General features: G+C 41.9%; 3 protein-coding genes across 7 annotated transcripts in view; all 3 read left to right on the forward strand.

The window, feature by feature from the left end:
• The first annotated feature begins 9,510 nt into the window (after window positions 1–9,510).
• On the forward strand, window positions 9,511–11,201 carry RRS1 (ribosome biogenesis regulator 1 homolog). Its single transcript, XM_063079778.1, has one exon. It carries the CDS (start codon window positions 9,615–9,617, stop codon window positions 10,707–10,709), a length of 1,095 nt encoding a protein of 364 aa, XP_062935848.1. The 5' UTR covers window positions 9,511–9,614; the 3' UTR covers window positions 10,710–11,201.
• Window positions 11,202–12,103: 902 nt separating this feature from the next.
• Window positions 12,104–43,420, forward strand: ADHFE1 (alcohol dehydrogenase iron containing 1). Of its 5 annotated transcripts, XR_010021771.1 has the most exons (15): window positions 12,104–12,181; window positions 17,955–17,992; window positions 19,719–19,765; window positions 21,038–21,091; window positions 21,266–21,420; window positions 21,572–21,768; window positions 23,672–23,749; window positions 25,045–25,150; window positions 28,036–28,188; window positions 30,006–30,104; window positions 32,898–32,976; window positions 33,158–33,254; window positions 35,792–35,949; window positions 36,814–36,896; window positions 42,892–42,959. XR_010021771.1 is itself a non-coding variant. In XM_063079489.1 (14 exons), the coding sequence occupies exons 1-14, from the start codon at window positions 12,123–12,125 to the stop codon at window positions 42,973–42,975; spliced, it is 1,404 nt and encodes a 467-aa protein (XP_062935559.1). In that variant the 5' UTR covers window positions 12,104–12,122; the 3' UTR covers window positions 42,976–43,420. The 5 variants fall into 5 exon arrangements, 4 of the variants coding, with proteins under 4 accessions (XP_062935559.1, XP_062935561.1, XP_062935560.1 ...); XM_063079489.1 differs by lacking the exon at window positions 36,814–36,896 and having other exon boundaries at window positions 42,892–43,420; XM_063079491.1 differs by lacking the exons at window positions 12,104–12,181; window positions 36,814–36,896 and adding an exon at window positions 16,640–16,706 and having other exon boundaries at window positions 42,892–43,420.
• An 18,714-nt stretch (window positions 43,421–62,134) lies between these two features.
• The window catches only part of VXN (vexin), a 19,049-nt gene continuing 9,094 nt past the window's right edge, over window positions 62,135–72,089 (forward strand). Inside the window, exons 1-3 of the mRNA XM_063079092.1 lie at window positions 62,135–62,201; window positions 65,905–65,960; window positions 71,275–71,428. Of these exons, the coding sequence (XP_062935162.1) occupies window positions 62,135–62,201; window positions 65,905–65,960; window positions 71,275–71,428 (277 nt within the window). The remainder of the gene's footprint in view (window positions 62,202–65,904; window positions 65,961–71,274; window positions 71,429–72,089) is intronic.

Raw genomic sequence — 72,089 nt, forward strand, 5'->3', positions numbered from 1 at the left:
CACTGGGCTGTAATGGTTAAGCCTTTCCATCTCTGTCTTGCTCAGTCACAGAATACAGGTTGCCTCAGGAAGGATCTGATCACAAGGAAAGCAGCTCTCTGTAGCTGAGACAGACCTTGAAAGAGCTGACTGGTAGAGGCTGTTTGATGATCACAGTCCCTGCAGCTGGACAGGAACTCCTTCCTTGAAGAGGATCTGGGAGGTACATCTCTGCATCCACCACAGAAGTTATCTACATAGAAATGATAATTCAACTGATAGATTTCTTAATGACAGCAACAACAAAAAAACAAAAGAAAACAAAGACAGTAAGATAATATCTTCAAAGAACAGAAAAATATATGGCAACCTAGATTTCATACCCAGCCAACTTATCATTCAAGAGTGAGGATGAAATAAAGTCATACAAACAAAGACTAAAAGTATTTATGACTAACTGATCATCACCAACAAAACAACTAAAAGATGTATTTCAGGAAAGAGGAAAATGGACCCAAAAGGAAGGGCTGAGATGTAAAAAGGACTGATGAGCAAAGAAATATATAACCATATGGCCAAATTTAATTGTATAAAATAACAGTGTTTTTAAGATGATTAATCTGTAATACATAAAAACAAGATGGAACTAAAATTCAGTAACATACTAGTGTATATGAAAAAGGGGGATGTCAGAGTTAAAGCACTCTAAAATTCATATATTTTCCAAGAGGAGGTGAAAGTTGCTGTTTTACTTTAGATTTAAATCAATCATGCTGTTAACACTTGAAGTGTCACCCTAAAGGATCAAAATAGAATGTACAATTTCTGAACTAGTAGGAGGTTAAAATGCAAAAGAAAACTCAAGCAAGCTAATAAAATGCAGGAGCAGAGAAAAATAGACATAGAAAAGGCCAGGTAAATAGAACGCATAAAATAAGATAGAAATAAATCTAATATATCAGTAATCACAATAAATAGAATCTAACTGTATTAAAGTCAGATTGTCAATTTTGATTTTAGAAAAACAAAACAACAAAATCCAGGTATATATTGTTTACAAGAGACATATCTAATGCAAAAGGACACAAAGTGGTAGGAAATAAAAAAATAGAAAAAGATACATCAGGGAAATACTAACCAAGAACAGTAATATAGCTACAGTACCATCAAAAGCACTATTCAGAATAAATGTGGTTACTATATTACAATAAAAGGATAAAAGGAAAAATTCACCAGGAAGATTGGCAATTCTAAATGTTCATGGTCTTAATAACATATTGTCAAATTAGAAAATGGAAGTTTGGGGCCGAGCCCGTGGCGCACTCGGTAGAGTGCTGCGCTGGGAGCGCGGCGACGCTCCCGCCGCGGGTTCGGATCCTATATAGGAATGACCAGTGCACTCACTGGCTGAGTGCCGGTCACGAAAAAACGACAGAAAAAAAAAAAAAAAAAGAAAATGGAAGTTTGGCAGAATTATACATTGATAGACCTGAAATCAAAATAGGAGGTTTCAACATACCTCTCAGTAATTGATAGTTAGAGAAAACAAAAAATTAGTAAGAACATGGAAGACTTAAACAATGCAACTAAGAAAATACAACTGGCCAGCTGCCAAAAAAAGAAATAAGAAGAAGAAGAAGAAAATACTACTTTGGTTATATCTTCACTGGTCCAAAATCTTCCATGGCTCCCTGTTGCCTATGGCATACAACCAAAATTCTTCTTCTTGATCCTAAAGTTGTACCACATCTGGCACCTATTTGCCAAGCTTATGTCTTACCTGTCCCCAACACAAATCATCTATCCTAGGCGAAACATATTGCTAATGAACCACAGAGAAGCTCTATGGTGTAGTGCTTATTTGCCTGGACTCTGCAATCACACTGCAAACATTCATATCCTGGTTCTACCAATTATTAACTGCATAACCCTGGGCATAAGGATTAAGTTACTTAACCCTATGATCCTCAGTCTTATCCTCTAAAATATGAGGATACTGATATTATCTACCCCTGAGGCCTATTGTGTGGATGTATAAAGATAATCAGTGGCTGATATATTGTACTTGCACCATGAATATTGGCTACATGCCTTCATTCCTTCTGTTACCATTGTGCCCCTCTTCCTCTTCCCGTCTACTCAAACTCTACCCAGGCTCAAAGGCCAACTTGAGTTCCTCTCCTCTCATTAAGCCTTCACCACTAACACCCTCTAGCCTTCATTTACTCCATCTTCTACAGTACAGTAGCTCTTAACCTTGTAAGGGAAGGGTAGAGAGTCACAGATGCCTTTGAGAATCTGAAAGGAAGAAAAAGATCTATTCATTAAAATGCACATGCATACACACACATTTGCATAAAACACCAGGAGATTCCTGGCCCTCTGAAGTTCACCCATGGAACCCCAATTAAGAACATCTAACTTCAAGTCTATGTTTCACCATCACCCATCTTTTTCTCCTGAGGCCATCTTAACAAAAGCATGGACTGTTACATGCAACTGGAAGAGGCACAAGAAAAGCTAGTGAAGCTCACTTCCTATATAAGGAAACTGACTCAGAGAGAGGAGGTGACTTGCCCAAGCCACACGCAACTACAGAAGGGTAGACAGGGAGGTGGAACCTGTCTCCTGACTACCCTTCTAGGGTTCTTTGCAAAAGTGTTTGAATAATTAATCTTCAACTCACAGAATTCTAAAATTGAGAAATAATGTTAGCCCATTTTTCAGATGGAGTAATGATTCCCTAGGGAATTTATCCCCAGGCAATCAGGCCTGAAATTACCAAGATTCATTCTCAGAATGATAATTACTAAACATACTAGCAATGTTATTATATTTTTTCCTACTTTACCTTCCTTGTATTGAAATTCCCTCACTAACTTTCTCTGAAGTAACATCAAACCAGGAAGCACAAACTTGCCCCAATTTTACTATTTGGGGAAGTTAATTTTGAAGCTTCCTTTAAAACTTTTCTATAACTGTAATAATCAAAGAACATAATCAGTTCTAGATCTTGGCCCAGAAAAGAGACAAAGTCAACCTACAAACTTTTCATTCTCAGACCTGAGCATATAAATATTTTTATAAATATATCTTCTATCTTCTTCCTTATAAGACATTTTTCCAAACAACAAACAACTAGTAAAATAGACTATACCCTGCTCATTCTCTCTTTAGTGGTGAACAAATTTAAAAAAAGAATCAAGAATAAACTACAAAACATGATAATCAACCTCCACCTAATTAAAAACTGATTGACGCATGTATAGTCAGTCTCCTTGTGCACACAGGGAGCTGTTTCACTACATGAAGTCATACGACCATCCTAGGAAATGAAATAAATGACTCAGGAGGACGGGGAGGTTTGCAAAATGGGTCAAAATCAAAAATCTCAGTCAAAAATCTTAATAAACAACCAGTAAAGAAAGCACTTTATAGGAAAATAATATTGAAACACCTGAAGGATGTAGATTTTTAACAAAGAGACCTTAGAGCTGAATCATAAAGGCCACCCAGTCAAAACTCTTTATTTTCCCAATGAATAAGGGAAAGCCTGAGACCGAAACTGTGTTTCTGTTGAAATCCACAGGCTTTCCAGGGAAGAGCAACCAGGACCCACCAAAAGAAGTCAGCTTCTCCAGCTGAAAATTCACAGTCTTGGATAATGAGGCAAGGGAAATAAGATTGGGAAATGCCGGGAACATTATTTATACATTCTAAAGTGATAAGTCCTCTTTGGCCTTGGGGGGAATTACCCACACTATAAGCAACTAGATCTGCATCAGTAAGTGGCTCAGGGAGCTATGAGCCTGCGGTTTACTTTCAGTTGCTATCAAGTGCACAGTGACACCTACCTGCCACTAAGAGGTTTTTTCCTTTGCTGTCTTCCTTTGGCAAGTAAAAACACCTGGAAAAAGACAAGTGTAGGCTACAGAATTTACCACATATGTGGTCATAGTTTTAGGTTTTCTAACCGTTATTTTCACTTTTCATAGATGTGTTCTAAAAAATAACAGGTTAACAATATTTAGAAACAATTCATGGTTTTAAGAGAGGCCAAGAATTCATTTTTCTTAGGCATAGTCATAACTTCCCTGTGTATTCTTAATATCGCTCATGTGAAAAAAAATTGCTCATGTGAGAAATTTAGAAGAAAAATTTTATTGGCAAGTACTTCATATAGAAAGAATTAATATATGTTCATACACGGTCTGTGATTGCAAAGGCAACTTGAAGGCTGCATGGCAACAAGATTGCTTTCCTCAGGGGAAAGGTATTCAGGACTCAGTTGCCCATTCTGTAACAAATCTACTCTAAGTAATTTACAACAACTGTTCAGATTTTACTGATTAAGAAAAACACAAAAGGATCTCTTACTCATTGCAATTTTACTTTCATAAATTAAAATGACAGTTTAATGAGTGGATCTAAATTTTCTATGTTATTAGCTTCAGGACAAATATTCCTAAAATTCCGGAACATCAGCTTTCCTTTTTATATCAATCTTTCATTCATGTACTGACCTCTTTATAGAAGTAAAATCTAAAAGCTAACACCAATCTCATTCTCTTGGGCCACGGTAATGATGTTTTATGAATAAAAACCATCAGCTAGCGGTGCTTACCTATCTTACAGGTGGTGATAAGATTGTGGTAAACGTGGAAATTTGGGGGGGGGACACTGTCTTTTACAGAGAGCAAAACACCTGAAATCAGTTCTAAAAGGCTACCATTGTTTTTACTATGCTAAAATCCAAAGTTCTTTACAGGCAATTGTAGAATGTCTGTATCTGCTTCAACACTAATTATACAAAATCCTAATTCTATATCTCTTTCGTTCCTTATTAAAATAAAATAATAGATTTTTGGTACAGGTTTCTGACTAAAACTGGAGCACAAGAATATAAATTTTATCTATGATTAAGTAGTTTTCAAAATTAAATTTTTCCTTCAAGTACTTCCAAATTAAAATTATTATTCAGTAAAAATGAACCATGTAGAAATAATGTAAGCATTTTAAGGGCCCTTTTCTGCTATTTTATCAAATTAGAGGCACATTAAATTTCCTAGACAAAAATACTCAAAAAAAAACTATGTTCACAGTAGGATTAAAGAAAGGCTGAATCATCTGTAACAATTTCCATTGCCAAAAAGAGACAACTGAGAAACGTTTACAAAGTAAATGTAAGTTAGTGTGGTGCCAAAGAATGAAGAAAGAGATTGCTCACAAAATGTTTTACTGACCGAAGTAGCTATGCTTTAAGGAAACATGAAAGCTGTTACTTTCATGTCTTTAACTGTCTTGTCCCTGTTTGGGAAAAAAACTCTTCCACCTGGTTCACTTTTGTTAGTAGAAAATTGTATAACGGTTACTATAAAAACATAATTGCTGGTTTTTCTGTCCTACACCTCATTTTTGCCTTTCTTGAAGAATGTTCTTAAGGCTCTGGAGATAGATTTCTAAGATAAAAAAGAATGGGGGAGAAATATTTGGAAAACAAGCACACGGAGGACTATCATGACATACGACCAAAAGATTGGGACAAGATCATGAGCACCTAAAATCAAGAATAATCATTATTTTGTTAGGAAGAGAGGATTTGAGAAGAGTGATTTGGCCAGATCCATGGAAGGTAACTCTTCAGGACTGGCCTGAAAAAGAGTGTGGAGGCAGGAGAGTGATGGGAGGCTCCTAGTATGGCTCCCAGGCTATCAGTTGGGGTTCTGGTAGCGGTCAGACTGGGTTATTTGAGAAAGATAAACAAAGAGAGTATTTACAGAGATGTGGGCACAATTTAAGGAAACACAGGAAGAACAGTAGTTCTACAACGGCAGAGAATCATAATCACCCCTAGGCCAGATGGAACCAAGGGAGCAGTTAGAGGAGCCTGAAGGGGATGGCTGCATGGAAAGGGTGATCTGATGGGAACTGTGGCCCTTTGGTGGCAATCTGTACAGGGCTGGGGGCATCCATGCCCTGAACTCACTCTCTTCACACCTCGGATCTTCTGTCACTGCCTCCTGCTGGCCGAAGACCTGGAAGCCAAGGGCAGCAAGCAGAGGAGAGAGGATCTGGGGAAGCAGACAGAAGAGATCCAGTCTAGAAGAACGGTAAGTGGACATGGAAAGGATTCAATACACAGACAAACCTAAGGACTTTTAGACTGACTGGATTTGGAGACAGCAAGAAAAAAGTCAAGAGTGATTTCAGGCCTACATTACTTGACTAGAATGATGGTAACATCAACTGAGCCTGTTTTCCCTCACCTCTGTATTCCCAATGTTGCCACAGCACCTCAGGCATCAAAGGCCTTCTATATATATGTGCTGGGGGGGGGGGGGGGGGAGGCGGATGGATAGATGATGAAAGGAGAGCAAATGTGAGGGAAGATGACGTGTTATGTAGTTTTAGACATACTGAATTTAGAGTATGATATAAAAATTAAAAAAATTTTTTTAAAAGACCAGCACATAGAGATCTAAGCCTAGAGTTTTGAAAAGGAAAGGGATAAAAACACACCTCTGCTAAAGCAGAACACTGCAGTCTCTAAGGAAATTTACATGAGGCTTTTTAGATGTGCAAACCAGGGAGACCACTTTTCAGCTTGTAAGACTGCCCAAAAGGCAGAAACAGTGAGGAGGTTTTATTGTGTAGTCAGGAAAAGTCTAAACAGTAAACAAATTCCACATATTGTGTGAAGATAAACGAATAACTGAACATGGTTTCTCGGGCCTTTTACAATATTTATGGTTACTCTAATCTAGGTATGTAATTAGTAAGTAATTCCCGTATGTTTAACAGATTGACACATCCTGCCTTCCCAGGATTTCTCTAAACAATGTTATCTGCGCTTGCTTATCTATACAAGAGTCTCTTAAGCAGTAAATTCTAATGAAGGGTCAGCTTCTTGGGCTAGAAAACAGGTCAATTAAGTTAAAAAAAAAAAAAAACAGAATCACTGTACTTCTTTTCTTTTACTCTCCTTTCCTGGCCTTTTTCTTCTTCATCACCTCTAAGAACTACCTGCGCAAAAGTGGCAGTTGAATGGATGAAACGGCATACCGTGCCGGCACAGAAGAAAAGAAGGGGGTTCTGATGACCAAACTTGGGATCTCTCTGTATTTATGGGACAAAAGGAGGAAGTAAAACCAACAAAGGGAAAAGATAACATGCATCACCATTTGTTATACTATTAAAACATATTCACATATATGTGCACATCTCTGGTAGGCTTTCTTTTTCTTGACACCGTATATATGCCCTTGCCTAAATGAAGATGATAAAAAAGGGAAGCTGGAGACCAGCACTTACCACTTGCCTCAATAAGATTTTTTTAAAAGCCCCAATTCCCAATTTACTTCTTCTGCCCACCTTGAATACATAACCAACATTAATTCCGCTTTAACTTAGAAAAGCCTATAATACTTACTCTTTCAAGCAATCATGTATTGAACACCTATTATGTGTAAGTAAAAATCAGTCTCCAGTCTTCAAGGAAATTAAAATCCATTTAGACTATAAAAAGCCATTGAACATAAAACAATTACAGTTCAATTAAGCGCTGATCTGTACAAACCAGAACAAACAGCATTTCATCCAGTGAGAATTCATACCATTTAACATCTGTCAACCTCTGCTCTTTTTTTCCTAATTCTGAAGATTGACAGAGGAGCTAAAACCCTGCATAGTCATACTTCCTATTAGAAGACCAATCAATCACACTATATACTCGCAGTACATTTCTCCCTACACATCTTTCTTCTTCATTATTCCACTGGGTCTCAATAATCTTTGTATCTAGTGTCTGGCACATGGAAGCCACTCAATTAAATGTTTGTTGAGTGAATGAATGGATCAGAAGCCAAGCTAAGCCCAGGGCAGTCATACCAATATCCTTAACTCTCTCCTATGGCAAATCCCCAAAGTTGTAAGATTCAAGGCAGTTACCTCATACAGCCTTTGACCTAGCCTTGGCCCCATGGGATGACTGATGTTAAAGACTTGATGCTGAGCGTTAAGGCAAAGGCTCAGGAAAAACAAAACAAAACAAAAAAACCCCAGCAAATCCTAAAATGCTTTTAGATAAGAGGAAGAAAGGGGAGTCTGATACAATGCTAAAACTCAACTGAGTTTATTTCCTAACTGCTATTATGTTAATTTCTATTGGTTAATTCTCCAGCATAATCCCCTCTTCGATAACCCTTGTGCCCAGTGAAAGGAAGATAAACCCTGTAAACCACACAATCAGCACTGCCTCCCAAAATTGAATGTACATATTAATCACCTAGAGATCTTATTAACATGGAGGTTCTGATAAATTACATCTGGGGACAGGCCTGAGATTTTGCATTTCTAACAAGCTCCAAGGTTATGTCATGCTGCTGGTCGGTTGACCACACTTTTTGAGTATTGAGAGCTTGAATGACATTGCAGAGAATGTGTATATAGTCTTAAAGACAGAGTTAAGATACCTGTTGTTCCCACATTTGCTAGCTATACAACCTTAGATAAGTCATTTCACCTCTCTGAGCCTTCCCTTTTCATCAGTAGAAATAACACAGTTAAAACAGTAATTAATAACAATAAGAGCTAACACTTACTAAATTCTTACTATGTACCAAGAACTAATGTTTCATATTAATCAACTTATGAATAGGACTTAGGTTAAACAACCTGTCCAAGTAGGCACAGTAAATGGTAAACCGAGATCTGATTCTAGGCTCTTTGACTCAAGAAACCTAGTGTTTAACCACCATATAATACTGCCTCTTCGGCTTAGCTCCCAGGGCCATTATTAAGATTAAATAATAATTGGTGTTTAGTTGATTTTCATTGACTGCTCATATGTTCCAGGCCCTAGCCTAAGCCTCCCTTGGAGCATGTTAACACATTTATTCTTGTAACAGCCCTAGTTAGTGAACACTATTAGCATTCCCATCTAACAGGTTTTTAAATAGGCTCAAATAAGTTAAATGGCCAAAGGTCAAACAGTGGCACAATCAGGACTCGCACTCAGGCAGTCTACAGAAACCGCAGTCTTGCCAAGAGAGGACGAATCTCCTGACTCTGAGTCACCTCGCTGACTGAATGTCAGCCCCGCTCGCTCCCAAAGCAAACCGGGTGTGTCTTTCTCGGCCCACACCCAGGACCCCGAGAGCGGGTTGTGGCTCTGGCGAAGTAATTTACCTAGCCCCAAGAACAGCTGATTAGCTACACATCTTTACAACGAATTTATATTGAAATTGTAACCCCCCACTTGATCCAGAACCCACACCAACTACAGCCCCACGGCCGTCCCATCCCCGAGCGCCCCCCGCACGGACCGCCGCATCCCGGGAGCCGCAGTCCCAATCAGGACCTGGAACTTGTCCTCCGGGCTCCTCGCGCCAGCTCCTCCCACTTCCGGGCGCCAGGTCCCGCCTCTACGCCCATCAGCTCTCCAACACCGCCCTCTGCCGGCCTTTCCTCCAGTCGCCTGGATCGTGAGCGGGTTCCGGGTGCTCCGGAAGCGAACCTTTCTCTTCCGGGTTGGGCGTCTGAGTGCCCGCACGTGGTTGTGGTGCCAGGGCTAGAGCAGCGGCTGTGGGAGAAGTAACTTAAGCTGCCGCCCTTAAGTGAGTGATTCGCCTGGAGCCATGGAGGGCCAGAGTGTGGAGGAGCTGCTGGCAAAGGTGGAGCGGGACGAGGCAGAGAAGCTGCAGCGCATCACGGTGCACAAGGAGCTAGAGGTAGAATTTGACTTGGGTAACCTTCTGGCTTTGGACCGGAACCCCCCAACGGGGCTGCGGCACGCGGGACCTACTCCGGAGGCCGAGCTGCGGGCCCTGGCGCGAGACAACACGCAGCTGCTCATCAACCAACTGTGGCAGCTGCCCACGGAGCGCGTGGAAGAGGCGCTGGTGGCGCGACTGCCCGAGCCCACCACCCGCCTGCCGCGTGAGAAGCCGGTGCCCCGGCCGCGGCCCCTTACACGCTGGCAGCAGTTCGCACGCCTCAAGGGCATTCGTCCCAAGAAGAAGACCAATTTGGTGTGGGACGAGGTGAGCGGTCAGTGGCGGCGCCGCTGGGGCTACCAACGCGCCCGGGACGACACCAAGGAATGGCTGATCGAGGTGCCGGGAAGCGCCAACCCCATGGAGGACCAGTTCGCCAAGCGTGTTCAGGCCAAGAAAGAAAGAGTGGCCAAAAACGAGCTGAACCGGCTGCGGAACCTGGCCCGCGCGCACAAGATGCAGTTGCCCAGCACGGCCGGCATGCATCCTACCGGACACCAGAGTAAGGAGGAGCTGGGCCGCGCCATGCAAGTGGCCAAGGTCTCCACCGCCTCTCTGGGGCGCTTCCAGGAGCGCCTCCCCAAGGAAAAAGAACCCCGGGGCTCCGGCAAGAAGAGGAAGTTTCAACCCCTTTTGGGGGACTTTGCAGCCGAGAAAATGAGCCAGTTGGAGCTGCTTCGGATCATGAACAGCAAGAAGCCTCAGCTGGACGTGACGAGGGCCACCAATAAGCAGATGAGGGAAGAGGACCAGGAGGAGGCCGCCAAGAGGAGGAAAATGAGCCAGAAGGGCAAGAGAAAGGGGGGCCGGCAGGGTCCTGCGGGCAAGAGGAAAGGGGGCCCGCCCAGCCAGGGAGGCAAGAGGAAAGGGGGCTTGGGAGGCAAGATGAATTCCGGGCCTCCTGGCTTGGGTGCCAGGAGGAAAGGAGGACAGCAAGGGAGAAAGAGGAGGAAGTAATAGTTCCACTCTCAGAGCCGTTCTGTAAACCAAGAACTATGTTACATTAAATAAGTTCTAGGTAACTACCGGAATGCAGAAGGAGGTGGCCGCTACCTTCACTGAGCTTGAAGGGACAGAATTGCCCTCCCTTCAAGAGAGAACGTTTAAGTGTTGGACTCTACAAATTAACGTTTTCCCACAACTGAGACTGGCTGGAGATTAAAGGATTTGAGGTATTTGAGGACGTAAGAATTTGGGAAATAATTTGGTCCAAATTGGGAATGAGTTCTATTCTTAAACAGCTATCTCTTTAATTTTGAATATGGGGCGAGGGGGAGTTGGTCATGTTTCAGACACTTCCAACAGACTGGTTTGTACGTTTTTGCATTATTTTTATAGCAAGCTTGTGTATTTGTCAAAGTAGGGGGAAAGGAAAGATTACAAATGTTTTCAAAAGTGGACTTACAAGTAACTGTTGTAAATGTTATTTAATAAAAATGTGGATGTGTCTAGTGTTGCTTTTAACTTTTTGACTATTGGTAGAAGTTATACTGGAAGCCAGTGACTTGGATACCCAGTACAGATTATTTTTACTTTCTAAAAAACACAAAGCAGTTAAATTATAATGGTTTCAGTGAGACCACTGTTACTAGAAAAACTCATACTTCTTTTGGTAACAAAAATAATATTGAAAGTGCAGTACAACTGCTGTCTGTCTTTTTTAAAAGATTTCATGCTTTTCAACACTGAACACATTGTTTTGCTGTAAATGATAAATCTAGGCTTCACTAAATAATGGTAATAGTCCTCATTAATCCAGAAAATACTTAACTCTTTCTCAAAATTTATATCCTGTTTTTTAAAGCTTGACTTCAAGTAGAGCCTATTTGAGGAAGAGAGAAAGAGACTCACAAAATCCTTAACTGGAACATTATCTGTTGATTCCTTTCTCAAACTGACCGGAGCTGGTTTGATTAGAAGGTGAAATGTTTGTAACTGCCTTGGGTCTTCTTCCTGTCCATCAGTCTTTTCCAGTTTATTCTGAACGTGTTCTCAGAAGGCAAAGTGGCATTTTAAAGGATTCAGGGTGGAAAAAGAATGCCCTTGTTCTGCTCCCTTACCCAAGTCCCAACATGTGAAAAATAGAGGATTTTAGGTCGAGATTTAAGGCAGTGTCCAAGACCCTACGGAGCGGTTACCTTCTAGGGCCATTCCAAAGGTGGATGGTGAGACTTTGCCGCTGGGGCAGTTGTGGTTGTGACTCCTCGTGGGGAAATGGTCCAGAGCCACGGCGGGCTGAAGTTCAGGCAGGCGACCTAGCAGGTCGGGTGCGGGGACGAGGTCCAGTGGGCGGGAGGACGGCGGCGGTGGGGATTGGCCGGCGGAGAGGGCAGGACGGGGACGTGGGGAGGGAAGGAGGACTGTGCAGCCATGGCCGCCGCCGCCCGGGCCCGGGTCGCGCACTTGCTGAGGCAACTGCAGCTCGCAGCGTGAGTGCGGGGCTGGCGGACGGGCGGGCTGGGGCCGGGGACGCGGCCGTGCCCCTGCAGCCCCCCCTGGGCGTGGCCCGCCCGGGCTCCGCGCAGTCTTCCTCGCGTTACTTTGATGATTTTAGGGACATGGGTATGCAGTGCTTTCCCGTCACGCGCCGGAGCGTGCACCAGGAGGGACAGCGCTGTCACAGAATGTGCCATGCACCCGTGCACGGCTTGTTGAGGCAGGTTTTAATCTAATGTCTAACGTTAATTTGTCCAGTGTCACACAGCTAAGCAAATGGCATAGGCATAATTTGAACTGAGATATTCTGGCTTAACAAGATAGCTCTTGTTCTCAGACCTGTGCTAAGGAATCTGAATTGTGTCTTGTAGATAATGGAAATCTATTGAAGCAATATTTCTTATGGTAAAACACTGATCAAAGAATGCCCCATAAGATGCCACAGGATAAAAAAATTACATGGCCAAATAAGTTTGGGAAACTATTTACTGCTGTATTGCCCTCTCAGAGAGTCAGAGTACACATTAGCACTTGAAGGGCTCTATGAAGTCTTGCGGAAAAGAAACAAAAAGTTCATCTGGATCTAAATGCTTTGTTCTAAACCTGTGTCATCATGGAATTCTTTATCATGCAACACCATTCATATCCCTTGGAACCAATGTCACGCAGGATGTTTTGGAATGGTTGCATGAGAAGGGAGTGTGGCATGATTAGAATTATGTTAACAAACATGCTGGTGGCAGTGTGAAAAGGGAAGACCAGAGGTAACGGTAGTGCTCCAGCTTAAAGGTGATGGCTTCAGGCCCCAAGGAGAGGGAGCTGGTACAAGGGGCAGATATGAGAAAGTTAAGAAATTGGTTAGGATCTGCAGGATTTTATATCTGATTAGTGAGACGGAGGAGTTGAGATTTCTGGCGGGGGCATCTGGTAAACAGTGGGGCCATTTACCAAGGTAGGGACTGTGGGAGCGCTACCTTTAGGAGGAGGATAATAACTTCAGTCTTGGGCATTTTGAGTTGGACATGCCTCTAGCACGTCCCTGTGAAGACCCCCAGTAGGTAATTGAATATGTTCTTCTGGAGTTCAAGAGCCAGTTGGGAACTCCTCCGTTTGTGTCTAGAAGACGGTTGAAACCATGGTGCAAAAGCAAAGGTCTTGGCAAACTGTAAACCTAGAAGGAAAGGGCTGAGGATGAAATCCTGGGAAGCAGCACTGTTACAGAGGGAGTGGCAAAATGGTGCTTTGTTCTGCACGCATTCATTTTTAATATGGTAAACATTTAAAAAGTGGAAGATTTCAGGCAAAAGTTTTGGAAAATTGGAAAATGGCCTCACGGGGTCCACATTTCATGTGGTGCAAGTCAGCTGGGGCTGAGTTGAGGGTGGCGGCCACCCACTCGGGACAGGACGTGCACTCTGGCTTCCTGAAAGACCTCAGCCCAGCACACCACTTACTCCACAGAGAAGATGCACTGACATCTGAATGGAGGAAAAAGAACCAGCATTAAAGGATACAGAGGCAAGGTATGGCCTGGCCAGAGACAGCTGTGGCCTGGGAAAGCCCAGGAGGGAGGGAGTCACATTCACTCTGCAGAAGTACAGCCCACCATTGTCTGGCTGAGTTGTCTCTATGGGATAGCAGGGAACAGAACAGCTTAACCATGCCATCAGGGCATTTAAGTGTGCATATGGGGGCAGGGGGACAGACAACAAACTAGTTAAGAAAATTTGGAGTGCATTAGATGTCGATAGGTATTAAGGAGAAAATAAAGGGGGATGGGATGTTGAAGGAAGCGATGCAATTTCAGAGAAGATAGTCAGAGCAGATCTCACTGTATTAGTTTCCTAGGGCTGCTGTAACAAATTACCATGAATTTAGTGGCTTAAAACAACACACGTTTATTCTCTTATAGTTCTGGGGGTCAGAAGTGAAAAATTAGTTTTCCTGGGCTGAAATCAAGGTGTGAGCAGGGCAAAGCTCTCTCTTGAGATTCGGAGGCTCTAGAAAATCCGCTTGCTTTTTCCCAGCTTCTAGAGCTGTACTCCTTGCCTTAGCTTGTGGCCCCTTCCTCTATGTTCACAGCTAGCAGCGTAGCATCATGCTTCCATGGCCACATTGCTTCTGTGTCAAATCTCCTCTGCCTCCCTCTTATGATTGCATTTAGGGCCTATCCGGATAATCTAGGATAATCTCCCCATCTAAAGATCTTTAATCACATCTGCAAAGTCCCTCTTACCGTATAGGGTAATATTCGCAGGTTCCAGGAATTAGGGCCTTCCTTATCTTCAGGCGCCATTATTCAGTTGACCACCCTCACTGAGAAGGTAACTAGCAGAAAGACCAGCAGAGGGCAGGAGCAAACTTTGTGGCTCTCGGGGAAGGGGGAAGGTATGGGAGGTGGAGCATACCTGGTGTGGTTTCAGAACAAGGAACTGGAGCAGAGTGAGTAAGGAGGAGGTTGGAGAGGGGGGGTCTATGATGACCCCAAGTTTTTTTGGCCTGAACAACTGGAAGGAAATTGACATTAAACTAGGATGGGGAAGACTGTGGGGGAAGCAGGTTTGAGAGAAGATCAGGAGCTCAGTCTTAAGGAAAATGTGACACCTTACCAGACATCCAAGTGGAGATGTCAAGCAGGCAGTTGAATCTGGAATTCAGGAAAGAGGCCCAAGATGAGTAGATAAGTCTGGAAGTCATCAACATAGAAGGTGTTCAAGGCCATAAGACCAGGTGAGGTGACCAAGGGAGTGAGTGTGGAGAGAAAAAGGAAGGGTCCGAGGACTGAACCCTGGGCTGTCCAGGGGTCAGGGTCAGAAGCATGTAAAGACCCGAGGCCAGGAGCAGCCAGTGCAGTGGGAAAAAAAACCGAGCAGGGTCCTGGAAGCCAGGCAGGAACATGTTGCCAGGGAGGAGGGAGTGCACAGGAGGATGTCGCTGACAGATGGGGAAAGATGAGGATGAATGGAGATCTGGGTGGTACTAAGCCGGTGGAGGGCAATAGTGAGCTGCTAAACCTGGTGGGATGCGGGGAGACAGGAGGCGAATACTGGAAGTTCCAGAGAGGATGGGAGAAGAGAAATTGCAAGAGTTGGTATAGGCAGCTGAGGAGAAGGAAAGAGGTGGGAGCAGGAGAGGAGAGAGGGACAAGAGGTTTGGGGTTTTGTGATGTAATATTGTAAAATATGCTTATGGATAAACTAAAAAGGCCTAATGGGGAGGGGGATTGTGAGGATGCAGAGAGGGAAGGAAGAGCTTCCGGTGTGTCCTTAAGTAGACAAGAGGGGCCTAGATGTAGTGCCCAGGGGAGGGGCTGGCCTTTGCTAAGAGTATGGCTAAGAGTTTATCAGTGGTCAGGAGGGAATCCAGAATAATCAGGCCAGAGTCAGGAAGGCGAGTCAATGAGGTCCTTGCTCTAACCGTGGTTCCCTCTGTTTCTCAGAGGAGTCCAAAGAAACCCGTTTGTAGTTTCTGGCCCACAGCCTATTCTCCCCACCCCAGTTCTGTCTCTCTTGGTACACCAGGAATAGAGAAAAGGGTCAGGGGAATGAAAATGTCTACGTTCCTGTATTTGTTCATTTACTCATTCACTCAACCCATACTAAGGGCTGGCTTTGTGCCTGGCACTGTGCTAGCCACTGTGGATGAAGTGGAGAGAGAGAGTAGGTCTTGACTTAGCATCGCTACATTTTCAATCCAGAGGCAGATGGAAACAGAAAAACAGCACCAGCGGTATGATGTGATCAGTGTGATCGCAGAGGAAGGGGGTCTACCCGGGGCCTGGGGCCTCAGGGAAGGCTGCCCAGGGCAAGCGCCTGTGAACTGACGGGGGAAGGAAGCGTGTTCCAGGCAGAGGGATAACAAGGGCAAAGTTCTGGAGGCGGGGGAGAAGGGGATAAAAGGACGAAGTTAATTTTCCAGGAACTCAAACCCAAAGTTGGCCAGAGATAGCGATCAGGCTGGAGAGGTCGGCAGGGCCAGTGGTCAGGGCCAGCTAGGTCTGAACTTTATCCTAAGATCCCTGGGCAGCCACTGAAGCAGCCTTTAACACGGAAGTGACATTATTGGAAATATGTACCTGACCACAGTGTGGGGAACAGACGTGGGAAAGGAGAAGCCAGTTAGGAACTTGGTCAGTAATGCAGATAAGAGATGACACGGGAACCGGAGAGTGCCAAGGGCCGGGAGGGAAGAGGGTGTGTTGCGGTGGAGAAAGATTCGGGGCCTTGATGGCTGGTGGGTTATAATGGGTGAGGGAGGAGGAGGGTCAGAATGGCCGAAGGCAGCCCAGAACTAACCCCAGCACTGAAGGAATGAGCAGAGTGGAAAAGGAGCCGGAGAAAGAGCAGCTCGAGGACACCCAGGCGAGCAAAGTTCTGGGAAGAGGCGAGAGTTTCGCGCACCCGCCGCGGGCGTGGCTCGGGTGCGGCGCTGCTGGAGCCGGGCTGGGTGGTGCTGCCGGAAGCTGCGGGTGCCGCGGTCGCAGCAGCCCCATTGCAGGGGCCAAGGCGTGTGCTGGAGGTGAGGAAAGGCAGGCGGCGCGTGCAGGCCGGGAGGGAGACCCCCGGGGTGGGCACGCCAGAGCCTCCGGTATGAAGCACCAATATGCCGAGAAGAATTGAGTGAGAAACGCAGGACAGATGGAGCCCGAGAAGGCGGGAGGGCGGAGGATACAAACTCCAAGGAAGGAGTAGAAATGACGAGCTGAGGTCGCCTCAGAGCTTGAAAACATAAAACAGAACGAGAAGGGGGAGGGGAGCAAGCCAGCCCGGCGCACTGCCTCCTAAACGCCCGCGGCCGGCTGTGCCCGCCAGATGGCAGCCTTGGCGCGTGCGACCTGTCGCCGGCGCCTCTCCGGGTTTTGATTTCTCGACTCGGAATTTTTGAGATCTCTACAGCCACTGAGATCAACGCTTCTCCACTCTTTCCCCTCGGATGTTTTCATTCCAAATTTGAGTTTGGGGCGGGTGGGGGTAGGGAGGAGGAGGTTATGCACTCTGAGACCCCGTTGTGACAAGGTCCTCCCGGCAAGAAAAAGCAACATGAAACCGTGTTCTGCCCCCTCGATGAGACAGCGAGCAGGAGGAAGAGGCCAGCCGGAGAAGGGACTGTCCTAGAAACGGGAGGCGACCCGGACAGGGAGGGGAGACGGGAGCCAGGGGAGGGAACGTTTCCCAGAGGAGGACGTGGGAAACCCGCAGGGACGCGACAGAGAGGTGGGAGAGCGGGGCTCCGGGGGCCGGGAAGGGCGGGGACGCGAGCGGTGACCGGGGAGGCCTGAGGGTCCGGGGAGGCGTCCTGCAGGCACGAGTCCAGAGCCCGTCTGAAGAAAACTGAAACGGCCTGAAGACACGGGGGAAATGCAAGCAAAGTTCCCAGCGCGGGGGATGAGGGAGAAGAGGCGCCCGGGGTGAGTCAGCCTGGGAACAGTCTGGTCACAGCTCCTAACCTAGTAAGAGCTGGGGCTTCGGGGAGACCGGCACCCCGTCTTAAACCTGAGCTGCCCGCGGGCGTTTAGGAGGCAGTGCTTGAGCAAAGAACCCGGGAAAGAATGATCCTGCAGCGATGGGAGGACTCTGGGTCAACGGTCGTCCGTTCGGATTTCTGCGTTTTTTGGTTGGTTTGTTTGTTTCTATTGTACAGTGTCTGCCAATAACCACCAGTGTGATAGCACCTTAGGACTAGAATGCAACGTAAATTACTTTAAGACTTTTTATTTTTTGGTTTCCAGTTTCACTTTACATTTTTCATTTTTTTCCTTTTCCCTAGATGCCGATGCCCAACTCATTCTCATACTTACTCCCAAGGTAATACATTTTAGTTTTACACTAGCCACAGTTTTGGTTTCTGCAGCTGGCATTTATAGTACGTTTGGGCAAAGTGTAAAGCAAGAAAATCAAGGCGTGTATCAGGAAGGTTGATGAAAACGGTTACCTTTTCACTATGAAATTGGTAATGGTAGCTCTAACTATGGAATGTTAGCTAAATGTATGCTACTGATTATGTGTCTGGCTCAAATACGTATTTAATGGTATTTATAATGCTGTTCCATTTGGAATGGCTAGAATTATTTGCCAGAGCTAAAAATGCACAGATAGGATTTTAAGAATGTCTGAGTTCATCAAACAATATTGGTTCCTGGAAGGAAAAAACTTGATTGCATCAATTTTTAAAATAACATTCTATTTCTTAATAATAAAAAATAATGACAAAAGTTTTTAGTTCTCACAAATATCTTAATCATTATCAAGTTCCATTGTCCGCAGAACAGCAGGAAGCTCACTGTAGCTTCAGCATGTCCTCAAAATGTCACATGAATTACTGACACAAAAACTGGTTTTGCATCTTCAAAGAAAAGGTCCAATCTAAACAGTGAGCTAGGGGGTGGAAAGGAGAGGGCCTGACTATACAGGGGCTAAGCAAAAACCCACAGAGAAGCCTGTTTAGGAACAGAACAGAGAGAGGACTTAGTTCCTGCGGGAGGAGCAGCTCACCCTTCAGGACAAGCCAAGGCACCTCCTGTCATTAACCGCCATTCAAGGCCAAAGTCTGCCCAGCCTTTAAGGCCTTTAAGGCACAATAAGCAGAATTTTGTCTTTAACTGGTGTTCTCCAATTCTTAGTTGGTTTCAACAAAGAATCAGAAATTTCCTATTTGGGGGAATAAAATTAATAATATGAAGAAAGATAATCTCACTGTTTTCTAGGACCCAGTCTATGTCTTTACCTAAACTTTAGCAACAGGAATAATATATTATTTCTATAAAACCTAGAGGAATCAAAGATATTTGAGTTTTGATTAAGGATGTCTTTTCTCTCAAGGAGCCAAAGGCAGATTGTTCTCTAGTTCTGGTCTCTTTTTCTTTAAAGAACAAAATGGGGAGGGCGGGAGGGGGGGGCAGGGTGCTAGTGAAAATTGTTCTGTAGACTTTTATCTATATTATGACTGACCAGGACTGATATAAATAAGTAGATAAAAACAAGGATAAAATTCATTAATCTGAGTCCTCTTGTTGTTCCAATATGACAGAAAATTGTTTTTTGCCATAATTAAAACCTGATACTTTGCAAAGAAATATCATTTTATAAAAATTTTAATTAAATTTCACAAAGAAAACTAAATTTCATATGTATAACCTTGAGAAATGTAAATATCTTACTGTGATAAATTATCTGTATGAAAAAAATCTTAATTCGAAGAAATTATCAGTTAGAAGAAGTGTAAGCAGGACTAATTAGCAAACTCATACACTAATGGTTGTTCTCTAAAAATAACCCAATTCTAGACTCTAAAGGATTTTTATACATTATATTTTCGAAAAAGAATTTACTTCAACAGAGAAATTTTTTTTTAAAACTTTATTTTCACAAAATCAGCATTAAGTTAGCGTTATTCTCTCTTAAAATGTAGGTTTTAATTTTAATTTGAGGTGCAACAATGAAATCTGAAAAATACATTTTAGATAAGGCCTATGTTCACTGCTGTAATTTACTGTTAAATAACAATATTTATGCTTTATTTCTACATTTCTAGCTCCTGGATTTTCACCTTCTGGGAAAACAACAGAGTATGCCTTTGAGGTAGATTTAATCCATTCTTTCTTTTATGAATGACCTGGAAAAATACAACTAGAGTATTTTGCTAATGCATTATTATTTCATTTGAAATCCATTATCAATTTATGTTCCATAATCTCTGTTTGATCAGCCCTATCTAGCAAAGTACCTTGTTGAGATAATAGAATATAAATTTTCTGAGAACATGAGTCATGTTTGGAACACTGTTTTCTGTATAGCCATTAAAATAGGATAAACCCCCAGTTCCACAAATTCTCCAACTTATGTATGTTAAATCTTTAGTTTTGAAATTATAACAGTCCCAAAAGAGGTCAAAGTAATCTGCTGAAGCAAATGTAAAGGAGCAATTAATCCTGATGCATTTTTAATCACACTATAATTAATTGTAACTATTTGTTTAAATCCCTGTCTCCTCCTAGCCCAGGAGTCATAAATTGAAATGTCACCAGGGGCTGACAGTTAATCAACCCATGAACAGGCTGGGTGAGGCCAGTGCTGAGTTCACAGAGCACCGGTCCCATCTGAAGGATGTGCCCCTGACCCCTTTGATTGCTGCCACATGGGAATGCAGTCCCGGTGTTGACAGATTATTCAAGAGAGAGCAGTATCCAGATGGTCATATTGAATTTTTTTATCCTGATTTTTAAGAGTTATTAGCCAATTCAATAAAAGAAATGTAAACATTACATGGATCAAACAACATATGTATTGGGACCAAAAGTGACCCATCATCCATCAGTATAAAAGCTCTTTTCTCAGCTGTAAACTTCATGAGGTCCTGTTTCTCTTATTCATAGTCAAGTTACCAGAGCCTAGGACAGTGCCTGGAACATAGCAGACACTTGGAAGCATTGGTTGGGTGGGAGGATGGATGGATACGTGGATGCATGCATGCAAGGGTGGTTGGAAGGATGGATGGTCAGCCGCACGAGTGAATGAAGAGACAAAAAAGACATGGAGATAACATTTGAATCAGAAAGTACAAAATTTGAGAATTGATTTAGGTGTGGAGGTAAGGGAAGGCAGGCATTTGAAGCTGAGGGAACTACTGAGAATTTATGATGTCTTTGGGAAAAGATAAGTAATTCTGGTATGACCAGAGCCAGGGTTTTCTTACGGAAGTGTGGTGAGTGTGAGGCCAGATGGGGGGTGACCTACAAGACCATGCTAGGCGGTATATGCTTTATTCTCTAAACAATGATGAACCATTTTAGGTTATTAGAAATGGAGTGGCCAACTCTCTAATGCACCCTACACCTAATTTTTTTTTTTCAGATGGCTGTTTCACATATCAGATATGGAGCAGGAGTATCAAAGGAAGTGGGCATGGCAAGTATTTGGGATGACTACAGTCTCTTACTGTAAATGTCACATATCTTGTAAAACATGCACAGACAACAATCACATCCTTTGTTTTTAAAAATGTACAATTTTAAGTTTGCCCAAAGAGTCTATTACAGTTCTAATGCTATCAAACCTAACAATTATTTTTTTTTATTGTAGGACCTACAAAACATGGGGGCTAAAAACGTTTGCTTGATGACAGACAAGAACCTCTCCCAGCTCCCTCCTGTGCAAGTAGTTATGGATTCCCTAGTGAAGAATGACATCAACTTTAAGGTTTACGACAATGTGAGGGTGGAACCAACAGATTCTAGGTATTCTTGTATTGTTGCTGTCATTGACTTTAAGCAGAAGTCAACACATATATCACTGTGGTTTAAAACTTGCCCCAGGCCTTATTTAATGGCACAGAAATTTATTTCTAAAAAAACCCAACATGATGGTTTTTATTTTCCCTTTTCCAAGCTTCATGGATGCTATTGAGTTTGCCAAAAAGGGAGCTTTTGATGCCTACGTTGCTGTGGGTGGCGGCTCCACCATCGACACCTGTAAAGCTGCTAATCTGTATGCATCCAGCCCTCACTCTGATTTCCTAGATTATGTCAACGCCCCCATCGGGAAGGGACAGCCTGTGACTGTGCCTCTTAAGCCTCTGATTGCAGGTGAAGACCCTTTGTTTGCTTATGTCATTTTGCAGTTGGCAAAAGGCCTTAAGAAAGATGCAAGCCAGTAATTTCAGGCTATATATTTCTAAAACTTTCTGATTTATTCATTTCAAATCAATGCCTTGTTTGAAGACCAAAACAGATAGCAATTGATTCATTTTAAAATTCTGATGCACGTTATTGTACAGATAGAGACAATTTGGGTCAGCGGTAGGAAAGTTAGCAGATTTCAGCTATAGAGTCACTAAGTAGAGGAGAGGGATGTCCTCATTTACTTATGATTAGGTCCCTCTGTTGGCAGGTTTGTCCTCTAAACCTCTCTCTGTTTTGTCCCATTTGCCAGCCACTATGGAGTATAAGGATAATGTTCACTGTTGTTTTTCTGGTGTTAACTCAACCCTTTCTTCCATACAGTGGCTTCTGCAGCTGACCTCAGGCTTTGTCTCTTCCCTGGGACATGTGGCCAGCATGGCCACGTCACTCTGGGCGACATCTGCTATGGCTGCCCAGAGCACAAATACGCAAATCCAAATTGGAATAGCTTGTTTGTTCCTTAGCAACCTTGGAACTTTCCAGGATTTTCTTCCCTTCCATTTTTATGGCTTCTAGCATATTACTGTATAAAGTTTTATACCTAAAATGCACTCACTGGTAACTGGAAAATATCTTCAGTTTAAAGTCTCGTCCTCTCTTCTCTCCCCTCCCACCCCATTGTGAGCGGGCCTTGTGATGGGGTCTGAGTGAGTCGGTGGCAGATGAACTGCTTTGACATGAATGAGGAATCAGCAGGGAGCAGCATAATTAGTGTCTGGCAAATGGAACCTTCTGGTGAAACTGTGTCAGCATCACACAGAGGGGTGATTAGTAAAGTTTAGAAACTTGACAGAACTACAGAACCGCAGAGCCAAGCAAAGGCCGAGCATTACTGTGCTTGCTGCCAAGAGGGAATAAAGATGTCTTTCAGAGATGGCGAATATGAGTTTTCTTATCAGAGATGCTGAGCAGCCTGCATTTGAATACCCAGCCACAACTGCTGAAGCTCCAGTGCCAGAGGAGCCTGAGGTTCCCAGAACTCATGGCTCTTAATACGGACACAGGCATCACACATACATATGATTAATAAACATATATGTTGATGCAGACACAGACATCATGCATGTATGTTAACACATACAGAGATCACATATTAAACATACATGCATGTCAATGCAGACAGACACCATATATATTAAGCACACATGTTCATACAGATACAGATGCCATAAACATTAAACACATGCATGTAGATGTACATACATGTCAGTGCAGACATGGACATCATACATGCATGTTGGCATAGAACCATATATCACACATTAAATGCATGTGCATGTTAATGCAGGCACCATCCATATTAAACATGTTCATGCAATGCCAGGCAACATACATATTAAACACACATACATGTTAAACATACATATATGTTGGTGCAGGCATGTAATCATATATGCATGTTAATGTAGATACAGAGATCACATACATATTAAACACACATTCATGTTAATACAGACACAAACATCATGCATGTTAAGCATATGCATGCATTAATGCCGTTGCAGACATCAACATACATGCAGACAATACATGTGCGCTAATACAGATAGAGACGTCATACATGCATGTTAATGCAGGCACTGGTGTCATACACATTAGACTTATGTACATGTTAATACAGACACAGACTTTATACATTTTAGACTTAGGTACATGTTAATGAAGATACAGATGTCAAGTGAGCAACGGGGTCAGCAAAGCTTCCTTTTCCTTCTCTAACTTTGCTCCTTATTCCAAAGGCTGAGTTAAATATCTCCACTGACCTTTACTTAGATGCTTCATTAAAATTAATATTATTTTGTTCAAGTCCCAACTACCTCTGGAACTGGGAGTGAAACTACTGGGATTGCTGTTTTTGACTACCAAAACTTGAAAGTAAAAACTGGTAAGAACTTTGCCCACAGATTTTTTTAAAGCTCTCTCTCTTACCTTTCAACCCCATCCCCTTTCCTTTAATCCTAATATTTTAAAATCGAGGAGTTATGGAGTTGACGAAAGAGTATGTGCATATACATATTTTCTTTCTTTTTCCAAGTACATATAAAAATATGAAACAGCCTGTTAAACTTCTTTTTGAGAATTACCTACAAAAGCATATTGAAATGCCATGAATCTTAACTGGCCTTTTTTCTGCCCAAATTACTGACTGTACTCGTATATCAATGATAAATGAGTGTTTCCTTTCTCCAACATCTTTTTACATTTTAATTCAAGTTTATTGAGACACATCAATAAACTTGAATTTTTATACAATAAAATGCACACAATTTTATGCCCATGTAACTACCACCCCAATCAAGATCTAAAACATTCCCATCACTCCAGAAAGTTCCCTCATGCTCCATCCCAGCCAGACTTTCCAGCCCTATCTCCAGGTAATCTGTGTTCTGCTTTCTGTCATTTTAGTCATTTTTATCCTATCTTCTTCTCTGTCTCTTACTGACTCTTGGCTAATGTGGTAGAAATATCCCTCTCCTTGAGTCTGGCTCAATATCCTCCTTCCAGGCTTTTATAGCAGAATAAATTAGCATTCAATTGCACATCCATAGTAATTTCTCTTTTTGAAATAAAATTACATTATCCTTTGACATTTTAAAAGATAATAATAGTAACCAGCACTTAAATTCTACCTTACAGTTTTAAGAAGATTTTTGCGTAATATTACCTCATTTGATCCTTTAACAGTTCTGTGAGGGATGGAGGCCCTAAGTCAGTACGGTCTAATCATACAGAGAACTCAGAGAGGTGAAGGGACTTGTCTGAAGACACAGAGTAAGTTGCAGAGGAAGGACCAATGGTGTGCTAGTAAACCAGCTCTCTGGAATTTAAGAATAAAAAAATAAGCCCTGATTTGTAGTGTTTGCCAATTTTTGTGTTATAAATATTCCCACCATGGCCAATGATGTCACCCATTCAGGAGCTGGGGAGAGATGCATACAGTTGGCTCTTGGGGACCAGCAGGAGCCAGCTTCTGCACTCCACTGAAAATTCCAGGTTTCTGACTCCAAATCTCTTTACACTGCTCCTTGCTGCCTCCCTACATGAGAATGAATCTTATCTCATTTTTTAAAAAATTTGTTTTTACCTCATTTTTTCAATGGTGATTTATTATCCTAAAGTTTTTTTTTTTTTTAAATGGTGCCCATACCTTTAGCCTCCATTGAAAATCCTATGTTTTAGGTATTGCTTCACGAGCCATCAAACCCACACTGGGACTGATCGATCCTCTGCACACCCTCTACCTTCCAGACCGGGTGGTCGCCAACAGTGGCTTTGATGTGCTTTGGTAGGTACCAGTGCCCCTAGAGGCACTTTTTCAGTACTGGGCCTTTTGCTCAAAGCACTTGATAAGCATTCATTGATTAGTATTCCACAACACCGCTAGCTTTGGCTGTCATTATCCCCTTTTCTAGGTGAAAACATTGAAACTGTAAAGGTTGGTGACTGGGTGAGGTCTGGTGTCAGCCATGAACCTGCTGTTCAGGAAGGGGCCACCCCAGCCATGTTCACCATATCCCAAACTACCCTGGTTCATTCATTCACATATGCACATTTTTTCACATTTTAACATCTCTGAATCAGGATATATCTTAAAATCACAGCATGGCAGTCTGTTTTTTCTCCTCAGTGGTACATTTTTTAAAATGGTATATCTTATAATGCATAGCATCTTAAATTTGATGAAATCTGGTCATTCTGTTGATCACCCACACCATACAGTTCTCTTCCTGGGTCCCCTAGCTCAGCAAGTAGCAGGACTCAATATGAACTTCTCCCTTCTCTCATGCCCACACCCAGCCAGCAGATCCTATCTCTTGTCCTGCTTGAATCTGTCTTATATCTGCTCCCTCTTCTCGAATGTTTGTTGCTCCTGCCTTGGTTCAGTCCTGCTCCATCTCTCACCTGGACTGTCGCAGTAGTCTCCCGATTGGCCTCACTGTCCGTTGCCCTTCCATCTGCCCTCCATGCTGGCCTTAACGAGCACACAAGTGCACACACACACACACACACACACACACACACACACACACACACACACACACACACACACACACACACACACTGCTCTACCTTAGAGTCTCTCAGTGGCTTCCCATGACTGCTGTCCAAAGGCCAAACTCCTCAGCCTCTGGACTGTGCCCAGTGCTCAGCTCTTTATCTGCTTGGAGAACTCGTCTTTCAATTCCATGCTCCTCGATGGAGCCCTTGCTGACCCTCCCTTTCCCTCTCTTCAGTACAGCTGCCCCACTCAGCCTTTGTCTTCCCCACTGCGTGGCCTCTAGACTGCTTCTGAGACAGCCTCTTCCATGCCCATCTCCCCACTGCATTGTGACCTTGATGAGGACAGGGCCATCTTACTCACTTCTCTATTCCTGCCTCTTGGCACAGTGACTGTCATATCATAGGCACTAAATGCATCCCGGGTGAGTGAAGCTCACACAAGCAGGAGGTGACATAGTTAGGATTCACGTCCAGATCTATCCAAGTCCATGGTCTGCTTTTCTCAGTTTGTTATTCTGCCTGCCAAGACACTGTAGGAACTTTATTCTGGTCAATAGTGTCAGAACTTTGATGAGCTGTCTCCTAATAACTTGTAAGTAAGGGAAATAAGATTATCCTCCCTGTAACTGTAAACTGCATGAGAAATATATCAAGGCCCTTTTGCAGTCACCTTTAAGTGAATGATTCACAGGCCCACAGACTTTACTGTCAGTCATGGGGATGTGGGCTCTGAAGGAGCGAGAGTGCTGGTAGCTGCTCTTCCAAGTACTGTCCGAGGGAGAAAACTACTGGCCGAGGAATCTGCCCCTAAGGCCTAGTGGCCTGTTCTGAAGATGGACACAGCTGTGTATTAAACCTTAGAGGTAATTCCCCTTGTTAGGACTTAATGGGCCTTCTGATCATAAACTGGCCATCATCGTGAAGACTCAGGTTCTGTCCCCCTCGGCAGTTATGTTTCTCATTGTAAATCAATAATCTGACTTCCAGGTATTACACCTAGTTTCTGTGAGCTCAGCTCAGTGAGTGAAACCCCCTGTGAGAAACAGACCTGCTCCTGAATTCAGAATCTACATGTGCTGCAAGACAGAGGTCAGACTCTGGACCGCAGTGGACTCACCATACTCTGTCCTCCCCATGTCCTCCCACCTCATGCTCGCATTGCCCACACATTCCCTATTTAAAATCACAAAGCCATGGCGTCCGTCTACCAACTAATTTTCAAAAATTTTTCTAATTCTTTGTTCAAAACATCGTTATCTGTTTTTCACAAGTAGAAGAGAGTAAATCCTCCATTCTAAGACTGAAAACTATAATCCTTACAGAACACAGTTCATGTTACATTGTGTCCCCACGTATCACAGACCCGGATGGTTGTGCCTGTTCTCTTCTCTGCAGTTAATGAGCTAGAATCCAGGCAGGCCAGCAGGTGGAGGCAGCTCTGAAGCTTAGGTCTTGAAATAGCCAACCATAAATTGGGGGCACATAGGAAAACGGAATCCGATTTTTTTTCAGGCCAAGAATTAATAGCAATAGTGAATAATACATTTTACAATGTGCCAGCCACTATTCTAAGTACTTTTACATGTGTCAACTCATTTAATTTTCACAGCTGAACCATGAAGCAGTACTTTTATTTATCCCTGTCTTTGAGTCCCAGGAAGGGTCATGCCTCACCCAGATCCTCAGTGGGAAGGTCTGGTGCCAGGATTTGCACCTGGGCAGCTGAACCCAAAGCCTGTGTTCTCACCCACTACACCATACTTTTAATAGGAGTCTACTGTAACTATGGCCCTCTTTTGGTAATATGGTATTTTATCAATTTGAAGTATAAAATGGTAAATTTATTCTACAAGGAAGTCATTTTTTAGATACAGTGCTTTTTTTTCATGGCTCTGGTGTTTAATAATTTAGTGTCATAAAGATGTATTTACACTGGAAAAGGGCCTTATGTAATCTTAAGCATACTGGTCAGAAACACTGTAGTGCTGTTAACTTAAACTTGACTGTGTTCATTTCTATAGTAAGCAACAACTACCATAGACAAGAGGCTGACTAGTGTAATGTAATGTGGTCACCAGCGCTAATAGCATGTCCGCAGTTTGTGATCTGGATGGAGGAGAGGAGGAAGACAGCTCTTTCAGTCTGTATATTTTCAATATTTCTTGTTAGCCATGCCCTGGAGTCATACACTGCCCTTCCCTACCACATGCGGAGCCCCTGCCCTTCGAATCCCATCGCTCGGCCGGCGTACCAGGGCAGCAACCCCATCAGCGACATCTGGGCAGTCCATGCGCTGAGGATTGTTGCTAAATATCTGAAGAGGTATGTCACCCCGAAGGGGATAGAAACAGAAAAGAAAAGCCACATTCTTCCTTCACATGAAACATGGCATGCCCGATCCTGAAATATGTTGAGCAGGTCTGTTCACCGGAACATCGGTCAGTGGGTAGAGAGAAGCACCAGACACCAGCAGTCTCTGCAGGGACCCATCAGATGAGCAGATGAAAACTGGATCCTTCAGCTGAGGAGGCAAAATCTGCCAGGGGACAAAATAGGAGCCCCTAGTTTATGAAGGAGGCAGATAGAAGAAATAGAGGTTTGCTCATCAAAGCCTCAAAACCAAAGCTAAGGATGAGGGGAATGCCCTGTGAGATTTGGCTAGCCAGGGCGGGAATCGGAACCACGCAGGCAGATATGGGCTGTGCCCAAGCAGACCCTGCCCAGAGGCACGTGGGATCCCCCCTGGAGCAAAATAACATGAACTGAATTTAAAAAATAAACGTGTAGAGCTTGCTGTCCCAGGAGATGTAAAAGGCAGAAAATGTAAAAGGATTCCTTCAAGGTTTTGAGAAATTTGAATATAAATGCATACATACACGCATTCCTAGCCATAGGCTATGAGAGAGCACAGGTATCCATAGAGATGAAAGCCGATACCTGAGACACTGAGACACAGGCAAAGTGAGACTTGCTTTTTTATTTCTGCATAAAGGCCACAGCAGGTTAGGCCTAGACACCAACATGGTAGAGCCAGAAGCTGCACTGGAGAGGGGGCCTTGGAATTGCATTTTGTACTGGAGCAGAGGGTGGGGACCCAGAACTGTTTCAGGCTCGTGGGAGACCCCCAGCGAAGCACAGCAGCATTTGACACAGATAATAGGAGCCAGTTGGTTTGCTAGGGACTGACACTTGGCAGAGCCACAGTGGCAGGAGAGGGAGTGAGATGGCCAGAGGATGGGCTGAAAGCCCTGTCATCTGCTACATCACCTTGTTTCTCAGGGAGGAAGGCCCTACCACTGACTTCTGGAAAGGACACACAAACACATACCCATTCCAGATAAAAGGAGAAATAAGGCCAAGGCGCTTTTGTTTCATAACAGGAACCCTTACTCAAGGCAAAATCATGAAAACCCAAGTGAAAGTGGGTTCGCTGGGCAGTCTTCAGGGGCCTCACCAGGGCAGGATTTCCAGGCAGGGTGTGCAGGAAGGCTGAGCCCGATCTCGAAGGGCCTTCGAGAATGTGCTTTTGTGAACTGGCAGTAGGGACACACGGAGCAAGCCAAGGCTCATCCTACATTAACATCCCATTTCCACAATAATATTAGAATAGGTGTACAGTTTCCACCTATTCTATTCTCAAAAGAGAATGGGTCTGATTTGGGTCAGTGTCACAGAGAGAAAGATGGCTGGCCAGGCTGGGTCTGGTGTGCAGGTAGCCCCAGGCGACCGGGCTGCCTTCAGCCGCCAGTCTGGTGCATTCTGAGAACGTTTACTCTATTTGCAGTCACAGCTGCCGGTAGCGTCATTGACAAGTGAGGAAGAAGAATGCAGTCTCAGGGCACTTTCCTAGAACAGCTCTACTGGTAGGAGTCGGTGCTTTGTGTCCCACCACACTTTTACATCACATGAGCAGCCTGACGGTTTGTTTATTATGCCTTTGCTGAAATCATTGATGAGAAAATATGTTTCCCTTCGGTTTCCATTTAGAAGACAAGGCGTCACTTGAATAACTTGCCTAATTTTTCTTCCTACCAAGTAGCACTTCTTTTTTTTTCCAGATCTTTCTCTAAGGTGGTTCTTTATTCAGCAGGAAGTGCCAATGTTGATGTGTTATTGTTAGGTATTTATATCATTCCCAGGGCTGTCAGAAATCCTGATGATGTTGAAGCAAGGTCTCAGATGCACTTGGCAAGTGCTTTTGCTGGCATTGGCTTTGGAAATGCTGGTGTTCATCTGTGGTGAGTGAATTTGAGATTTTATTTCTTTACCCAAGCTATTGCTTTTAAATTTTAAAATGTTTATAATTCAGGACAGGTGGTAAAATTTAAACATGCTATAGAAGGAAGAAATTTAACTTAAGGTTCCTAAATATTTTCTTAATTTGAATGTAATTTATTGGGTTATGGACTTTTTATAACAGCTTTTTAAGACACAATTCACACACTATACAATTTACCTACTTAAAATGTGCAATTCAGTGGTTTTAGTATACTTGAATACACAAAGTTATGCAGCCATCACCACTATCAATTTAGAACATTTTAGCTCCCAAAAAGAAATCCCATACTTCTTAGTTATCCCCCACTAGTCTCCCTACCTCCTCCAGTACTAAGCAACTACTAATTTACTTTCTGGCTCTATAGATTTCCCCATTCTGGACATTTCATATAAATAGAATTATAGAATGTGTGGTCTTTTGTGTCTGGCTTGTTTTACTTAGCATAATGTATCCAAGGTTTATACATGTATCAGTACTTTATTCTTTTTTATTGACAAATAACATCCCATTGTATGGATATACCACATTTTACTTAATAATTCATCAGTTGGTGAACTTTTGGGCTATTATGAATAATGTTGCTATGAACATTAATGTACAAGTTTTTGTGTGACATGTTTTCATTTCTCTTATTATATACATAAGAGTGGAATTGCTGGGTCATATGGTAATTCTGTGTTTAAATTTTGAGAAACTAGGGCTGGCCTGTGGCTCATTTGGGAGAGTGTGGTGCTGATAACACCAAGGCCACAGGTTCAGATACCTATATAGGGATGGCCGGTTAGCTCACATGGGAGAGCGTGGTGCTAACAACACCAATCAAGGGTTAGGATCCCCTTACCGGTCATCTTTTAAAAAAATTTTAAAAATAAATAAATTTTGAGAAACTGCCAAACTATTTTCCACAACATCTGCACCATTTTAAATTCCCACCAGGAGTGAATGACAGTTCTGATTTCTCCACCTCCTCACTATGTGTTGTGGATTTTTAAAACCTTGAATGCAGGATTTTTTCCCCCAATGTCTCACAAAAAGAGAGAGATCATAATCTTTGACAATAGCCCAGAACTAATCTTTTTGATTGGAACTTTATTGGTATGTTGCTTTAAAATTGAAAACCAGTGAGTGTTGAAAATCGAGAATGGATCTTTGCTACAGCAGGTGCAATGGAATGGTCATCCTCAAACTCTGCTGCTGCTAGGAGCTAAATTGGTAACACCTTTCCAAATAGCACATGAGCAAAATGTACCCAGAGCCTGAAAAATATGTATACCTGTTGCCCACTGATTCACTTCTACAATTCTAGCCTAAAGAAATACTCATGATATGATCAAAGAATTTGCTTATAAGGATTTTCACCTAAGTGTTATTTATAATTGAAAAATTTAAAAGCAATCTAAATGCCCAACAGTTTGGGAATGGTTAACTGAAGTACAGTACTTAAATAAAATAACACCATTAAAAATAATGATTTAGAACAGAAAATTAAATGGGAAAATGTTTACAAAGAATATTAAGTAACAAAAGCAATGTATAAAGCAATATGTACAATATGATCATAAATTAAATATATGCATAAAATGACTAGAAGGAAATAGGATTATGGATTTTTATTGTCCAGAAAGAACAAAGACAATGGTTTTAAAAAAAAAGCAATCGGCCTAAACTATTGAATATCATTATAAAGTTACCTTCGAAAGCTACATGAACCCTTTCACATCATGAAAGCACAGTAGGCAATAATTTTCTGAATACTATGGAGCCCAATAGAGGTAAAGCACATTCCAAACTACCCAACAACACAGAGAACAAATAGCTTCCAATCTGCATCATGAAGGATGGGCTGGGAGCACCTTTCTTGTGATAAATATTTATACAGTTCACCAAAATCCTTCCTTCCATGAAATGTAAATCTTTTGCTGAATAAGCACAAAGTCATCCAATAATCCACATCAAAAGACTACAGATCATTTTACTCATGTAAGGCATTTCATTTTAAATATATTAATTGTAAATATAGTAACATAATGTTTATCTTTTGAATCATCTAAACTATAATATTTTCCTATTTGTTCACCAAGAATCAAAAGGATATAAAGAATTTTTTAGTAAAAACAAAAATCATGATGCCTTTTCTTGATAACTAAACCTAAATAAATCCTTAAGGTAGAATTCAGGTGAGAGAAATCAGTCAAACTAGAATGACTAACGTAGCCTTTAGGCTAGAATAATCATTTATTTTTCAACTTTATTAGTATGTAACATTTGAAAGGATCTATCAGTTCTTGGTGGAACAGATCAGTGGAGGATCAAGTTTGCATGTCGTCGAATGCAGCACTTCTTGCTTGTAAAACTCCCACCAATATCGTCAGCTTGCACATGAGCACGCTACCAAGAAGGTGCCAGGGCAAAATGGAAAACGCATGCCCAGAGCTTATTACAGAAACTTCAGTGTGAATTCTCGATTCTTCAAAATCATAAGGTTAACCATTGTGTTTGCGGAGCTACCTCTGGATAATATTTTTTAATGGCATACAATTCTATGAGCATTGGAATTTGAACATTGCAGAGGTTTCGTTAACAACTACGCTAAACATCTAGTGTGTCATAATATATCCTTATATCCAAGAAAACAGAGCGTGTAATTGTGTGAGGTGGCGATACTGTCCAGAGACTGTGAAGTTATCTTTGTATTGTTGACTTGCGTTCCAGTATCTGCTTGTCAACATAAGGATCTTTTTTTCTTTTCTAGCCATGGAATGTCATACCCAGTTTCAGGCTTGGTGAAGACATATAAAGCAAAGGCTTACAATGTGGATCACCCGCTGGTGGTAAAATAATTAATAATAAGTTTTTAAAATTAAATCATATGTTTCTTGCAATTTCCACAAAGACTTGTATAATTGTCAATTCTTGACTGCTCAGAGTACAGGGTAAAAGTAATGTAGTATCTAGATTATGCAGGGGGAAGAAGAACTTTGCCTTAGATCACCACGTTTCTTTTCTCCCCAGCCCCATGGCCTCTCTGTGGTGCTCACATCCCCAGCAGTGTTCACTTTCACAGCCCAGATGTTTCCGGAGCGGCACCTGGAGACGGCAGAAATATTGGGTATGGACCATTCCCCAAAAATCGGGGACTCACAGATGGGGCATTTCCTAGGGTTGCTTCTGAAGATAAGCCTAAAGAATAATACCCCAAAATGTTGCTTTCTCATAGCATAATAATAAGATGTCAGTGACTTACCCAACGTCTTATCTAGCACTAAAATAATGTAATTTTATGCATCTAAGAGTCTTTTCACAATGAAATGGAACCAAATATTGAGATTCTGTTGTTTGTAGTAATACTATTTCCTCTATTTTCATCCCCAAGGAAAGTATAACTCTTTATATACTATTAATGTTATAAATGGCTTTAGCTAAGTTTAATTAATAATAAAATAAATCTAAATCAGGAAGCAACAGTAAATTCCCAATTATAGAAAATCTAAACAACTAGAAACTTTATAAAAAGATCCTAAAAGTGGAATCTGTTTGCCATACTGTAGAATATAACATCTATAATAAGATATCCACAGTGTGTTTTGAATCTTACCAGAAATAAAATTATATTCAGGATAGCTATAGCAGAAAGTAAAATTGAGTATTTTTCTGAAATGAAAACTCTTTTAAGTAGACTTGAATATTTGATTAACTTACAAAACATCTCATTCCCCTAGTGTTTAGAGTAGGAAGGAAATGGCTAAAAAGAATACTTTATTATGCTCTTCTAGCAACAGCCGTTGGAGAGATTCTTTCCAAGGAGGCAGGATCCACCACAGCCACCCTTCTGCGTGTGCAGCTTCACCCCCACTTCCCCTCACACTTGCCCGTTTGTGTGCCCAGGAGTTCCAGGTGCTGTGCTGCGAATGTTAATGCCAGCAGCCCAGGGCAGAGAAGTGCGATTTCCCAGCCAAGGGTGCAGGAAAACGATGCCAGCTTTACCCAGGATCTCTCGTGTCCCTTTTCCCTTTCTGACTGGAGATGCTGTTCAGCCATTTGTTGGGACTCAGCTGTCTTTGTAAATATGCGAACGGTGTAAAAAGGGGGAGCCCAGATCATAGGCTAGATTTATGGTAAATGGGAAAACCTTAGAGAACTTAAAAGTTAGCATTCTAGGCAACCAGCAACAGTTCTGAGAAAGCAGTTCCTCTGTTAGACAAAATCCAAGCTAGTTCCACCAATTATTTCTTCTTGCATAGGAAAATTTAATATTATTCCATGCTTAGTCATTACATATTTTGATTCTCTATGTTACCTTAGATATTCTTAGTTTTAGACCAATTTATTCTCTTTCATACCACTTCTTTTTTTCTAAAATGCCTCATAGGAAAACCCAGAGGTTTGGATGGTGTGTTCTATGGCAGCAGTCCCAGAAACATAAAAACCTCATAAACCTCACATCATGTGTCTCCCTCCACCTAATCCATATCTTAGCTGCCACTGATAATACAGACTGGCCTTATTTACCCTCCATCCAGCTGCTCTCCCAGCTAGCCCTGTATTTGGCTGTATTTATACCTTTTCCTAGATTACTAAAGCAGTTCTCACTGTTGTAGAAGAGAACACTTAAAATCGATTTAATAATGTGCTTCAATATGGAGGAGACTGTACATTCTAGTCTCCTTTCGAGTGATACAAGAAAAAGTGGACTTGGATTACAGCGTGAGGCATTTGGATAGACTCTATACGACGTTATGTTCGCTTGTAGAGTGTTCCACTGGAATAGATGGGCATGGGGGTGCTAGGGGTTGTGAAATCAGCTCCCTTCCCCTGGGAAATTTCACTGCCACCCTGCCTGAGGGCAGAACCGCATGCCTCTTGAAGATTGACATTTCTGTGATTATGTGGATTAATTATGTCAAAATTCTGCTCTAGCAAATCTCCAACTCTTGGCAACCTTCTCCCCACTTCACCAATACCATTGTAAACATTGCTTTCTGAGAGTCTTCATGCTCCTGGTTCTGTAATATTTATTTAGGGGAGCCTACCCTGCCCTTTGGCAATGGAGTCCCCCCAAAAAAGTTTTATGGTTGTAGAGACGAAATAATTTCTTCCCTGGTCACATGTCATCCATTTTTTCATACTTATTTTGTTCCTTTTCGGTGGTTAGCTTTGGAGTTTTTGTACTTCTGTGTCCCTCTTGTTTCACGAGGCCTATCCCTATGATGTTGCTGTGAGAAAAGACACTGAACACACGCACCTCTAGATGTCAGCAGACTCCCAACCTGGAAAGTTAGAGACGCGCTTTCTCCTGCAGATGCTTCCTTCCTCGTCGGGACACTAGCGTTCTTTCTCTGTCTCCTTTCTGCTCCCCTTTTCTTGGCTCTGTTCCTCTTCCCCACCGCACCCGGCTTGTCCCCTGCAAAGGGAGAGCCGAGCTAGCTGCCCCAGCCACTTCTGTCGCAGAGGCTCCTGCGTTCGTCGCTCTGGCCTCGCTCATGTCTTGCTTCTTCGGGGCTGCAGCGGGGCCCCGTCTGTCTGGCGCCCGGTACGTGTTGGGGAGGCGGTGTGGGCGCACGGTACGTGTTCGGTTGATCTTGAGGCTGAGCTGCAGCCTGAGCCTGCTGCTTCTCCTCTCCCCAGCCAGCGCTTTCTGTCTTCTAGGAGCCGACGTCCGCACTGCCAGGATCCAAGATGCTGGGCCTGTGCTGGCAGACACGCTCCGGAAATTCTTATTCGACCTGGACGTGGACGACGGCCTAGCCGCCCTCGGCTACTCCCCGGCCGACATCCCCGCGTTAGTGAAAGGAACGCTGCCCCAGGTAAGCGCGCCCCGCAGTCCCGCCGCCGAGGAGCCGGAGCTGCCGGGAAGGCCACGTGGGGGCGTGTGGACCGGGTGCAAAGCTGGGAGCGGGTCCCAGGTCTCCCGGACAGCACCCCGCCCGGGTGGGAAGGGCCACGGCTCCTTCACCTTTCTGTCCTTCCATAAAACGGCAGCTTAGGTGAAGCTTTTATGGCGCAACTGAAAGGATTCTTTATGAAAATTCAAGGCAAAAACAACTTAATTGATCCTGAGCTATGGAAAAATTTCCCTTTTCCCCAATTCTGCTCTTTTAAGGGTCCTCTGTAAAACTATGTGAAGCTGTTCCAAAAGGACCACTAATATTATTTTCCATTATAAAGAGTTATAAATTTCTACATCTTTGTTAGGAAATAGGTATGCCTTTAAGACTATTATAAAATTGCTTTTTAATGAATTGGGGAGGTTGTATATTTTATACATATCTGTGTCACTTTGGGTCTTAACTGCATTTATTTAAACGTTGCTAAAGAATGTAAACTGAGCTGCCACCCTTTCTTCGGGGAATCATAAAAGATGTCAGGTTTCCTCTCCTGAGGTTCTTACGAAGATAGTCGACACCTCATTGGACCTCTCTTGTGCTAGAGTGTCGGATCCTAATAGGCCAAGATCCGGTTCATTGTAATCCACCATAAAGCAGAGAGCTCAGAGCTGGGAGCACTTGGCTGGTGGACCACGCCATGCTCACCATGCCCTGAATGCTCCCTTAGTGCTCTTGGCCAACATGGGAAAAGCAAGGGTCACTTCAATGCTATGAGGATATGAGGATAAGGCTCTTCTGCCCAAAGTTAAAGCATTCATGGATCTCTCCTTGACATTGGAACAGAGTTAACAGCTGGAATATCCATGCTCACAGCCTCCTGCTTACCACACGTAGCAGTGGGGTGCTTGAACCTCACTAAACTCCAGGTAAGTAATGGCCTCAAACTAGATTCTTCTTTCCCGCTTGGTCAGTGCTTAGAATGTTGATGACCTCACCACTCACTAAGGGAATATTTATAGAGATCAGGTTCACAGACTCATGTCCACAGCAGCCAGGTAGGTAAGAGCCAACAAAGTAATTTAAGGCAGTAAGGAGTGGTGGGGACCTCGGTGAAATGGAAAGCACATGGCCCAGCTCACTGGGTGAGCAGCTGTTCAGCTATAATTTATCATCAAGCAGAAATTCAGGTCTCTGTGTTGGCAGAACCTCCAACTTTCAAGAAAAATCAGCAATCTGGATGTTTGTGTTGAATTCCCTGGTTTCTTACTGTACAAATGAAAAATGATCCATGAGCCTCCAGTTTCCCTGATTTAGATTCAGACCCAGTGGATTCTATTGCATCTAGAAACATAAATGAAAGAGAAACAGGATTCTCAAAGTGTAGCAGAGCCCTAGGGCTAACAAACTCTTAATTCTAACCCATAAGTCAAAGGGACTAAATAGCCAAAGAATATGACTACGTAAGGTCCTCACAGTTATTTATTCGAACACTCTAGACTGTAAGTTCCATGAGGGCAGGAATCTGCCTGCTGCTCATCCGTCCTCTATTGCACTTAGCACAAGCTAGTAAATATGTTAAATGAGTACATACCTGCAGCCCTCTCTTTCTAAATCCTCTGTCCAGGTTAACTTGATGGTTAACTTTTTGAGAAGTTTCCTTACTGACTAGGTCTCCACCAAAGACAGGGGAGCCATGAAAGCTTGTCCAAGGACACCGTAGACTGAATGGCCACCATGATTTCAATGTAGCTTCAGGCTTTTTTAGCATGGTCCCAGTGACACTGTCCATTCTGCAAGGGACCCTCTGAAAAATTCTACTTGTTTAGCCCAGGAAAATGTTCAGGAATATGATTTATCTACCTCCAAGAATGGTATCCATGATTTTCAGATGAAACTGTATGATATTCTGGGCCATTTTATTGCTGGCCATTTTATCAGCACACTTTGGCAAGTGTTTGCTGTTCTAATTCTACTGTGCTCAGACTTTCACTTTCAAAAGCTATCCCAGACAGCAGCAGATCTAGACTAATATTTGAGACCATACTCTAAAATTAGGTATTACTCTGAATTCTCGGTGCACGTGTCATACTGGGAAATGACAGATAGCAAAACCTTAATTAGACAAAACAAATTTCTTAGTTTCACAAAAGAGGGGGGATAAGTGGAATCTTTTGAATATAAGTCGTGTCTTCAAGTAGGAAGCCAGGTTTTCCTCAAGCTGTATTCATAAAGCAGATTCAAGGTGTATGCTCCTGTTTTTCCTTTGATCGTGTTTTCATGATTAGGAGAAACATTATTAATTTTAATTAACTAGCACTAGTTCCATTTTGGAGTTGATGGTATTGAAATATGTATATATGAGGTTCTTCAAAAAGTTCATGAAAGATTCATATTATCTTTAATTCTGTTTTTCCGTAAACTTTTTGAAGAACGCTTGTATTCATAGATTCATAGGACTTTGAAAGGAATCTTAGAAATAAGTTTGTCCATTTTGCAGGTGAAGAACTACTATGCGGTTTTTTCGTTTTGTTTTGTTTTTTTGTTTTGTGTGTGTGTGTGTGTTTTCATTTTTTGGTGTCAGTGAACATTTTACAGGAATGCTAAGACAACTTCAGAATTTTACACAATAGTAGACTAATCTTCACTTATTAGTATCTACTGGACTTAAGGTAGTGAGAAGGATATACTGGTTCCTGCAAAGAACATTGCCAGAAAGGTTATTCCATGTAGTTGACGTTTGATAGAGGTTCTTTTGTGTTCGGCAACAAGGGAGCAGTTTTCTTTGGAAGGAACAACTAGGCCAGTATTCTTGACCAAACATCACAGCCCATACTGGTAGCAGCGAATAGCAGCCCTGTGTACAGAGACTTCCAACTGCCAGAGCCAGGCTGCTAGGGGAGCAGGCAAGAATAAATTAATCTTCCAAGCTGGATTTCTGAAACCTCTGGAAAGAAACATTTACATTTCAAACCAAAACATTTCATGACTGTGGAAACCTGTCTACCCAAATGAACACTTCCATTCTCTGGTAGACAGGGCAGCTGAAATGTTGTTATTTTATGAATGTGCTAAAAGTAGAAGCCTGAATTTTATTTCAGTGCCCATGTTAATCAGTTCTTCAGTCTTGTGTGTATATAAATAATAGCACATTGCTTAACACATGTTAATTCTGAGAAAGTTTAGCTTTTATATGGTATAGCTGATATGCATAGGAGCTCGTCCCAAACCTTATGCCCTTGTCCTGTTTAACGCATCATTAGGGGGTAGAAATGCGAATGAGAAACTCAGCTCAGGCTTGGCCTCAAGTACTTCTGAGAATCCTGAAATACTTCGCCAAAGATAAACAAGATCACGTCAAGGGCCTTAGCACTCATCAGATAGGACTCTTTCCCATTATAAACAGAATGACGTGACACTCATCTGTAGTCCTAGTAAACAACGAACTTCAGTTCTTGACCCTGCCACAAACATACACATATGTGACCATGAATAAATCTCTGCCTTGCTACGGATTCTCAGAATTCCTTACAGTCCCTAAAAGATCTGCTGTGATGCAAAATTTTGCCTTTGCTGCACCCATATTTATCAGATTGTCTCCCCCACTTCTCCCATCTGTCCAACCAGTCATCTTTTCTTTTTTTTTTAATTTATTTTTTTTTATTGTGGTAAAATATACATAACATAAAATTTACCATTTTAACTATTTTAAGTGTATAATTCAGTGCCATTAAGTACATTCACAATATTGTGTAACATTACCACTATCCCTTTCCAAATCTTTTTTATCATCCCAAACAGAAGCTGTACATCCATTAAACAATAACTCCCCATTTTTCCCTTCTCCCGGCCCCTGGTTACCTTTATTCTACTTTCTGTCTCTATGAATTTGCCTATCCTAAGTGCCTCATATAAGTGGAATCATACGATATCTGTCCTTCTGTGGCTGACTTATTTCACTTAGCATGTCTTAAGTGTTCATCCATGTTGTAGCATGTATCAGAATTTCATCCCTTTTTATGGCTGAATAATATGCCATTGTATGGGTGTACCACATTTTGCTCATTCCTTTTTAGGGCTGAATAATATGCCATTGTATGGGTGTACCACATTTTGCTCATCCATTCATCTGCTGATGTACACTTGGGTTGTTTCCACCTTTGGGCTATTATGACTAATGCTGCTGTCAACATTGGTGTATCTATGTGAGTCCCTGCTTTCAATTCTTTTGGGTATATTCCTAGGAATAGAATTGTTGGATGATATAGTAATTCCGTGTTTAACTTTTTGAGGAACTGCCAAACCATTTTCCATAGTGTCTGTAACATTTTACATGTCTATTAACAATGCACATGGGCTCTAATTTCTCCACATCCTCACCAACACTTGTTATTTTCCATTTTTTTTATAAAGGCCATCCTAATGAGTGTGAAGTGGTATCTCACTGAAGTTTTGATTCACATTTCCCTAATGACTAATGATGTTGAGCATCTTTAAATGTGCTTATTGGCTCATTATATGTTTTCTTTGGAGAAATATGTATTCAAGTCCTTTGCCCATTTTTTAATTGATTTGTTTGAGGTTTTTTGGTTGTTGAGTAGTAGGAATAATTTTTATATTCTGGATATTAATCCCTTATCAAATATATGATTTACAAATTTTCTCTCATTTTGTGACTTGTCTTTTCACTCTCTTCATAGTGTCCTTTGGTGCACAAAAGTTTTTAATTTAATATAGTCCAGGTTGTCTCTTTTTTCTTTTGTTGCATGTGCTTTTGGTGTCATATCTCAGAAATCATTGCCAAATCCAATGATGTCAAGATTTCCCCCTATATGTTCTTCTAAGAGTTTTAGGGCTTTAGCTGTTACATTTAGGTTTTTGATCCATTTTGAGTTCATTTTTTAATAACGACCTTCCTTCTTTTCATTCTGCCTTTTACCTGACAAATACTTAATTAGTCCTACCATATACCATTGTGTTGTATGGGATACAGTGAGAAGGAAAATAAGTCCCTTCCCTCCCTCATGGAGCTTACATTCTAGTAAGGAGACAGGCAGTGAACATCTGTAAATAAGATATCAATGAAATCATTTCCTATGACGGCTGGCTCATGAGATAGTGATCTCGCAGGGACAGGGTGGAGGGAACTCCAGCAAGGGCAGAGGGGAGAGGCCCTGAGGCATTAGGGATACAAAATATATATCAAAATGCTCCATTCGTTTTGACCTATTTGCAACTTTAAATGATTGCAAACATTGATAATACTCAGCAGACAGAAGCACAGTTGCAATTCAAAATTTTAATACTATTATGTCTTCCTACGGAATCTCTTATAGGCGGGGTTCTCTCCCAGTGGCGAGATAACCAGAATTTTAATGATGGTTTCCACACAGCACTGTAGCATTTTGAGACATAACCAAAGTTGGATCACAGGACTCCATGTAAAACCAGTAAACATTAAATTGAAGGAGACCATAAAACTAAACTTCTAGATAAATTGCTGAAAAAGGACAGTGGGACTAACTGGAGTGAACCAATGGGAGAGCAGCCAGAGCTGGGCGAGCAGCAGAGCCGGATCGGGCCGCCTAAGAGGCCCTGGTTTTATTCTCCTGGCCCGGGAGCTTATCCTAGAGCGTCGGTGTGATGGGATTGATAGTGGGAAGAAATCAGTCCAGCTGCCGTGGGGACAATGACCTGTAGGGGGCGCCAGAGGAGCAAAAGTGGAAACACCACGTAGGAAGCTGTTCACCTAGGACCTTAGGACCGTGCTCGCTTCGGCAGCACATATACTAGGACCTTAGGACCAGGAGCCATCGTGGTGCTGTAGATTCCTGTTGCGGTGCAAGGGCAGGTGAGAAGTGCTCGGGTTGGGGATTCATTTTGGAGGTGGGTCTGACAGACTTGCTGATGGGTTGAACTTGCAGAGCAAGGACAAGAGGCATCAAGGATGGCTCCCAGGTTTTTGCCTGAGGATGTCGTTTCTGAGATGAGGAATATGGGAGGGGCGGCAGGAGTCAGAGTTCTGTCTTGTTTATGTGAATTTGAGATGCCAGTATCCCCCCTCCCCACCATCTTCTTTAATTCATCCAATAACTGTTGAGAACCTACTTACTGTATGTCAAGCACAGAGCAGTGAACACAGCCGAGCACCTGTCCTCCCACCAGCTGTGCTTCCAAAGACCAGCCGATCGCCAGAAAACAGACCTGGAGTCCCATGAAAATGGAATCCCGTAATGGCACATTTCTTAATTTCATTTAGGCTGCAGGGTAGTCATCATCATATCATTATCCCTCATCCCACAGGGATAAATAAGATACTGGCAGGAATATAACTAGCAATAGGATGTGCTGGCTGTCCTCACCGACTTGATAAATAATAATCATTGGAGAAATTAAACAAATCACTATACTTGTTTGGGAAATTAGAGATAAAACCTTAGTTAATAGGGAAAAAAAGGAACCACTTGTTGCATGTAGCCTGAAAGTTAATGTTCTAATGAAGTCCTTTTGAATATACCTTAAGTCCAAGTTGCAAAATATGGTCTTGGAAGATGACCCAGTTCTCTTTCCCTTGGCAGCACCCGCTGTGCTTGGGGCAGAGCTCTCTTCCCACAGAGAACCAGGCAGAAGTTGTAACAACCCAGTTTGGTCATTATAGGAGAGGTTTTCCTTATGGTTGATTTGGTTCTATAATTTGGGCAGAAGGCAAGGAGCGATGGCTTTCCAAAGCTTTGTGGGAAATGAGGCTTGATAAACCTCTGAGTTGGGGATCAGCTAGTACGAAGCATACAAGAAATATGATTTTTTAAAGATGTGACTATTATTAATTTATTTTCCTATGACTACATTAATTTACATAACTTGGTAGTTTTTAAAACTTGTTTTTTCTAAGGTCTCGGTAACTCGTTTTATTTGCTGTTTCAGGAAAGGGTCACCAAGCTTGCACCTCGTCCCCAGTCAGAAGAGGATCTGTCTGCTCTATTTGAAGCTTCAATGAAACTGTATTAATTGGCATTTTTACTGAAAGAATTACCATTGGCCATCGTGGTTCTGAAAACAAAAGTTGATCTAGCTAGTGATTTGTCTTTTCATCCTCACACACCCTTGCCTGTTATCAGTTTGAATGTGATTTACTTTTTTCCTGTAGCAGATTCCCTGATGCATGGAGTCAAGCTACTTCCATAAAACAGGCTGGACAAATACTCACTCTGTCAGAACCCTGGGCCAGACTTCAGGGGTCAGTGTTAATGCTCCAAACCCCACAGAATACTCCTGCTCCATGTATCAGTATCTATCAAAATGTAAACGTACAACATAAATATACACATTCTATGCCCAGTAACTGCATGTCTAGAAATTTATCTTATACAAATACTAGCACAAGCACATAAAGAAACATTGCAAGTATGTTTCTAGCAGCACTTTTTCTAAAAATAAAAAATTGAAACATAAATATTCATTAATAATGTATAGATAAATAAGTCATTGTATATTAAACAGTGGAATACTATTATGTTTTTAATAAAGATGAATAAATCTGCTGGAAATATGTAAGTTAGATACTAGTAAGTTCGCAAAAACAAGATGCAGTACAATTATATGAAGGTGCTTCAAAAAATGTAGCAAAACACAATTAAAATATAAATCTTTCCATGAACTTTTCGAAGTGCCCTCATATATTTGTATGGTATGATTTTTACTTTTTCAATTATGTATAAACATCTATCTACATATATACATAGAAAAGAAAGATGCACATGAAAAAATTAAAAGTTATCACTGGAGAAACGGAATTTGAGGTGTGAAGAATTAAGAGAAAACGTTTATATTTTACACCTTCACTTTTTATTTTAAAACATCGGTATTGTTTGGATTTGCTACAACAAGCATATGTTACTTTTCTAATTTTAAAAAAGGAGAGGGAAAAGAAGGAAAAATATTTTAATGGTTTTGGTCAGATTCATCTTATTTTATAAAAATACTAGTAACTAATATTTAAAAGGTAAAAATAAATCAAAAGGGATAAAATAGTAGAGAACAGTCCTCCGGTGAATAAATTGTTCTTTTGAGAAAAATACCAACATTCTGCATGGTAATTTCTTTGGAAAAATGTTTCGGGTGCTCAGAATAAGATAATTAATTAATCCAAGCAAGCACTTTTGTAGTTTACAGATTTCAGCCTTGCAAATAGAATGTAAGTAGCATGGCATTTGTCCTTCCGGTTATTCCCAGCCTACAGAAACTTCTACAGCTCATTTATCCTCACAAAGGTTACCACATTGAGCTTTGCCTGCCCAAGCTTTGGCAGTATAGATCTCAGTGTACTTACAGATTTACTCATGTTTTAAATTGAATTTTAGTTTTAATCTTATAAATGAGTTACATGTATAATTACATCATGATTTTTTAAAAACAGATGAAAAAAGCATTACAGTGCCATTCATCCTGCCTAGACCCACTTTATCTCTGTAAAGGTCTTTATTTTGTTGAGACTTACAATACTGTTTATTGAGGGTTTTCGCTAATTAAAAATATAAAATATGTTTAAATGTGTACCCAAAACTGGTAAACACAAAATTGGTCATATTGCACCATCCGAAAGATAGCTACTGTTAAAAAAAAAATTTTGTTTATGTTCTTCTAGCAATTTTGTATCCATAAATATATATATTGTGTGTATATATATATATATATATATGTATACAACAGAACATTCCAGTTCTTTGCACCAAGTACCCAAAAGGCAGGGTAGGATGGTGCCAGCAGAAATTCAGCTACTCCTTGCAGACCATATCTAGCTAAAATTCCTTCCAGCTTTTTGGGAGAATCGTGGAGTCTGAGAGCAGAAGCTATGTGTGAATGAGGCAGAGAACAACTAAACACTTTAAACACTTTGCCAATCTGGGATCCTTCAGGAAACTTTAGTACAATGTGCTGAGGGGCTGGCCAGTTAGCTCAGTTGGTTAGAGCGTGGTGTTATAACACAAGCTCAAGGGTTCGGATCCCCATACTGGCCAGCTCTCAAAAAAAAGTTGCTGATGATTGTATAACAAAACCTTTGCTGAGGTTTTTCCCCTCAGCACCACTGATCTACAAAAAGTCCAGGTTAGTTAGAGAACTCTTAAAATATATTCTGCAATGAGATATGACACCATTCAAAGATCTTTAGACGTGGAGTCAAGGGCCCAGGGTTTTCTTCCAGTCTTGTCCAAGTCTTACTTTATTCAACCAAGGCCTCTTCCAGCTTGAAAATGCCATGACTAGAGTTTATGTATTCCCCAGTCCTTATGGTGAGATTTTGAATTTAGGGCATTTAATGTAAAATACTTGGAGATATAAAAATGTGCTTGCTCTCTCTCTCTTAAATGTTCGATGCCTGTACTAACAGTAGCCAGACGTCTCAATGTGACTCATCAGGAGAAGTGTTTGGTATTCATATTAATGATGGTTCTGCACAGGAAGAATTTAAAGGTCAAGCATGAGGAAACAGATTTAGGAAGCTTTAGTGTCTTTTATCTTGATACCCATCATTTTCGTCCTTACAGGTTGAGAATATGTAAAAGACGTGTTTTGTGACTTACCAGCTATTAAAAGAGTATCAGATAGGAGATTTGGCCCATTTCTGTAAACTTTCATTTTTCAGAGACAACAATTAAGTGCATGTTTTCTAATTTCAAATCCTATTTTTCTATTGATTTCTTTTCCAAAAAAATTCTTGGAGTCACAGCTCCATTTATTTAGATTAATTTATTTGCCAAGGCAAGGAAAATTAAAATGGTATTCAAGAGTTTGTATGATACTACTTTCATAAAATGTATATAGTAGCATTTTCAGATAAAATACATGCACGTCCCTAATTTATTTTGTGATACAAAAATACTAATTTGTTCCAAGCAGGTCCTGTTTCTATGATTTATTGTCAAATGCCACAATAAATAGCTGCCTCGTTTTGCTCTTCTGTCCCTTCTCTGTGCACAGGAAGGGCTGTGTTGGACTCGGCATTGTTTGCGTAGCTGTGAACACAGCTGTGGGGTATTTTCCAATGGTCAGTGAAGAAAGTCTGCTCTTGTAAAATACAGAGAAGTACAGTATCAAAATAGAGAGAGTGAGAGAGCAAAAATTGCTTTTCTGGCCTTTTAACCCTGAGAAAGATTAATGGTTGTTTGGATTAGAAACTGTACCCTAATGAAAGACTGTTGCCTCTGGGGAGTAGGTATGAGAAAGGGGACTATTCGCCTCTGGGGAGTAGGTATGAGAAAGGGGACTATTCACCTCTGGGTCAACTTTGCACAGACTTCAAGTTTCTGATGACCAACAACTCCAAGCCAGACAGCTGCCTGGGCTCTGCCATTAAGTGCCTGGTCCTCTGGGAGCTGTTGGGGGACCAGGCCATCACCATCACAATGGCCTGGGGGCGGCAGTCTCCACGGCCAAGCCGCACTTTGAATGGACAAAAATTGGTTCTTGAAGGCCTAGGCTGAATTACTGGCAGCTGGGGGTGGGAGGGTCTAGCTTCTTATGCTATTATTCCACTGTTTTCCTGACCGCCCCAATCTCTCTCAGAATAAATGCAACCCCCCCACCAATTGCAATAACTATTTGAGATTTTGTGCTGTGTGAAATTTTTCATGAAGCCATGTGCAGGACAGCTAACTTCAAAGTAACTTATTTCATTATTTCTGGCTTTAAATATTGGCTTTTTAGTTTGGGTGCTTTTAATTGGTTTTCTGATTTATAAAATTGGAAACTGATTAAAATAATCGTGGGAGAAAAGGAAGAAAGAAACTACTCATCATCCCCTTACCCAAACACAGCTGTTAACGTTTGATACATTTCCTTTCCATCTTTTCCATTTGGGTGTTGTAATCTTCAGCTCTTTTCTGCCAAGGCATGACATTTTAAGCATTTTCCGTGTTGCCACAATCTTCATTATCATTGTTTTAAAAGGTACACAATAGTTTGTCAAATAGGAATTCAATACTTTATCCTGATTATAGGCCAAGATTGCTTCCAATTTTTACTCCTGCCTACAATAAAGCAATGAATAAATAAATAATGCCTAAGTGGCTCTTTTTCATATTTTTACATTATAGTATGGACATTTTTATTGCTCTATAGTCATATTATCAGATCATATATAGCTTACTATAGTTTTAAGTGTTACTTCTCTTTCAGTCTTGCTTCTCTTCAAAATAAATACTAATGCAAAACAACAGAAATGAAACAAAGTTCATTCTCATGGATGGACCAGGCTAGACTATTTGTGCAGACCCATAAAAGTCAACTGTGGGTGTTCTTTTATGTCTTAACAGTTCACAAGAACAGTTTAAAGTTTTCAATGAAATATAAGAAACTTACTTTAGTATTATGTTATTGCCTCTTATGTGACACTATAAATCACCAAATCTACTTCTGTTTGTCACTTACTCTTTTTTTTCCTTCTAGTCTCCTCTATGGGTCCCTAAGCCTTGTGTTATTACATTCATGGTCCTCAGTTTTGCTGACCAAGAAAAAAGACCCAAAGGAGCAACATAAAAATGTTCTTTTCTATAAGAGTGTTCTAGAATCATCCATGCCTGTGAGTGAAAAGATTGCTGCACTGCAAGGGAGGTGAGTGAGACCGAGGAACCCCCGCACCAAGACCCCTTCCAAGGGTCTAAGTTACTCCTCTAATCAGAAACCTCCCAAAGCTTTGGAGTTGTGCACATGGGCCCCATGATAGCTTTGTCAACATTGACTGGAGCCAGTGTGAGCTTTATATCATTCATTGCATGTGAGAAAAAAATGTTCGTAAGGCAAACCACTATTTTTTATTTTCGTCATCTGGTAGGTGTGTAGTGAACTCTTGTGGTTTTAATTGGTATTTCTCTAATGCCTTGTGATGCTGAACGTCTTTCTACCTGCTAGTTGGCCAGTGGTATATCCTTTTCAGTATAATGTCTGTTCCCGTCTTTTGCCCATTTCCTAGGATTGTTTATTTTTATGGTTGCTTTTTGAGGATGCTTTATATATTCTATATACAAATCCTTTGTCAGATATGTGGTTAGCAAATATTTTCTCCCAGTCTGTTGCTTGTCTTTCGTTGTCTTACAGGGTCCTTCACAGAGCAAAAGTTCTTAATTTGATGAGACACGATTTATCACTTTTTCCTGTTACTCATCATGCTTTTGGTGTTACATCAAAGAACTCTGCCTAGCTATAGATCTTTTACAATTTTCTTCTAAGTTTTTTTCTAAAAGTTTTAGTTTCACATGTAAATCTGTGATTTATTTTGAGTTACTTTTTGTATAAGGTAAAAGACTTAGATTGAGTTTCTTTGTGTATGTGTCTGGTGTGTGCGTGTGTGTGTGCGCCTACAGATGCCCAGCACCATTCATTCATTTGTTGAAAAGACCATCTTTTCTCCACTAAATTTTTTTTTTTTTTTTTTTTTGCACCTTCGTCAAAAATCAGTTGGACATATTTGTGTGGGCCTGCTTCTAGGTTCTAGATTCTGTTCCATTGATCCATGTGTCTGTCTCTCTGCCAGTACCACACTGTTTTGATTACTGTAGCTGTATAGTAAGCTTTAACACTGGGTAGAGTGATCCCTCCCATTTATTCTTCTTTTTCAGAATTGTTGTAGCTATTCTAGGTCCTGCACCTTCCAATATAAATTTAAGAACAAGCTTATCTATGTCAACAAAATAACCTTGCTGGGATTGGATAGGAATTGCATTAAACCTATTGATAATTTGGGGAGACTGACATCTTTAGTATGTTGAGTTTTCTAGTTCACAAACACACTATATCTCCCCACTTATTCATGTCTTTTTTGATTCATTTCATCAGCATTTCTTAATTTTCAGGACATAGATCCTATACATGTTTTGTTACATTTATATCTAAGTATTTCCTTTTCTTTGGAGCAACTGTAAATGGTATTTATTTTTTAACTTTAGTTTCCACATGTTCATAGTTAGTATACAGAAATGTGATGGATTTTTGCACTTGTATCCTGCAAGCTTGCTATACTCACTTATTAATTCTAGAAGTTTTTTGTGAATTCCTTGGGATTTTCTACATAGACAATCAATCATCTGTTAATAGGGACAGTTTTGTTTCTTCACTTCCAATTTGTATGCCTTTTATTTCCTTTTCTTGCCTTATTGCACTGGCATAATATTACAGTACTATACTGAATAAGAGTGGCGAGAGCAGATATCCTTTCCTTGTTCCTGATCCTAGGGGGGGATATTCGGTATTTCACATTAAATATGATGTTAGCTGTAGGTCTTTTGCACATGCTCTTTATCAAGTTAAGAAATTTGTGTTATCTTTAAAACATATTAAAAATAAAACATATTATTATAATAACATTGTAGCTTTTACAGTATCACTAATATTTATGCTTAGATAATTTACTGGAGTTAGGTTATTTTTATAATCAGAGTACAAAACAATCTTTTCCATTTTCATTATAATCCTGTTTAGATACCCATGCAGGTATTTCTGTCTGACAGATAAACTTTTTAAAAATAGAGACTTCAAAAGGTAAAATGCCTTGCCCAAATTTAACACAAATCAGCATTGTCAGACTAGGTCTTGGGGCATTAGTTCAATTACGTTTTTTTGTAAACCTAATATTGACAATATGGTTGAACTCTTATGTGCCAGGAACTATAAGTGTTTTACATGCATTATATCATGAAATGCTCAAAACAGCTTGATGAGGCAGATATTACTATTATTCCCATTTTACAGATGATAGCACCAAGCCTTAGAGAGGTTGTGTAACTTGACCAAGGTCACACTGCTAGCAAGTGGTAGCAAATGATTTGGACCCACACACAGATCTTGCTCTTGACAACCACCCGGTGCCAACTCCTGTGCCAGATTCTGGGACCACAGTCCCTCCCCTTAAGGAGCTCACAATTCATCAGGGGAAACAGATCTGCATATTCATGGCTTGATTCCTGATAAAGCAGCAGCCCCTGTTGGTAAGATGCCTTGCTAATATTAGAGGTACTCAGTAATATTTTGCCAACTTAATGGTTAAGCAGAAAAAAAGAAGGGAGGAAGGAAGGAATCCATTATCCTGTTTTCTTGGACAGTTCCTTCTAGTAGAACGTACTTTCTACTTTCTGAAAGTAGAAAGTTTCTTAAACCCAGTCATCTGCCAGGATGCCTCCAGCCATCCTGATCAGTTTGCACAGTTGTGCCAAGAACTATCAAATATAAAGAAAGGGACCATCATATCATGGAATATCAAAACAGAAAACATGGCAGAAGCTGCTTATCCAAAGAGAAGAACAAACCCTACACCCACAACTCCAAGACACAGCTGCTTCCCAGGGCAAGCTTTGCTGTCCCAGTACCTGTGACCTCAGTGTCCCCAAAACTCCCACCGTCTCACAAGACCTCCAGCATCAAGACCACCTCTCCTTCACAGAGTTTCATCCTCAGGCCGTGTTCCCGCTGGGCAAAGTCTCCAGGACACATCGTGGAGGATGCTTTTCTCTCCCCACTGTGTCCTTCTTCCCTTCCGGTCCCTAATCATCCCTCTCCTCTTATTCCTCTTCCTGTTTTTCCACTCTGCTATACTCTGACCACTGTGATTTACACAGTCCTTACTATGGGCTGCATGTTTGTGTCCCCCCAAAACTCATATGTTGAAGCCCTAACCCTCAATATGATGATATTAGGAAATGGGGCCGTTAGGAGGTGATTAGGCTTAGATGAGATCATGAGGGTGGGATGGCCATGATGGACTTAGTGCCCTGAAAAGGAGATGAAGGGACAAGAGCTCGCTTGCTTTCTGCCACATGAACACACAGCAAGGACTTGGTCACCTGCCAACAGGAAGAGAAGACTCACCAGGAACCATGTCAGCTGGTATCTTTGCTTTGGACTTCCCAGCCTCCAGAACTGAGAGAAATAGATATTAAGCCACCCAGGCTATGGTAGTTTGTTATAGCAGCCTAAGCCAAGACAGTACCAAAGAGAAATAAGAGTTAACATTAATTACGTATAGATTATACAAGTTCTATTCTAAGCACTTTACATATTTTTCAATGTTATCATTTCGATAACCTTATTAGTTATTATTTCACCTTCCTCTCTCCCAACACACACACTCGCAAGCACATGCTCCCACACGTGTACTCACAGGCATATGCACATGCCCCTTGGTTCAGGCCCACCCCCTGTCACCTGGATTACTGCAGTCGCCTTCCTAATGGTTTCCTTGCCTCCATTTCTTAACCCCCTGCAATCCATTCTCCACCCCACCTCCAGGGTGGTTTCAATACAACACAAATTGTCTGACTGTGGCTTTCCCTTAATTAAAACCTTTCAGTGGCTTCTCATGGCCTTCAAGAGAAGGCACACACCCATAGCAGACAGGCAGGGCCATCATGGTCTTGCCCTCCCTGTCCAGCTTCCTGTCTCCTGTGGCCCCTCCACTACAGTCACACTGACCTCTCCAGCTTCCCCCACACTCAGGAACTGTCTCAGGCCTCCATAACTTTGTTCAGGCTGTTCCGCGTGCCTGAAATACCCTTCCAAACCTCATCACAAACTCATGCCATTCTTTGCTCCTTAGCCCCATCACCTCTCCACCACCCATCCCCCTAGGGAAGTCAAGGAACCCTTTTTGAGGTCTCTGAACTCCCATAACACCCTAGGTGTGCCTCTACTTGTCACTCTGTGTTGTAACATGCCTTACTCTGTGTGAAGTCACTTTTTTCTTTTCTATCTCCTCTAATCTGTTATCAGGAGTAAAAGACTTTGTCTTGATCATCTCAGATCCTTATCATCTAGTGTAATAGCTGGAATATATAGTACAGCAGTAGAATAAGTCTTTGCAGAATAGAATGGGAAGGAGAGAATGAAAGAACCAGTCTGATCTTTTTTTTTTTTTTTGTCTTTTTTCGTGACCGGTACTCAGCCAGTGAGTGCAGCGGCCATTCCTATATAGGATCCGAACCCGCAGCGGGAGCATCGCTGCGCTCCCAGCGCCGCACTCTCCCGAGTGCGCCACGGGCTCGGCCTCAGTCTGATCTTTTTCTCACTCGAACAACCTGATGTTTCACTGGCCAAAGTCTTAAACTTTTTGAGTAAATAGATGCAAATCCTGCATGCCCCAGGTCCTCAGCTATAACCAGTGAATGGTGAAACCAACATCTCTTGCCCATCATATCCTGATAGGAAAACAACCTGGCAAAACAAACAAACCAACAAACAAAATGGTCTAGGGTCCACTTTTTAAAGTCTCGTGATCCATTGAGAAGGTTGGGCAGGCAGCCTAGGTTCTGTGGGTTAGGGACCCACAGAACTTAGGAGCCTCCTTTTACAAATCAACATATAGAGAACCTGCTAGCTGAGCCAGTGAGGAATAACTTTGTAAAGAACAGACAACTATTTAGCCACGCAAAAGTAAATCTTCCTATCAGTAATAATGCCATTAACTTCTTAGCAGCTTTTCCATTATGAATCTGACATTTCCTCCTTCTTCAAAGCCCGATTTGAGTGCTTGCGATTTTTTGAAATGAAATAATAAAGCCATCAACACACAATAAAAGCTATGCAATATTTAGAATCAGTGTCTCTCATTTTATGTTAAAGAAAATATTGAATTACTAGGCCTTCCCTTTTAAATCCCTTAAAACCTTCAGCTTTAGAATGAGAGACTCAAACTCTTCTCTCGGATCTTAATTTTTATGTGGCTTCTTATTACTTTTTTATCCCTTCTAAAACTCTAAATCCCTTCAACATAGCTTTGGCTCCTTCCACAGCTGAACTGGCAGCAGCTGATCTTTTTATTGGTGGGTAATGGATTTAGTTTGATTGCTGACACGGGCACAATGAGAGGATAAACAATTCCATTTGTGGCCGTGAAATTCCCCATCTGTTGAGTGCGTTCATGACTGAGGCGTGCTAGGCAGAGACAGATGAATGAGCCCGCCACGCCTGATGTTAATGACATCCGCCATACAAGCTGAACATGTGGCTTCATAAATCAAGAGCTAATAGCAACTCCGGTTGCTCATGTCATTAACAAGCCGTCCATTTAAATACCTAAGAATTTACCATAACAGACAGCCTGGAGACCTTACTTGCAATACAGATTTCACCAGAAAACCCGAGGTAGCAAAGGAAGCCAAAAATCATTCTTTTAAGTTAAAAAAAAAAAAAACTTTTTAAGACTCACATTCAAATGTTTGTAGATGAAATCATGTGGTGTCTAGAATTCGTTTCAAAATAAAATGTGATGAGGGAGTGGGTGGAGGTATAAATGAAAAAGGAGTGGCCATGAGTCAATAATTGTTAAAGCTGAGTGATGGGTTCCTGTATTACTATATTCTCCACTTACGTAGATGTTTAAAATTATTCTTAATGAAAATTAAAAGTAAAAAAAAAGTAAAGATATCTGGAAAATGGGAGCTTCCGTTATTTAGCATAAGCATTTTTGCCTTGTTTTATCTTTTCTTAAAGAAAAAAAAAAATGCTCACAGAACAGTTGAAACTTTTAGCACGGCAAAGAAGCCATCACCACCAAGTAAGAATGCAACACATTTCAAAGGGAGAAGATCGGATAACACCTACTGTGGTTTTTTCAGGGACCTGCTCGGCCCCAGAGGCCAAGCCCTGAGACCAGAAGACAGTGGCTGGAGAGCTGAGCAGACCCCTCCTCCCTTTGCATTTATCTCGGTGGCGAGGTGCCTGTTGCTGCCATCACTATGCATTTTGTGGCTTCTTTTCATGAATGCTCTTCTTAGATGCTTTAATTTATGGGCTATTGTCAAAGAAATGGGAAAAGGAAAGACCAATGGGAGGGGAGGACCACAAAAGGGAAGTAACCACGCCCATGCAAGGGCCTGTTCAGTGTTTCTGTCAGGTAAATCCTCCTAATGCCACCCAGGGCACCTTGTTTCAGGTTCTGCAGGAATCCCCAGATCAAGCCCCAGGCACTCTTTCATTAATCCTCATAATGTTGGAAGGCCTGAAGGGGAGGAAGGGAGAGAAATCTGTGCCCCTACAAGCCCACCTCCCACCTCTCAAATTACATACAAATAGAAGGTTGCCATGATATACTCAAGATAAAATCACCTAGTACCTGCTTTGTGCCCGACACTGTGCTGGGCATGTGTTTCCACACTGCATAGACCACATGGCTTTTTGGGGGGCAGAGGAAGACAGACACACAAGCAATCACTACCCAGCATGAGGGCTACAGTGGAGTGCAGCCCCTGACCTGCCTTGGGAATCCTCCAGTAGAAGTGACACTGGACTGGGTGCAAAGTCCAGGAGCCAATGGAGAGACGTGGCTGGCTGGAGAACCTCTGGGACTGTGCTGCCCAGCAGGGTAGCTACCAGCCACCGGCAGCCACTCAGCCCTTGAAATGTGATAAGTCCAAGTTGAGATGTGCTGTAAGTGTGAAATACACACACCAGATTTCCAAGATTTAGGATTTTTTTTTAAAAAGTAGACTATCTTGTTAATGATTTTTCTTATTGATTACATGTTAAAATGGTAAAGTTTTGGCTATATTCTGTTAAATAAAATATATCACAAAAATTAATATTACCTGTTTCTTTGAACTTTATAAGTGCAACTACTACAGCATCTTAAATGAGATATGTGCCTGGCATTGTGTTTCTATGGAACGTGCTGCCCTAGTGCTTTAGCTGTGCTGACCCCTGAAGGCAGCAGAAAAAGGACAAGAGTCACTTAACATCTCCCCTTGAATATCTAGTAGCCATCTCAGACTTCATAGGTCCGAAGCTGAGCTCCTGACCTGAAGTGGATGCTGTAGTAGCCACACAGATTCTCCAGGAGCGAGTCACTCCGGCCCCCAGCTGCTGAGTGTTAGTTACAGAGCACTCACGGCCCAGCCGCACACCAGAGCTTGCCTTTCCCTGAGGACAACACCTTCCCCGGGGTCTCAACCCCACCTGGAACCTCCTCTCCCAATGAGAGACAATTAGGAGGTCAAATAGGAGGCCCAGCTGCCTTGCCCCCACTTGGGGTAACTCCGAAGGACCTGCCTAACTTCAGAAGTTCTTTTTTGTTTTTTTTTGGGGGGGGGGGTATTTTTATTTATTTATTTATTTATTTATTTATTTATTATTTATTTATTTATTTATTTATTTATTTATTTATTTATTTATTTGGTAGCCGGCCGGTACAGGGCTCTGAACTTGTGACCTTGGTGTTATAACACCGCACTCTAACCAACTGAGCTAACCATCCTGCCTTATTTCAGAGTTCCCCCATAGGGTTTGGCTGAGGCCCTTGCTGGGACCAAGAGGCCACCCAGCACCGTCCACCATATGATCCTGCTTGCTTCCCTTCTGCGCCAGGTAATGACTGTGAGAGCACCGGCCAGCAAATGGCCCATGCTAATTTCATCTCTGAGTCTGCTTCCAGGAAACTTGACCTGCAACATGATCCTCCTTCCAAATCTCTTCCTCTTTCCATCTTCTCCTGGTGCCATCTTTAACTCCTCTCTTTCTCTCACACCCACAGCCTATTGATCAGAAATCCTATTGGTTCTACCTTCCAATTATATCCAGGACGTGACCAGTTCTCACCCCCACCCCTACCCCACTGCCTCACTGATTCAAGCCCCCGTATCACCTGGGCTGTGGCGATGGGCTCCACTGTCCTCGCTGCTTCTGCCCTTGCCACCCCTCAGCCCCTCTCAACAGAGTAACTGAGTGCAGGTCTCAAGTCAGGTCAGGTCACAGCTCTGCTCGAAGCCCACCAGTGACTTCCCATGTCACTCAGGGGAAAAGCTAAATCCTTGCTATAATCGGGCATGCCTGGGGTAATCCTAGTTTACACCTTTTGTGCCAGTGCAATTTTAATAGTGGCCACATTTACTCTCAAAAGTAGCTTAGTTGGGAATATAAATAATATGGTTGCCCTGCCTATAAGGCCCTACACTAAACAGCTCCTGCTACCTCTTAGACTTCATCTCCTTCTACCCTCCCCTCACACTCTATTCCAGTGACTCCAGAATAGTCCTCAAACAGGTAGACAAATTCCTGCCCCAGGACGTTTGCACTTGTTCCCTTGCCTGAGACAGGCTTCCTCCAGATATTTGCAGGCTCCCTCACTTCCCTCAGGCCTTTGCTCAAGACCACATTTTTGGTGAGGCCTTCCCTGGCCACCGCATTTAAATTTCAAATCTCCACCCTAACCCTTCATATGCTCTCTTGTTTTGTTTTTTCTCCTTTTTAACCTTGTTATTATCTCCTATGATCCATACTTATTTATCTTGTTTATTATCTGTCTCCATTAGTAAAATGGAAGCTCCAGGAACTTACATCTTACCATTCCCAGTACTTGATGCACCATAGGTGTTCAGTAAATATCTGTTGAAAAAAAAGAATGAATTGAACGTGAATGAGCCTCAAAAACATTATGATGTTATGTGAAAGAAGCCAGACACATAAGGTCACATATTATATAATTTTGTTTACATGAAATATCCAGCATAAATAAATCCTTAGATATAGAATGCAGGCTCAGCATCCCTAACTCAAAAATCTGAAATCCAAAATGCTCTAATGAGCATTTCCTTCAAGCACCATGTGCACACTCAAAAAGTTTTGGATTTTGGAGCATTTTAGATTTTGGATTTTTGGAGTAGGGATACTCAACCTATATAAACTTATACCAGCCAAGAGCAAATTTGCCCCCCAGGGGACATTGGGTGATGTTTGGAGACAATTTTGATTGTTACAACTGACAGACTAGTACTGGCATCTAATGGGTAAAAGCCAAGAATACTGCTAAACATCCTACAACACACAGGACAATCCCCACAACAAAGAACTATTCGGCCACAGTTGAGGAACCCTGGCTTAGACCAATTGCTAAGCTGTTCTGGGCCTCAGTTTTCCCATCTGTAAAATGGTGATACTCATGGGGTTGTGAGATTTAAATAAAATAATGAGTGAAAGGCTCATAGCACAGCGCTTGGTACCTAATTAGTGCTATCAAAAAAAAAAAAAAAAAAAGGATTATTAGGTTAGGCCTGTGTCTGATTGTCTTAATTATTGCAGACCCTAGTAAGTGAGTTTTTCTTCTACTCCTATTCAAGGCCTGGCTGCATATTCTAACACATGACAGAATCACTGGTCACGAGGAGAGTAAGGCATATTCGCCTCCAGGGACAGAAAACCCACTCCAGCAGGCCTGCCTGATTTAGCAAAAAAATAAAAAAAAAAAAAGTACAGGACACCCAGTTAGATTGAATTTCAGTAAATAACAAATCATTTTTAGTATAACTATGCCTCATGCAATATTTGGGACATGTATTTATTGTAAAGTAAAATTGAACTGGGTATTCTATATTTTATCTGACAACCCTACACTCCAAGCACCTGCCCTCGGATCAAGAGTCTTCACACACAAAGAACATCACTTTGCATAAGTTAAAGATTGAAACCATCTCTTTTTCTCAGAGGAACTGAAAGGAGGATGCTATACCTGCTAAAATTGCAAATATATCTCACAAAAGAAGCCACTAAAAATTAAACGCAGAGTTTTCTCAGAGGCCCACAGCTTGGTCCCCTCCCCCCCCCCCCCCCCCAGTCTGCAAAGATTGGTGTTCTGGGGTGATGCGGACCCAGGTTAGGATCTCTCTTTAGTAAAAGAGGGCAGACCCACCTTGCACGGCTATTGTAGGGCTTGTGTGTAAAGTGCGTAGTACATCACAGGTGTTCAACAGTAGCATATCAGCATCGTGTCTGGCACTTAACAGGGTTTGATACTTGTGAGGTGAATGGACAAACACTGCACAGTGCGAGCCAGGAGGCCGTACACAGGCCCCCCCACATAGGCCCACGCTCATGTCGTTCTTGTCGACAACTGCCACCCTCTGCTCAGTGCTGAATCAGAAGCCCTCAGGTGCCTTTAAAGCCACAGACTCCAGAACAACTCCAAAATTCTGGAATCAGAAAGAATGGGGGTAGGGCCAGGCATGTGGACATTTATCAAGATGCTTAGTGGGTCTGATATGCATCTGGGGTTAAGAACCACGGATCCAAATCTTGGAGGGGGGCTCTGTTGAGAATCCTCTTCCTTCCTCTGTCCACTAGCAGTTCTCCACCTTTAATAAGGATCAGAATCCCCAGGAGAGTTTGTGCAGACTGCTGGGTTCTACCCCAGAGCTTCTGATGTGGCAGGCAGGATGAGGCCTAAGAATTTGCATGTTTAACAAGTCGTCAGGTGATGGTGAGGCTGCTGTCTGGGGACAATTTGAGAAGTAATGTGCCACATCCTGGCTCTCAGCCCTGGCATATTTTAACCACCTATGGCCCTAGATGACTCGATTTAAATAATGGGGGGAGGGACCTGGGCTTCCCATAATTCTAATCTATCTGGGTCAGGAACTTCTGCTCTCCTTGTGTGAACTCCCTGCTCTGACTCCAAAGTGTGCCCTGGGACCAGCAACACCCCAGCCCAGATCTTCAGAACCGGAGTCTGTGTTTTAACAAGCTCCCCTGGTGGGTCCTACACAAGCTAAAGTCTGAGCACTGCTTAGTTGTCAGCCTATGTGTAACTTTCTCAGAGAGGGCTGCTTCTAGTGCCTGTGGAGGACTAGATCCCCAGAGCTCTCAGGTTATAGAGAGAAATGCAGGGATAGCACCACTCAGACTTCCCATTCGCCAGACAGGTAGCAAGCATTTTGCAGAGCATGCAGGAAAGAAAGTGTTCCACTGACATCAATTGACTGCCCTTTGAGCAAGTGTAGAAGCTAAAAGTAAAAATGGCAGTGAGTGGGCATCCATTTGCAATTAGTGTGGAACTCTCAGCAGTGAATTCCCAGAACCTGAGAGAAGAGGATCCCAGGCCAGAACAGACTCACCCTTAGGCCTAGCCTCACCCTGGACGAGGGTTGCCACCAGTACTCATCAGTGCGGTGCATGCTTACTATTGCATATGAACTATACCATTCACCCCTCCAGGTAAAGTACTTGGGCTAGGAGGAAACTAACTGTCTAATATGATCAAGATTATGGGCTCAGAGCACAAAAGCCAAACAGGATCATTTTGGCAAAATATTAAAAAACTGATAGTATCAAGTATTGCCAAAAATGTGGGGAGTAAGCCCCTCATATTCTATTGGTGAAAGTGTCAACTGTTGCAGAATTTTTGAAAGGCAATTTGGAAAATTCCCACAAAATTTTAAATATGCATGTGCTATGACCCACATTCCCACAACTAGTAATGTAGACTACAAAAATATTAGAAGATGTGTATAAAAATACATATACAAGGATGTGCTTCACAGAATTGTTTCTAATTTTTTTAAAATGGAAATAAGCTACAAATCTATCAAGAAAGGGGTGGAAAATTCCTGTAATACAGTGGTCTCCTACATATCTCTTTAAAGAATAGGAACTGCCTATTTGTACACACATGTGCATTTATGTGTGTGTGTGTAGTATGACTCCATTTCTGTTTTTAAAAAATCCCATACGCATATATGTATGTATACATATGAATAAGCACGAAAAAAATCTGCAAATATACCCACAAATCTGCAAACAGTGATTGCTTTTAGGAAGTGAGACAAGATGGGGGGGAAGTAGGTTTCACTTTTTCTGTATACACCTTTGTAATTTTAGAATTTTTTACTACTTAGAAAATATTTCAAACAGGTAAAAATGATTTCTTAAGAACTATTTTTCTCTGGGTGTGTTTCTTTACATTAGCCCACTTAGTTACGTGTTTCTGGCTCATTCATTAGACATAACACAATTCCCTGTGATTAGACATAACATAATGCACTTTGATGGATTAGGTTTGGGCTTTCTTAGGTAAAACTGAATCCTGTTTGGACCCCTTGAGATTAAATCTAGGTAATCCTGTTTGGCTTTTGGGTTTCCCAGAGGGTTCTTAATTTCAATTTAGGTTCTTGAAACTTTGTTTATGTCTACTACCATGTCACCCCAATTCTGCACTTAAGTATTTTTTAAATATAAAGATGTATGTTTAGATTTAGTTTTGTTAAATTTCATCTTGTAGATTTTAGTACAATATTCCAGTCTTTTAACGTAATTTTTTATCTTCACTTCTACTGCTGTAAATACTCCTCTAAGCTTTATATTATCTAAAATTGAATCACTATGAAAAATCATAAAATTTATAGGCAATAGACACAAAGAAGTCTTTTAAACAATATCCTTTTTAGTTGAAAATGACTGAAACTTACTTAAGTCAAAAGGAAATTTGTCAGACGGAGACTGGCTATCTCACTGACCCCAAGGTAGGAATGGCACTAGGCAGAGAGAGGCGAGCAAGGACATAGGCAATGCTCTCTCCCTCCCGTATCTCTGCCTCAATCCCCCCACATACACCCCTCACTCTCCCAACACTCCCCTCACCCCCAGCCTCCCCCATCCCTCTTACGAGCCCTCATGTGAGTGTGCACATGACCCCAGACCCACCATGTGTGGGCCCCGGCGGAAGAATTTGCCCCCCTCTCCCAGCTAAAACTCTGTACCCAGGATTGGCATTCTGGCCCGGGTCCCCTTCAGATCACCAGATTCTTGTATTTCTACTGGCTTCCCCCCAACTTTACTCCCATTGGCCCTGGAAAATCCTCCAGATATTCAGAGTTTATACTTCTCTCTGGCCCCAGACCAAAGCCTAAGTTCAGTTCCAGGAGGCAGTAGTTTGGGTCAGGTGTCCAACCAGATCCAGTGAAATGTGTCCAAGGGGACAAGCCCAGGTAGAACAAACATGTCTTTCCAGAGCCATCTTCTGTCTCTGGGTACAATTCTCAGGGAAAGAGGTGTAATGTTGACAACTACCTAATGAGTAAATGCTCCAGTTTGTTTACTATAGAAATATCAGTGAACACCAACTCCAATCTAAGGTATTGTGGATCAAGTCCACCCAAATGCAAAGAAGGGGGAAGCCTCTTGAGGTAAAGATGAAAGTATAATTTAGTGTTTAAGTGCTTTAGCTTGGAGTCAAGCTAGGTTTTAAATCCTAATTCTGCCACAAACTATCTGCTTTAGTATCAGGAAAGTTACTCAATATCTTTATGCCACAGTTTCCTCACCTATAATATGGCAAAAATAATAGTTATTCTCATTGGGCAGCTGTAGATATTAAATGAGATTATATACAAAGCTAATAGCAAGCATTTAATAAAAAGCAACTACTATTATTAATATTATTACATCACCATCAGTATTATCATGAAGAAGTAAAGCTGTAATGGTATAATAAAAGGCAGTGGGCTTGGCATGATACATATGTTTCAACCATAACCTTATTTTTGTGTATGCGCCTATGTGTATATATAGAGAGAGAGACAGAATACGTAGGATATATAGGGTATACATAGGATATATAGGACAGTATAGAACATATATGTATAGATAGTAGGATATATAAGATAATAAATATATATTAGGACACATAGGATAATAAAAATATGACCTTCCTGTAATCAGGCTTCTTGAGGATGGAGCACCGCCTGTTACCACGTCTCTGTAAGCACCTGCAAGGTTGTACAAGGAGATGCTAAACACACGACTCTCTAGAAATATCAGCCTTGTCATGCAGTGGCAGGAGACAAGAATGCTCTGAAGAAACATTTCTTTTGTTTAAAATAGAAACTTTGAAGGAAGCCAACTTAACACATGACACATTACTGAATATCCAGTTCTCCTGGAGAAAAAAATTTTAAAAGCCCCTTCATTTTTGAAATAAGAAGGGGAATTGCTGAATTGCTGGTACTCCCCAAAATGCACATTTCCTTCTGGTGAAATTCTTCAGCCAAGCTCGGCACTAAGCAAGTAGGCGATTGCACTTCATCGTCACTTCACAAAAGACTTCCAAATTCACTGCAGCAGACACGGCAAAATAAAAATGTTAAATGCATCCTAGCTGGGAGGGGACTGAAGCCTCCACGCTCAATCAAAGATTTGCAATAATAGGATTCATAAAAAAAAAAAAAAAAAAAAAAAAAAAGGACAGATGGGACTAGAAAGTGTTGCAGTGAAGACTGGAATGAGATGAGCTCACAGCACCAGCCTGGCTTTTGTGAACCCGCACAATGATACCCGAGCCAGACTGGATTAGGAAACCTCACGACTAGGTGTCCAGAGAGAGGCGTCCGGTTTCCAGGCACTTTGGGGAGAGAAGGTTGAAACGATGCATCAGATTTACAGCTGCAGTGATGAAAATATAGAAGTTTTCACCACCGTGATTCCTTCCAAGGGTGAGTACAATTGCCCTTGACTGTTTCCTTATGCAGGAGGGTGAGGACAGTGTCATTCATGCTGTTTTACCCTCAGACCTGGTTTACCCTCAGGTCTCAGAGGTCTGATGGGTTCTCTGTTTTGATTGTACTTGGTTTTATTCCGTTTCTGGAAAGGAGGCACAAGGGTGAACATTACTCATTGAGAAACAATCCATCAAGGGCATAAGGAGGGCAGTTCAGCGCTCCCTGTTTCATTTAATCCAGTACCTGTGCGGGCAATCCGGTATGCAAATGACAGTGACAGCGAGCCATTGTTATGTAAACAGAGGTGAAAACAAACTCCCAAGGCAGCTAGAGGGATTTTCATTTTCTCCAGTGAGCAAGTGGGCTCTGATATGAGAACCAGCTGGCTCCAAAGTATGACTTCTCACTGTGCATGGACCGTGAGGAGAAATACTGCCGGCGGTGGCCTCAAGTCCAGTGAAGCAGTGGGACAGTGCCCTGAGCCCAGGCGGCCCCTCCACACAACCCCAGGGCCACGCTGCCAAACCTACCCTGGAACTAACACAGGCATGACACAAGAACCTTGACTCTAGAAACCCTCATGGCCCCCAGTGAACAGTGTTGAGTCCCAGGGAAAGACCGTGTGAGGGCTCAGGTGACTTCCAGATAGAGAGAGAGGAAAAAGAGCCAGGAGTCTGCCCACATGCAGGAGCTGGAATTCTCTCTGAGGACATAGACCAGGGGAACTTGTACATGTGGATGCCCATGGCGGCTTTGATCGTAAGAGGGCAAAATTGAAATAACCTAAATGTTCATGAGAGGGGAATGGACGAAACACGGTGCCATTGTGCCATGGGGTACTCCACGACGGTCAACAGGAATGAACTACGTCTATCTGTATAAACCCAGATAGATCTCAAAGCATAACACTGAGTAAAAAAAAAAAGCAGGCTGAAAAACTATACACATATGATAGCATTTTTGTAAATTTGGAAATACAGAACAATATTATATATAGTGCATGATACATATCGAGAGAAAAATATGAAACATAGACCAGAAAAATACAGATAAAATTAGTAATCTCAGTAGCCCTGGGGTGAAAAGGAAGGGTAGAAAGGGACTGAAACTTTACCTCTAACTTTTTTTCTTTTATATGAGGAGAAAACAAATTGGAATAAAACATGAAAATGTTAAATATGTCTATTTTCTGTAATTTTTTCCATTTAAAAATTTTTAAAGGGAGAAAAAAGTCAAAGACAAAGTGGTGAAAAGACTGATGCCATTCTGTGGTGTGTGACCTTGGGCAAACTACTTAACCTCTGTGGGCCTTTCCACTTCTGTAAAAGTGAGAAACAGAACTTATATCCTAGGATTATTATGGGGGATAAACGGGTTAGTATATAAAGCATTTAGAACTGAAGCTTGGCATGTCATGATCACCATTAAATACATCACTTACAATGTGATTTCTATGTTTATTGTGCATTTAGAATAATGAATATATTCAGTCAATGATAGATATTTAATCTTATATTCCTTAGTTGCCATTTTCATTTATGGCCACCTCCTGGTATTAAACCATGTATTCATCAGTATTCATGGACATGTCACTGCTCAGGATGTTGTCCTCTAGAAAGCAGTATTTGCAGTTTTGCACTAGTTCCTAAATGGATGAAGTCCACCTCTTCCTACTTCTCTCCTTGCCTTCTCCAAAACCTTCAAGCCGAGGGTTCTCAGTGAGAGAAGACGGCACTAGCAGGTCTGAGTCACTGCTCACAAGAGAGGCTGGTAACTCTTCATGACATCTCACACTCCCTAACTGCAGAAATACAAGTGGGCTTGATTTTACCCAGTAGAGGTTTTAGTCTTTCCTGGTGTGTCATTTCCCAAAGGTCACAGGTTAGCCATGTTTATCAATGTGTGATAACCAGAACTTTCCAGGCACAGGCTCAGCAGCATGGGCAGTGTTGCCTAGTGGTTAAGAGTGTGGGCCTTGTTCCCCAAGTCACTGTGTGATTCTCAATATCCCCATCTGTACAGTGGAGTTACGAAGACTACCCACCTCACAGGGTTGCTGTAAAAGAGAAAGAGATAAGACGAGCCATCAGCTAGTGAAGCTCAATGTGAGCTATTACTCGTTTTTTGTTGTATTACATCCCTATTTCCAACACACACATGTGTTGGGTTCAGCCTAATATCTATATTTTTTTAAAACCGAGCCATCTTAATACCTCACAAAAATGCATCATTAGCAAATATTATGGTATTTCTTAGATATTTTGAAGGCACAGGACATAGATCAAGTCTGTAACTGAGAACATGCGTGTATTTTTACCTTCTAGAGAGAAAGAGACCCATTTAAGGAAAAGATTTTATAGATACAATTCACAGTAAATACAGAAGTTAAAAGCTGTGGTTTTACTAAGAAGTTGTACCAGAAGTTATTTCCTGAGGTACAGCAGAGCAGATTTAGCTCCGGGGTGAACAGTACCACAGCATTCAACATAATTCTTCTGGGGATACGCAACAGTGGGGGGCGGGGGGGTGGCAATCAGGGAAAAGCAGGAGGAAATGGGAAAAGTTTCAGAAAAATAATCCTAAGGGAATACTATGATTTCTAGGCTTTGTCCTTCTGCCTGTCCTCATCTTGCAGAGAAAGAGGTAAATTGACCACAACTAAGTCCAGGGAATTTACTCTTTGCCAGCTGCTGGGCCAAGAGTTTTAAAAGATTAGTTCATTTAATCTTCAACACAGCCCTGTGAAGTAGGCGCCCTTTTTTTTTTTTTTTTTTCCTTTTTCTTGTGGCTGGCACAAGGGATCTGAACCCTTGACATTGGTGTTATAACACGGCACGCTAATCAACAGAAAACTGGCCAGCCACCACTAGTATCCCTGTCTTACAGATGAGGAAAGTGAGGCTGAGAGAAGATGGGTAATTTGCCCTTCACACAACTGGCAAGTAGGCAAGTTCGGATTCACATCCAAGAAGACAGAGTCGGGAGCCCTGACTGTCAACCAGCTCACTCTACTCCAGGCGTCATGGCTGCAGGGCTTTGCTGGAGATAGCAAGGCCCACACTCATCTGTCATTTAACTGATATGTGATAAGAAGTCGTTTCTGTTCTAAGCAGGGCAGCAACATGGTGGGATTTCCTAGCAGCAATGTGAAAAATAGATACCTAAGAGTCTCCATTTTCAACGAAATCCACATCTCTTCCCAACAAAGAAACGTTTTTTTTACATTCCGTGGCCCCCGGTAACCACCATTTTACTATCGGTCTCTATGAATCTGACTCCTCTAGGTACCTCATGTAAGTGGAATCATACAATATTTGTTCTTTTGTGCCTGGCTTATGTCACTTAGCACAATGTTTTCAAGACTCATTCATGTAGTAGCATGTGTCAGAATTTCATTCCTTTCCAAAGCTGACTAATAGTCTATTGGATGGATATACCACAATTTGTTTATCCACTCATCTGTTGAGGGTCATTTGGGCTGTTTTCAACTATCGGCCATTGTGAATAATGCTGCTATGAACTTTGGTGCACTTGAGTCAAGCAACACCTTCAAGTACCATGGAACCCGGCGTCCTCTTCCCTTCCCCTCCTCTGTGCCCCTGCCCTTCTCCAGGTCCCAGCCTTTTCAATGTTGTTGCTATAGCTATGTCAGCCTCACGGGCATTCTCTAAAACCATTTCTTTATCTCTCTTTGCAGTGTCAAGTCCAGCCCGGAGAAGAGTCAAAAGCGCTCAACACCTCTTGACCAAGAATGTAAGGAAACTTCAGTTTTGATCCCCTTTGATTAACTTTCATTAAAAAAGCAATACACGACTTCACTCTCTCCCCTGCTCTCAGTGACCAGGAGCGTTTCTACGTCCCATGAGGTTGTTCCTGCACTCCCAACCTGCACTCATCCGAAATAACTGACAAATACCAACCAGACAACAAACAGCCCTGATCTGGACCCCCCTCTTCTGCCATTTTCCCCAGGCACAGAGAGCAAACCTCATTTTATATGCACACTTTTGCTGGTTTAAACAGAGTCCACAATGTGATATTGCATCCCTGACCTAGGTGTTCTCACATTATTGACCTTTGTAATGTTCCATTTTTTTACTATTATAAGTAGCACAGAAAAGAATTTATTTGTACAAAATACCATTCTTTTGGATTAATTCCTTGGTATATAGGCCTCAAAACAGAATCAATAGGTCAAAGGATAAGAACAGTTTTATCCATCCACCCATCCATTTACTCACTCATTAAATATTTGTATTCCTCCTGTGTGAAAGACACTGCACTAGATGTGGAGAATATTGGTGATTTTTAAAACAGTTTTTGCTTAGAGTTTTGTCTCTTATTGCCAGAAACTCTGTACAGTTTGGGGGCTTCCAGCAATGTTTTTCCATTTACCTCCAACCTCAGCAACAATTGGCATTCATTTTTTTATATTATGTTTTGCTACTTTAATATACATTACCTTAAACCTAGTTTATGCATCTTTAGAAATTAATTATGCTGTGCATTATTTTATTTTATTTTTTGCAACTGGCCAGTTTGGTCATTTTATACATACATATTTCTTTATATAAAACTGCTAATGTGTCTTTGCATTTTATTTTAAAAGGGAATCTATAATTGTTTCATCGTGGTTATACTGGAATTTCTATTTCTATCACATTTTTCATAGAACACCATTTTGATTTTTAAAGTATCTCAATTTTCAAAAGCCTATTTTACATTTTTTAAAAATTTTGTATGTGTCCTGGGAATGAGATGGAGTTTTTATATACATTCATTACATTTTTAATTCCAAAAGGATTATGTGCCCATTATAAAATTTCAAACATTACAAAGATATAAAATACAGTATCACAAAATCCTGAGAAGCTATAGGTCAAAGTGGTTAGGTATGTAGACTTTAGAGTCAAACTGTCTGGATTTGAATGTCAGTTTTATCCATTTCTACCTATGTGACCTTGAGCAAGTTGCCTAACTGTTCTAGGAACCAACTTCCTTAGCACTGAAATGAGGATAAGAGCACATACCTCACGAACCATGGGAAGGAGAAAATGATTTCGTACGTTCGAAGTGTTTAGTTCAGAGCCTGACACATACTGAGCATCAATAAACATTGGTGTTTTTTTAAGTGATAATTTCCCATGTACTGTAATTAGTATGCTTTGTTGTCTGATAATATGCTGTTTTGTAATTTGCTCTTTTCCCTTAAGAATAGATCTTGAACATCTTTCCATGCCAATTAATGTGTAGAGATCTACCCCTTTCTTTATAGTAGCTGCATAGGATGCCATTGTATGAATGTCCTATAATTTATTCACCCAAACCAAATCTGAAGTTTTTAAGATTCATTATTTAACCAAATCATCAATAAATGGGGTTTCCCCATTTTTCCCATTAAACATAACAATAAATATTCTTGAACATATTTTTACGTTCTTATGCAAATGTTTTTGAGAATAAATTCATAGATAGGAATATGCTGAGCCAGAGGATATGAACATTGAAAAAAATTTTTAGCCATTGCCAAATTCCTAGTAACTATTTTTTCCACAAGCCAAGCCAATATTTCATAATGTTAATGTTGTTAATCTTTGACATCTGATAGGCAAATATATCTTATTGGTTTAATTTGCATTTCTTTAATTATGAATGTGCTTCTTGACCTTTTCATAGATTTATTGATCGTTTCAATATTTTTTCCCCTATGGGTTTCTTACTCACGTCTTTTACTTGTTTTTATGTCAGTTGTATGCCTTTTTCTAAGAACCTTTGAGAACATTTTATATGTTAAGAAAGAGAAGGGCTTTTAATGGTTGGAAAATTTGGCTGTAGGATGAGAAATTCTGATCTATCTCGTAGTCCCTGAAAACTTAAACCCAAAGAAGGAAATGCTCCTGACTTTCAAGAAGCAGTGACAGAGGTGTTGCCAAAAATGTAAAAGGAAGGTGTTGTTCGTAGGTAATTTGGAGTTTAAGAAAGTCTCATATAAGATCTTTCAGTCAAGAAGATAGGCTGTCTTCTGCAAATATTCAAACCGTACCAATATTTACAACTTTCTTTGGCCTGGAATTCATATTTGCATCTCTTCTCACCCCTTGGGCTACCATGTGGATGGATGTCAGTTTCCTTCCTTTCCAAATCTCCTCCTCCTCTGAGTCATCGTTAGTGTTGGAGTTTTCCTTCCTCCCTGACTAGTCACACACTGTTCCTTCTCTAGACTGTCTGTCCGGCGTTTTTTTGTTTTTGTTTTTTTTTTTAATTCTTAGGCAACTTTATTGGCATCCTGACCATCCTGATGCCCACCAACATCATAGGAGTAGCTCAAGGGAATAAACTTACCCGAAGGTGTGGGCCAGTTAGTGTTTCACCATGATGAAGCCACTTCCACCAGCCGTGATTCACAGCCCTTTCACAACAAGCAGCAGAGCCATCATCAGGAAAGATGGAGAAATGAGATTGCAAATGTCACATTCTCCCCAGATTTCAAGCTTGTGGAGGAGGAATTTAAGTGGTGATCTGATTTTTGAAATGCACTGAGCATCATTTGCAGTGCTAAGAGGAAGGAAAGGGAGCAGCTTGTGCAGGGTGTGAGTGTGGACCACCCGCCACCACACTTCACAGCCCAGTGAGCTGGCCTAGGGTGGACGGGTGGTGCCTGCAGCCTGCATCAAAGCCTTGCTGTGGAAACCCAACACAATCACCACCTTCTGCAGTGCCCAGAGGAAAAAAGGGGACTTTCAGTGCCAGGGATGAATCCTAAATGCTCCTGAATTATTATCAGCTTTCTCCAAAGGCACAGAATGAACAAGCCTGGGTCCTAAAATGGGCCTGAGAAGAGTTAATTTCCTAAACCATTTAAGACCAAATTTGAGGTTTATCAATTTTCTAAGCAAAGGACTATTTGTGGTAAACTGAAGCAATGACTGATGGCTTCTCATTTTTCTCTGTGGGAGACAAAAATTTGGCCTTCGAAGGACTTAAAACTGCTCTCAGATGCTGTAAATAAATATGTGCCATTAAGAAAGAGCAAGATGTGCCACTAAAATCTCTGGCAGGCATTTACTATGCCCCAGTACAGCATGGGTAGGTACAGATATCCACTTTCCATATAACTCGTGTCAAAACTGGGGCTTGAACTCACATCTGCCTGATCCCAAATGGACTTATCTTCCTTAGCAGTGACAATCTGATAGGAGGAAAAAAGCAATTATTGCTTTAATTTGCATTTACTTAATTATTAATGTTGTTTAGCATCTTTTCATGTTTCTTGTTCATTTGTATTTCTACCGTAATTGCCAGATCATATTTTTTGTCCCATTTTTCTGTCTTTTTCAACTTTGCTGATTTGTAAGAGTTCTATGTACCTAGGGATAATTCTCCATTACCACTGGCCCTCTGTATCCATGGGTTCTGCTTCTGTGGATTCAACCAACCTCAGATCAAAAACATTTGGAAAAAAACTTCATCTGTACTGAACATGTGTAACCTTTTTTTTTTTTTGTCATTATTCCATAAACCATGTAGTATAACAACTACTTACATAGCATTTACATTGTATTCAGTATTATAAGTAATCTAGAGATGATTTAAAGTATACAGAAGGATGTGGGTAGGTTATATGGAAACACTACAGCATTTTATATCAGGGATTTGCGCATCCTCAGGTGTCTGTGGGAGGTCCTGGAACCAATTCCCCCAGGATGCCAGGGGATGACAGTATATATAACAAATGTTACATTGAGCTGCATTCTGTTCCAGTGTTTGTTGCTGCTTTGATCTATCTGGTATTCATTTCAAAAAATGGGCAGGGATCCCTTCCTCCCAGTGGCCTAAGATTTATTCCAACAATATGTTTTAAAGATCCAATTTTGCCCCACTGACTTGAAATAAATACCACACTGTTATTTTATAACAAAACCATTCATTTTTGCTCCAGCATCCCTCAAAAGCAACGCAGTTGTTGTAAGTGGACAACTGAAGGGGATCTGTGAAAGGCTTGACCGTAAGGCTGGGGCGGTCCCACCACACTCACAGAAGCACAGCAAGCCCAGGACCTGGCACAGGACGTGCCCTCGCAGGACAGCTGTGTAAGAAAGGCACAAGAGGAGGGGTAAATGCAAACCTCAGCGAAGCTGCAGTGTAAGGTTGGAGACGCTGATGCGCTTCAAGGAGGGAGGGCATTCAGAATGAATGACCCCCGTGTCCTGGATATTTATAAAGTATGCAGGATCCGAGCACAAACTGCTAAGATTCCCATCATGACTCCCCATAGTAAGATGACATAGCTGCTATTATTTGTCTCAAATTTTTACATTTAAATTATTTCAATGATTTAAGGGTTTTTATTATAATTTTTAAGGCCCATTTTGGTGGGCCCTGACCAAAAAGGGTATTTCCCCTTACTGTGATTCTCAAGTAACTCTTCAGCAGAACACCTTAGCATTTAGCACTGCCTGGCTTATCAGGATTTCCACTTACCGAACCGCACATAGCGGACACTCACCTCCCAGCTCCACCGACACAGGTACTCTGCACGGTGGAGGAAATGTGCACTTTCTGGAGCCCTCCCTGCTACATTTTGCCAGCAGCTTCTTAAAATCTGAGAATCGGGCGGGCCTGAGTCCTCTCCCTAGGTCTTCCCTCCACTAGAGCATCCAAAATGTCGTGCTCTGCTGCAGCAAGCTACAGGTACTTAGCTACAAAGACTGTTAAGACCCGAATTTCCAGGATCGTTCTCATTTCAAATAGCCTGTCCTACTGTCACAACACATCAGGCTCAAGGCAGCTGACCTGCCCCGGCCTGATGGCCCAGGCTCCTGACTGTGAAGGGCCTGCTGTTGAGGAACCCCCTAGAATTTTAGCAGTCTGAAGTAAAATAAAAGTTAATCGTTTCTGGCCAGTTTTCTACCCAAGTTTTCTCTCTGCTCCTAGCAATCACTGGAGTAGGGAAGGTTCCAAAAATTCCTTGTCGACACAAGATCCTTCTGCAAACCTCCAGTTCTGGGGCCCTGAGTCCCAAGATCCGAGGAGAGGAATAAGCTGACTGTCCTTCCCCACGCAGCAGGTGGTGATCGAGTCGGACCTGTACACGCACCGGCCTCTGGAGCTGCTGCAGCATCGCAGCGACCGCAGAGACGTGGGCGACAGCCTCAGGTTCAGCCGGCTGCAGAGCGCACGGCCGCCCGGAGCCCATCCCGCCAAAAACCCCGCCAGACCTGGTACGTGAGCCCCGGCCCTAGTGCCCCAGAACCTCCCTGGGCGTAATGTCCCATTTAGAGCCAGTCGCACGCCTACGAAAGAGCAGCAGCACCAGCAGTGTCCGCAGCCTGCCCTGTGGTTTGCCGAGGGCCGCGTGGTGCTCCCTGATGGCCTCGGTCACGCCAGGTGAGCCAAGCGCCTGCGCTTTAGCCAAATCAGCGCCGTTTCCACTACCAAGGCACCTGCTCCTGGCTTCTGCAGCAGCCTCACAAAACACCTTCTACCTACAGACCACTGGCTTCTGGGGGTGTGCAATGAGTAAAGATGCTCGCAACCCCCGTCTTGTCCTACATGAAGCGGAGCTGTGTGCACACGATGTAAATTATTATGCTGTGAAATGCACGGAGAAAAAGCCGCGACCCACGAAGCAAAGGAAGCGCACAGTATTATTTAACAGATCGCGTGCGCGCGCGCGTGTGTGTGTGTGTGTGTGTGTGTGTGTGTGTGTGTGTGTGTGTGTGTGTGTGTGTGTGTGTGTGTGTGTGAATTATATAGGCTTTTCATAAACTGCCGTCGTAAAACCTTATCGCTTTCTATTTCAATGACTTGAACGACAATCTATAAAGAGAATTTAGGGTCAATTTGTTTTGAAAACTGGAAACATTATAGTCTTACCTTGGA

The sequence above is a fragment of the Cynocephalus volans genome, chromosome 15 (assembly GCF_027409185.1).
Source record: "Cynocephalus volans isolate mCynVol1 chromosome 15, mCynVol1.pri, whole genome shotgun sequence".
Taxonomy (NCBI): domain Eukaryota; kingdom Metazoa; phylum Chordata; class Mammalia; order Dermoptera; family Cynocephalidae; genus Cynocephalus; species Cynocephalus volans.

Bases quoted from the DNA above. Each gene is read 5' to 3' on its own strand.
- RRS1 (XM_063079778.1), top strand. From the start codon at position 9,615: ATGGAGGGCCAGAGTGTGGAGGAGCTGCTGGCAAAGGTGGAGCGGGAC.
- ADHFE1 (XM_063079489.1), top strand. From the start codon at position 12,123: ATGGCCGCCGCCGCCCGGGCCCGGGTCGCGCACTTGCTGAGGCAACTG. The intron at 23,750-25,044 runs GTAAGAACTTTG...CCTATGTTTTAG, and splicing joins AAACTTGAAAGTAAAAACTG to GTATTGCTTCACGAGCCATC. The intron at 25,151-28,035 runs GTAGGTACCAGT...ATTTCTTGTTAG, and splicing joins AGTGGCTTTGATGTGCTTTG to CCATGCCCTGGAGTCATACA.